Source organism: Hyperolius riggenbachi, chromosome 2 (genome assembly GCF_040937935.1).
Source record: "Hyperolius riggenbachi isolate aHypRig1 chromosome 2, aHypRig1.pri, whole genome shotgun sequence".
Taxonomy (NCBI): Eukaryota; Metazoa; Chordata; class Amphibia; order Anura; family Hyperoliidae; genus Hyperolius; species Hyperolius riggenbachi.
Genome location: NC_090647.1, coordinates 152,260,451 through 152,332,539, shown reverse-complemented (window position 1 = coordinate 152,332,539; position 72,089 = coordinate 152,260,451). Strand labels below are relative to the sequence as shown.

The window sequence follows — 72,089 nt, the reverse complement described above, 5'->3', positions numbered from 1 at the left end:
CTAACATCAAAATAAGAAAAATAATAATAATAGTGCAGGACTTACATCACTGAACTCAAGGGGCAAGTTTTCTGTAGGCTGCAACTCAGCCGCGCTCAGATAAAGCTCCACAGAAGCTGTATCCATCGGTTCAGGAACAGGTAACACTGGCTCAGATTTGTACATTGGAGATGGTAGTCTGTAGTGCAAAGGACAAGAAGGTTCCTCAGACAGGCTAATCGGGAGAGGCTTGTTACAAGGAACATCTTCAGAGCCTGCACACATCCGGAAAAGAACCTGATTGCTGTCCTGACAGATATCTGGGTCAGACGCAAGTTAAAGAAACTATTGGTGCATAAGAAAAAAGGGCACAAAGGCAGAAACACATTGGTGAAACCCACAATTTGATGCAGTCAGAGAAAATGAAAAAGTGACTTGCACTTTAGTAGCTTTAGAAGTAGAAATCTGTAGAGATCTTTTCACTTTCAGGGGCTATACGTGATCTCTGAAGAACGTCTAGTTCATTAAAGAGAATCTGTATTGTTAAAATCACACAAAAGTAAACATACCAGTGTGTTAGGGGACATCTATTACCCTGTGTCACAATTTTGCCGCTCCCCGCCACATTAAAAGTAGTCAAAAACTGTTTTAAAAATTTTGTTTGTAAACAAAATGGCCACCAAAACAGGAAGTAGGTTGATGTACAGTATGTCCACACATAGAAAATACATCCATACACAAGCAGGCTGTATACAGCCTTCCTTTTGAATCTCAAGAGATCATTTGTGTGTTTCTTTCCCCCTGCAGCTCACTGAAGCTGATTGTTTACTCTTGCAGACAGCTCTGCCCGGTTGTCTGTAATTCTGCAGTATGTGACTCATCAGTATGTGAACAGAGGATTTATCCAGCTTGTAAAAGATAAGAGAGCAGAGAAAAGCTGGCTAATGTAAACAACACACACACACACACACACACACACACACACAGGGGAGTGTGCATAGAGGGGGCATGCATAGCATATCACACTGAAGAGTTGGCAGCCTTCCAGACATAGGATGACAAGTCCAATGGAGGAAAGATAAGCTGATTTATTACAGAGATGGTGATAGTATAAAGTGCTGCAGTAAGCCAGAGCACATTATAATATGTTTAGGAACTTGTAGGATGGTAGAAAACAATGACATTTGTGTTACAGAGTCCCTTTAAGATCCCACACACACACAAAAATAATCCCAAAAAAACCAAACAAAAACAAAAAACACCACACACATACAGCAGGGGTAGTCCCCGGTTAACCTACCTAGCTTTTTGATTTCGTGCGGCGCATGGCCACGGGAGGGTTTTTTGACCTAATTTTTTCTTTTCATGTAGCTAGCCTATCGCTAGCTACAATTCCCCCCTCCCTGCTCTCTCCCTCCCATGCTGCGTGCAAAAAAAAATAAAAAATAAATAAATAATGCAAATCGGCTCACCAGGGCCTGAGCAACCCACCGCGGTGTTACTGGACGAGCTGTAATATCGTCCGTAACGTCCAGGTGGTTAAAGTGGACTTGAAGTAGATAAATGCACCCTATATGTATTTAGAAAGTTTAGCCTGTCTAATTACCCCTCATCAGTGACTAAGCACAAGTTGTAATTTAATCGCTCAGCTGTGGCAGCTGACTGCTCCAGCAGAAAACTCATTTGTAAACACATGCTTCCATGAAAGCAGGAAGTACACAAACTGCAGATTTATTGCAAGATTTGTATCAGCTGAAATAAAAACAAACAAACATTTTCTGCGCTTTTCTCCTGGCGGACTCAAAGCGCCAGAGCTGCAGCCACAAGGACACGCTCTATAGGCAGTAGCAGTGTTAGGAAGACTTGCCTAAGGTCTCCTACTGAATAGGTGCTGGTTTAGTGAACAGGTAGAGCAGAGAATGGAACCCTGGTCTCCTGTGTCAGAAGGAGAGCCCTTAACCATTACACCATCCAGCCACAGCTCCCACAACAAAGAAATGTTTTTCTTTAGAGGTTATTGAGTTCAGGTCCCCTTTAACAAATGAGATAGGTGTCAAGTTTGTTCTTAACCTGAATCTGTTCATAAGTTGAAACACTACCATCTCTGTCCCCTGTTGCTTTAAGTGTCCCCCCTCCGCAGTGTTACTTCAACTTTTTTTTTTACTTGTTCCCACAAAATAAAATTTTACATTTTTTGGGCCGTTCCTAAGTCTGGGACTACCTGTATACACAATATATTTACACCTACTACACAGTATGTTCCTTCCATATGAATTAGCTGAGCCTATAGTGCTACAGTGCAGCTAAAAAGATCACAGGGAGGATTTCTATAGGCTCCTGTTTGAAACTCACAGCCACATAGCTGTCAGCCTTGATTCAGTGCCATGGACACACAAGCATATTCAGCAATTGAGGATCCATTATACATAGTTTAGAATGACACTATATCACAAATCTGGGCATAAGAAACATAGCATTTGATGATAAAATGCAAGGTTACTAACAAAACAATTCACAACTTCAGAGCTATATGATGCTGCAACAATATACTAGGTTTTAAGAAGTGGAACTTTGGCCCCAATGCTGTAACCCCCCCACCCTTCTCATACAACAGCTGACTTCACCGACATGTTCAACCTTTATTTCACCTAACAGTATCTCTGTAATTACTGTCATTTTGGCCTGCAGTTTAAACTGAATGTAACATTTGTGTTTTCATGAGCTTTCCAGTAGCTCTTGTTCAGATTAGTGATGGGTTTTCCCACTTCAAAATGAGAAGACAAACCCAGACATGCTTCCAAGTCAGTATCAGGCAAATTCAATCAGTTTGGTTAAAGCTTCCTAGTTTGTTCAATGTCAGGGGAGAAACGGGCTGGGACCTCAATGCGAATGAAAAAGATCACACAACAATTACTGGTGAGGTCAGTGATACAGAAATGGTATTGCTTTGCAGGCAGTAAAGGAAAAAAAAAAATCAGTCTAATTTCTGCCAGGAATTGCATCAGAACAATGATCAGCATTTCACATTCAAGATCTCATTTGTAAAGTAAACTGGATGGTTTTCATTAGGTGTATGCCCACATATGGGCCGACAGGAAACCGAGGGACCTATAAGGCTACAGGGGGTTGGAAGAATCCTCAGGCAAGAAAAATAAAATGTATTCCTAGGTGTATTTTAATTGCTGGGCTGAGGCTGGACCAATGAAACATGGTCCCTATTTTTGGAATCGAGCTAATCCAACACAAACTAGAATTAAGATTTAACAGTCCATGCAGTTTCATAATTTTACTTCTTACAATATTTTACACCACAGTACTTTGACAATGTCTAATATAAACACCCAAGGATTTTAATAAGTTGGAAAACAATGTCAGTTTCATGCACAGAATTATCTGGGTGCTATCTTCAAGTAAAAATTGAAAAGACATAAGATTTCCTAATTACAAACAGTTACTACACACAAGGTATTCTCTGTTGCCAGAAAAAAAAAGGATACGGGAGAGGCAGTGTCTGGTCATGGGCAGGCTTGGGTTAGAACAGCGTACATCCTCAACAAAGGCCAAACAACGCTGACTGGATCTGGTCGTGTGAGCCTAGAAAAAACAGGGCACAGAAAATAAATTTTAAATGTTTGCATGCAGCAGATAAAAATCATCATCAACCATAACAAAACATCATAAAATGTAGCACTGTTTATGGTCTAGATTAAAGGAATCAAATCAAACAAAGGGTGAGCACTACAAGTAGTAATTAATCGCCCTTTACGCTTTATTTGCACACCACAGACTAAAACATGACGATAGCAACATCCTGCTGTTTTAACCTTCATAGGTTGTTCTCAAACTGCAAAGGTCAAAGTGCACAGAAATACAGATACACCACATTTAAATACATTAAAACACACCCAGTAATCTAATGGGTGAACGCCCAATTGGAGGAGCAACGACACGGACCTCTCGAGACAACTATAACGAGAGGGATATGGAGGCTGCCATATTTATTTCCTTTTAAACAATACCAGTTGCCTGGCTAGTTTGCAGATACTCTGCCTCTAATACTTTTAAATTATAGACCCTGAACAAGCATGCAGCAGATCAGGTGTTTCTGACACTAGGGCCCTTTTCCACTAGCAAATTGCAATCACAAAAGCCAGTGATTACGATTTTTCATTAATTTTGTTATGCGATTGCAATTTTTCATTTGCATTGCATTATCCCTCTTAAAATCGCTCCAGAAAGTGATTGCGATTTTCAAATCACTATAGTGGAAAATACTTCTCATGATTTCTATGATAAAGTTGCAACCCTAGCGATTTGCGATTCAGCTGTGCAGTGGAAAAAGGCCCTTATTGTCAGATATGACAAGATTAGCTGCATGCTTATTTCTGGTGTGATTCAGACACTACCACAGCAAAATAAACCAGCAGGGCTGCCGGGGAACTGGTATTGTTTATGGCAGCCTCCATATCTCTTGTTATAGTTGTCCTTTAAGAACATGGAACTCACCCATCCATCCATGATGTTTGAGGGGAGGTTCCCACCATCAAGCCACAATAGTAATCGGTTGCTGCTGTCATGTTTGTTACACTGGTGTGCAAATAAAATGCTATAAAATGACTGCGCTTGAAGTGGCACCCCCTCTGGTACCGGGTCTAGGCACACATCCTCTGGCCTTCACTGGATGGTCATTCACACCAGTCTTCACTTTATGGACTAGAAGAAAGCAGTGCTTGCTTTGATCAGCCTCACAATAGCAGCATTACTATTACCGGTATTATTAACTACTGAATGATCAAAGTATTGTGGAGGAAATGTATAAGTGGCTTATAAGAGTGTAATAAGAAATTCTCCTGGCCTCTAAGCTGATCATCTCCTCTCATGCTCGCTTCCAGGACTTCACATGAGCATCATACCTCATCTGGAACTCTCTTCCACAGCCTGTACGTCATGCTCCAAACCTGGACATCTTCAAACGCACTCTTAAAACACACCTTTTCAGACAAGCTTATAACATTTTATAGTCCCTATTTACTTATCTGTTCACAATGGAATCAGAGGCAAAGGCTCACTGCCTCATCACACACACACACACACACACACACACACACACACACACACACACACACACACACACACACACACACACACACACACACACACACACACACACACACACACACACACACACACACACACACACACACACACACACACACACACACACACACACACACACACACACACACACACACACACACACACACACACACACACACACACACACACACACACACACACACACACACACACACCTCCTTACCTAGTGTGTCCCTAATCTCGCAAGAGCAGGGTCATCCTCCTAATGGTGCCCATACATGGTACATTATTTTTCATCCAATCTTTCCATTTCTATGTAATAAGGGAACTGTCTAAATTAAATTATCCTTTCAGTATATTCGCTTAATTTACCCTTATACTACATAGAAATGGTAAGATTGGATGGAAAAAAAAAATTGTACCATGTATGGGCACCATAATGTTTACTGTTTTTGTTGCAATATTTGTGCTGCTTGAGACTATGCTGTACATTTTTGGTTTTACCAATGTTCCCCTTGTCATCTTATTGTGCTTTGTAAAGCGCTACGGAATATGCTGGCACTATATAAATAACAATAATGGTAAAGGCGATGTACCTGCTGTGATGAACCTTCTGTAGCCAGCATACGCCTCTCTTTTAGCTGCCGATGTAATAGTGCTTCCACTCCGTACCGTTTCCTGTATCTGCGTAAAGCTTTCAGTTTCTTTAGGTTGTCGCGCTCTTTAGGAGACAGTCCTTCCGGTCCAGTGAGGAGACTGCTACCTAAGGTAAGGGAAAGAAAGGACACTGACCACCAGGACAGGCTAAAAATACAGATAAATGAAATAACTACAGTAAGAGAAGCACTGGCAAAAACAAAGCGATAAATCATTTATATACAGATTGTGTTTTATGATTTAAATATGTATACCTACCCAAATTTTCATGTTCAGATTTTACACTGTGCAAATAGCTTCTTTTCTTTTCCTTGAGTAAGTGCTGCAGCCGCTTGAACTGATCAATATACAGAGACTGCAAGCGAATGAGCTTCTCCCGCATAATGAGAGTGACTTCCTCAGCTGTGTACACACCAGCATGCCTACAATGACACGTTGCATACATGAATACTCCACTATTAGCAGAAAATTTGGGGGGTTTGAGGCTCTAAATATTGGGGCATGCAATGTTGTCTGTATAGCCTCAAACTGTCACCTGAGGGATTTAGTCCCAGTCCATGCAGGGGACAATCTTTTTGCATGTGGATGGAATTTTACTTAAAAAAAAAAAACAAAAAAAAAAAACAATGGATTGCACCAGACACCGATTAAAAGGAAATCAGAGGTGAAGGCCCCCCCCCCCCCCCCCCCCCCGCAAACCTTGGTTGATTCTTCAACTGTATCCACACTGACATGTGACATGATAGGACAAACATAGGTAAAGATAGTATAAGTCCGGTTAAGAAATTTTATGAAGTCACTTACTGTTCTCCTGCACAAGTGTGTACAGGACATGCCACTAAACGGTTAAAGGAAACCTGTAATGTCCCCCCCCCCCCCCCAAAAAAAAAACATGTTTTACTTGAGGCTCCTGCCAACCTCCCTGTATCGACGCCATCTCTGAATGCTCCCCTGGTGCGGCTTAGTTTTGTTACTGCAAATTGCAGTCCACTGCGCCTGCATGGCGCTGGCCATGCATCCTCATTCACCTTCCCCTTGCTGAGAGTACCCTGGGCAGGCGCAGTACAAGGTTTTCTCATACTGCGCAGGACAGGGCCGTCAACTTGCAAATCGGCGGTAACGAATCTGAGCCACGGCAGGGGACCGGAGTATTGTTCAGAGACGGTTCGGGCACAGGGAGGAAACAGGGAAGCTCCAGGTAAGAATTTTTTTTTGTTTTGGGACATGGTTACCTTTAAGATCTAGCACACTGGATATCTATAGGACACCAAACAAGCACACTGTTCATGTACTTACCATGCCTGCTGGAGCCACTCTATTGTGTGCCGCCCATCCTTCCCTCTACACTGAGCTGTGCATGCCAGTAAGCTATAACCAAGCAGCGTGCCTGTACAGTGCTCATGTCCTGAACTGCCACTCTAATGATTAATGCACAATCGCTATAGCTGACATATTGTGAGTGTACACATTTTTACTAATCTCCGATACGCTGGGTGTAGAACAGACTTATCATACCTTATACCTTGGACTACTGCTGCAACTCTACACAAAACATTGGAGGATCTTTTGTTTTAGTGTTGAAAAAGATTCCTCTCACTTCTAACCTTTTCTGGCACCCAAGAAACAAAACAAAACCTTCACAGATTCCAACAACAGCCCATTATGTGCTGTAGGAGAAACTCGGAGGTGCCGTCTGTCTCAAAAAGCAACAAACTGTGGCATTTCAGCATTTAAAAAAAAGTCATTCCATAATGAAAATCAACAGCAATGTTTGGATTAATGATCATCAGTCGCACTCAACGTACTTCAGTGGGTCCTCCTGGTCACTATCTAGACTGTCAGCTTCACTGTCAAGATCGCCCATCCAAGTCTGATCCACGGTGACGGCCTCAGGGTCGCTGTCACTGTAGCTATCTTCATCTACTTTAAGAAAAACAAATATATCTTTGTTAAAAACATTAAGAATATACATCCTCTTTTCCAAACACTAAACCAATTAGAATGAATACAGACACGGCTTCAAAACTAAACCAATTACATAATGACTGCAGCAATATAAACAGATTGACCAGTCTATTTGTGGGTAATAATGACGTAATTGTTGCTGCTTACAGAAATGTTAAAGAGTCCCCGAGCCAGAGCTCAGGCACAAAATGAGATACTTACCTAAACAGAGGGAAGCCTCAGGATCCTATTGAGGCTTCCCTCCCTGCTATGATGACCCCCCCCCCACCCCCCCCACCGCTGTGCATGGCCCCCCCCCAGAAGATTAGTTGGATTGTCGCAAATCCTATTGGGGCCACGCAGCTCTTCTTCCTCCAGCGTGGCCGTGCAATAGGCAGCCCAGTCGCAGGCTCAGTGGTACTGGGCTCACACGGCTACTGCATGGCCCAGCTTCAGGTAGAAGAGCTGTGCGGGTCCGATGTGGAAAGGGGGCTGTGCTCAGCAACAGGGGGATTTAGATTAGCGAGGGAAGCCTCAATAGGATCCTGAGGCTTCCCTCTCTTACTGTATGTATCTGTTTTTGATCCAGAGCTTCGGCTTGGGATCACTTTAAAGAGAAAAGGCTATGGCTACAGCAAAGAAAACTAGAGTACAAGAGGAATAAATTAAAGAGATTCTGTAACGAAAAAAAGTTCTGAAAGAGGATATTGATGTTTCAGTTCACTTCCATCACCACCACTCAGCAAAGAAAGAGGGTGATGGAAGAGGCTCTGTACACAGACACTAATCCTGACATCATCCTCTAGGTCCCGATCACATACCAGGCGATTGGGAAGATATCGTCATTACAGTGGAGGAAGGGGAGAGCTGATCAGCGTCTGGAACTGGTAAATATGAACGTGCGCCCTGCGCTGCTCTGCATTCTCTACCAGGCTGGGGGAGGCACACACGGGAGGGAGAATATACGAATCATGCATAAAATAATCAACTGTATTCTAATTATATGAAGTACATTACCTGTAATGTCCTGGCCATTGCCTTAGCCTTGCATGGTCTAATATAGCACATGCATAACAGAGTGTGTGTTCTACATCCTAGATTCTCAACACAGGTAATGCATACCTCAGGGGATACTTGGGTTGGTTTCACTGGGTATTCAAAAACTGGTTGCTATTAATATAGTATATTTTTCAGATTAAAAAAAAAAAAAAAAAATATACCAAAAAACGTGCCCGTCAGTTAAATAAAGGCATAAAAGAATGTTTGGAGAGCATTACTTTTCAACTATGATATATTCATAAATATCTGTGTGAAGTGGTACTTAAAATTAACTGATAAGATAAACAACTGTATCTATCCTCCTCCTAAAAATGGCTTTTAAGATTTCCTGCAGTTTTATATTTAAATCTAGTTTTTACATTTCTATTTCATTGTCTCTGCTCAATGAAACATGCATTGAAGTATGCCAGAGCTCAGATTATGAATTATTGACCCTTTTTATCCCTTTCCTGCTCTCAGAAGCCATTTACTGATAGGAAAATGTTTTATGGCTGTAATTCCTTAACAGTGAAGGTTATGCTGTAGACAGTCTGACCCAGACAGAAACTGTCACATTCATACCTGATTAACTCTTTCAGGCAGAGAAAGAAAAAAAAGGAGCACAGCATAGTCATTCTGTGCTTGGCACTGTACATACACATGTCCAGGGCTGTGGAGTCGGAGTCGGGAAAAAATGCACTGACTCCGATTCCTAATGAATTTGTAACTGTAATTAAAATAGAAAATATGATAAAATGTTCTATTTCTCAGATAATAGTCATTAAAAATAATGTATATATTCAGTTCACAAAAATGAAATAAACCAATCAAAATTAGTTACTTGTGCTGCTTCAATAAAGCAGTCCCCGTATTTTTAAAGTCAGATATACATATCTGATTGTGACTGTATAAATATGTTACGGCCAGAACCCGAAGTTTGGCCACTTCTAGTTCTGGCCCGGCCACTTCGGATTCTGGCCGGCCAATGTGCGAAGTGGCCGCTGCGCCCAATGTTAGAAACGGATTGATTCCTGCGACATTAATGTATCTTCTGCCCGCAGCGCAGCGGCCAAACGTATAACCACTTAGTTAATTTGTTGCAATTAAGCCGGCGGCAATGTAACAATTCAAGCCGCCTGCTTTTTATCTGCCTCTCTCTGTCTCTCTCTCCTCTTATGGCCAGCCGGCGGGGGACACGCGTGTCCCCGAGAGTCGTTCGTCGCAGCAGGGGCAGCAGAGCGGGGAGGCTGCAGACATTGCTTCTGCCAGCACCCGCTCTGCAAGAACAGCAGGCTTCCCTGCCGCGACGAACGACTCGGGGGGGGGGGGGGACGGACACTCGTGTCCCCGCCGGCTGCCCATAGGAGAGCGAGAGAGGCGGGGGGAGGAGAGAGAGGGGGGGGGGGGGAAGGGGGGAAGGAGAGAGAGGCAGAGAAAAAGCCGGCGGCTTGAATTGTTACATTGCCGCCGGCTTAATTGCAACAAATTAACTAAGTGGTTATACGTTTGGCCGCTGCGCTGCGGCCAGAAGATACATTAATGTCGCAGGAATCAATCCGTTTCTAACATTGGCCGCGGCGCAGCGGCCACTTCGCACATTGGCCGGCCAGAACTAGAAGTGGCCAAACTTCGGTTCTGGCCGTAACATATATACAAAACAACATCTATGCTGTAAGAATAAAGCCTGATGTGTAGCTGTGTCACTAATAGAGATGGTTAATGAGATGGAAATAGTTCTGCATTGATGCTGGTTTATGCAAATGTATGCACTCTCTTTGCTCATGAAATCAAATAATTTGATATGGTGTTAAAATTTGGTTTGGTGACTACAAATTAAAGGGTACCTGAGACGGATGAAAAGAAAAGTGTTATACATACCTGGGGCTTCTTCCAGCCCCCTTCAGGCCATTCGGTCCCTCGCTGTCCTCCTCCGCCACCTGGATCTTCTGCTATGAGTCCTGGTAATTCAGCCAGTCAGAGCAGTCTGGCTACATGCCGCTTCCACAGCCAGGAGCATTCTGCACCTGCGCAATAGTGCTGCGCAGGTGTAGTACGTTCCCGGCGGCGGAGTGTGTGCATGCCCACTACACCAGACTGGCTCAAGTACCTGGACTCATAGCAGAAGATCCAGGTGGTGGAGGAGCACAACGAGGGACTGATTAGCCTGAAGGCGGCTGGAGGAAGCCCCAGGTATGTATACAAACTTTACTTTCATCTGTCTCCGGTTTACTTTGTTACACAGTACTACTATACTCTACACATATGCACTCTCCACAGAGCTGCAGGGAATCCACTGAGAATGTTGTGCACATTGAACACAGAGGTGTTGTCTGTCACCCATAAACCTTGTTCAGATTGTGCATGAAGAATGTGTAATAGAGGAAGAATCTTCACATTCCTCTGCAGAGTACCTGCACATCATTCTTACATGTACCCACAGTTACATTGCCTAGGGCCTGATAGATGTTCTTTGTTCCAGTTTGTACCTTTTACAAGTACTCTTACCAAGGACTAGTTTTAGTCTAAAGGGAATAAATATAGTAGTCTACATATCCTTCTCACTTCAGTTGTCTTGTAAAATTCCTAAGCGTTGGCAGTTAAGAGACAAATTTCACATTACATACGGTTAATCAACAAAATTGTAATATGCAAATTAGAGGAGTCGGTGGAATCCTAAACTGAGGAGTCGGTGGATTTTTGGACCGACTCCACAGCCCTGCACATGTCTATCTTATGTCACCTCGGTTGTCCTTTAAGATGATGTTATGCCCAAGAGGGGACACTTGGGTAACTTTCAGATAAGGGGTACAACAAGAAATAATATTCAGAAACATTGTACTACATCAAGAGCAAGGGACATACCAAGGATCCTGCTAGATTCACTCCGGCTGCTTTCCTGGTTTTGGGTACCTATATCCCCACGTGCATATGAGCTCAGCTGGTATAACAAAGAATCACTGGTAGGTCCAGCATTTGTCTTTTTGATCTGAGCTTGAAGAGCTAATGCATTTCTTCGTGCATGCTCAGCACAGAATGAAACCCTGCAAACAAACAACGAACGAGATCAGTTACTCATAACTATAAAACATAGAAATGTAAGCAGTAAAGCACAATTCCAGGCCAAAACACTTAAAAATAAGAAATATACAGTAAATCTTAAAGGAACACTGTAGGCGGGGTTGGGGGAAAATGAGTTGAACTTACCTGGGGCTTCTTAATGGTCCCCCGCAGACATCGTGTGCCCACACAGCCACTCACCAATGATCCGGCCCCGCCTCCGGTTCACTTCTGAAATTTTAGACTTTAAAGTCTGAAACCACTGCACCTGTGTTGCTGTGTCCTCGCTCCTGCTAAGGTCCCCAGGAGCGTACTGCGCAGGCACAGACCATACTGGACCTGCGCAGTACCCTCCTGGTGACATCAGCGGGAGTGAGAACACGGCAACGCTGGCAGGGTGGTTTTCAGACTTTAAAGTTTGATGTTCCAGAAGTGAACCTGAGGCGGGGCCGGAGCATCGGTGACTGGCTGCGTGGGCACAGGACATCTGCGGGGGACCATTAGAAGCCCCGGGTAAGTTCAACTCATTTCCCCCCCGACCCCCCTACAGTATTCCTTTAACATTGTAGTCCCTTACACACCCCAATGAGTTCTGGGTCACCATGAGCTTGCTGGTTAGTCTGTGCCTCTCGGATTTACAAGCCCTACTCCATAGAGCCAAATTAATCCATGCCATGCACTGATGAGGATCAAACAATCCGAAACAGTCTGTATGCATGTTGGATTATTATGGCTCTGTACATATTAACAAGCTGACATCATTGCATTCCAGCGGTTCTGGAGGTGTGTTTAGCTTCTAAGGGTACAATGGTTAATTTGCATATATTCAGCAGTGGTGCCTGGGAGACATCTCGAGCTCACTCCAACCTGAATTATCGCAAATTCTTTCTGTTTTAGGAAAGCAAACTTGTTTTTTTTAACATTAAAGGAATACTGTAATGAGAAAAAGAAAGGTAGTTAACTTACCTGGGGCTTCTACCAGCCCACGCTGGGACAAACCAATGCGCAGGAATCTCCTGGCGACGTCAGCTGGAGAGAGGATGCCTGCGGCCAGGGCCATGCAGGCGCAGTGGCTTGCGTCATTAAAGTCGCAAATACCAGCAGCAAGACGCGGCAGGGGACCGGTTTGCCCCGCACGTCTGTGGGGGGGCGGTAGAAGTCCAGGCAAGTTAAACTCGCTTTTTTTCCTCATTACAGAAATCCTTAGTGCCTCATAACATTCTAAATCATTTCTTTAAGTCAAGTTGAGTCAGACTTCTGGACAGCACTCTGGGCCAGGACACTATCTACACAGGGGTATTTGTATGAATGTCCTCTGAGCATGTCTGTTTCCTACAGATAAGTTAATTGGCTTCCCCCAAATCGACCTTATATGATGGGACATACCTCTCAGGGACAGCTTGTGACAAGACTATACTGTGTAAAATGTCAGCACAATGTAAATGCTAATAAATGCCGAAGCTGGAGATTAGCATCTACGGAGTTGAACACAGTGGTGCCAGACTTGTTAGAACACCCCCCCTCCCAACCCCCAAAAAAGCCAGTGGGTTTGCGTAGTAAAGCCTGGTGCACACTGTGCAATTTTCACTTCTGTTCCTATTTCAGCAAGTGATCAGATCGATAATCAGATCTGAGATCGATTGGATTTAGAAGAAAGCTAGCCTATGCAATTTTTAAAATTCCTGATCCCATTTCACAAATTCGATATCAAAAATACATTTACTCAGAACGCTAGCCAGTATTTAGATTGATATTTTCCAGCATGTCTGATAAAAATTGTCTGAGAGAGGGAACAAAGCTTGATTTGATAGAAATCGTGAATCAAATCGAAATCGTGATTTTTGACAGAAATCGCTCGAATCAATTTTCTCCTAAAATAGTTAGTGGACATACACTTATAGATTTGCAGCAGATTCAACCATCAGATAGATTTCTGGCAGATGCCTGTCAAGTCCAATCTGAGAGGAATCTGATGTGTGCCACACACTAGGAACAGATTTCCAATAGATTTCAGAATGAAATGACTGGAAATTGATCTAAATGCATTATTGGACCATTAGTTCCAATGCAACTGTATGAGCCATTGAACTGCTCGACCTAGATTTTCCATCCTGTAAGATAGATCAAATTGATCGAAATCAGCCGCAAATCGATTGAATGGGGAATTTGTTAGAATTGATTTCTGATCGATACTCCAGAACCGATCAATGGCTGAAATCGACCAATGTATGGGCCCCTTCAGTGTAAAAGGACCCATTCGATTTGAAAGGTTAATGGCCGGCACCTGTCCAGGGCTGTGGAGTTGGCGTTAGGAGTCAAGGACTCTGAGCAATTTTGGGTACCTGGAGTCGGTGGTATCAAACTGAGTAGTCGGATGATTTCTGTACCAAATCCACAGCCCTGGTAAGTATTAGGCTAAGGAGTCTGAGCCATTTTGAGTACCTGGAGTTGGAGTCGTGGTTTCTTAAACTGAGGAGTCAGATGATTTTTGTGGCAACTCCACAGCCCTGCACCTGTCAGCTTAATTAATTAATTATCTGTCACGCCATGCAATTTCCCCATCAGATTATCGAGAATTTTCCCACTGATCAATAATTTCCGGTATGTCCGATCGGCTCCCGATTAAGAAAGGGAGCGATTTTGTGAAGTACAAATTTGATCCCTATCATTTGGAAGCAGACGGACATGCTGGAAATTATCGAACAGTACATTTCCCACCTGAAGGGAAAATTGTGGCACTTGTCTACTTTAGGGGACACAGCAGGAAACTTCATAGGAAAATTCCATTAACACGATTGGGTGAATGGCACCCTCTCGAACTGGTTACAGGTAGGTTGCAGTATTATTAACTGAATTTATACAGAACCAATATATTACCCAGCTCTATACAATCAATAAGGTTACAGACATTGATAATAGGGGTGACAGTCAAAACAACAGATGATAAGCAATAAGGTACACAATGGAGAAATAGTCTCACTAATTATGCTTCACATTATTCTGTGAGAAGGATGCACAGATACACAAGGAGGGAAGGCCCTGTACACCATGTAGTAAAATTATGCTCACACTATACGACCAAGCACAACACTTCGTGCTGTAGACGGTGCTGTGATTGGATAACTTTTCCCTATGAGGTTTTCTGCTGGGTCCCCTAAAGTAGGCTAGAGACAAACTTGCATGGTGTGCGCAAGGCATAAGGGATGATCAAAGATATGCAAATTCTTCTGAGTTGATACAAACTTTATGCAAACATATGCAGCTTCAAAATGGACCAATCAATTTAAACTTGGGTTTTAACCTACCTGGCGTTCTGATTCCCGCGGCTGCGGGAATGGTTTTTGCATTTTTTTTTTTTTATCTTTCGTGTAGCTAGCCTAGCGCTAGCTACATGATTGCCCCCTCTGTGCGGCATCCCTCCCTCCCCTCCGATCGGCGCCGGCGCAATGGCCCGTACGGAAATCCCGTTCTGAACTGGATTCCCTGGAGGGCTTCCCCCGTTGCCATGGCGACGCACTCACAGGGAGACCAGATCCACCCCTCAGCGCTGCCTGGCACTGTTTGGCCAGGCAGCGCACGGGGTCTTGGGGGGGGGCGCTCGTTACGCGACGGATAGCGGCGCATCGGCGGCGATCGTCTCCAACGCGCAGCAAGCAAAGTGCTTGCTGCGTGTTTAAAAAAAAAATTAAAATCGGCATAGCGGGGCCTGAGCGGCACCCTCCAGCGTCTCTGGACGAGCTCAGCTCGAGCTCGTCCAGAACGCTAGGGAGGTTAATTGATTGGTTAGTTTTCAAACAGCACACATTTGCATAATTTCAAAAGAATTTGCATCTCATTGATCATCCCTACCAGGCAGTTTCTGAAGCTGATTAGCCCTGAACTATATTCCGATTCTGCTCACAGAAAAGCAAGAAAAATCACCTTTAGTCAATTTAGAGCTCATCTCTTTCCTACCAATATTAACTACCTGACAGCTGATTACAAATCATCTGAATTCATCAAAATTCATCTCTACTTGTCAAATAATCAAAACAGTGCTAACCTAGTGCAGTTAAATCCAGTTTATTCCTCAAATATATTATTTAGTATTTATATAGCGCCGACATATTACGCAGCGCTGTACAATATATATATATATATATATATATATATATATATATATATATATATATATATATATATATATATATATATATATATATATATATATATATATATATATATATCTTGTCACTAACTGTCCCTCAAAGGAGCTCACAATCTAATCCTTGCCATATGTCTATATTACGTAGTGTAAGTACTGTAGTCTAGGGCCAATTTTTAAGGGGGAGCTAATTAACTTATCCGTTTGTTTTTGGAATGTGGGAGGAAACCGGAGTGCCCAGAGGAAACCCACGCAGACACGGAGAGAACATACAAACTCTTTGCAGATAGTGCCCTGGCTAGGATTCGAACCAGGGACCCAGCGCTGCAAGGCGAGAGAGCTAACCACTACGCCATCGTGCTGATATAATATATAGACAAAAGCACTTGTCTGACAGCTACACTCCCAATGTATTGTACAACTGTTGAAAGAAATACTGGCAGAGCTTACCCATCCTTTTTGTCAGGTTTAGGAGCAGCAGTGGTGCAGCGCCGTCCATTCTTAGTGGAAACATAGCTGCACTGCTTGTAGGGTGCATTCCTGTCCTCCAAAATGTGTTTGATACAGAACTCATAACCATCGATGCGAGGCTGGGAACATGGCCGATGGGTGTATGCACAGGACAAAGCTTCATAGGTCCTCGGAACAGGAGTCAGACGACCTCTGCTTGGCAGGACATGGATTCTGATTCTATTCATCTCAAAAGCTGAGAACAGAAATTGTGATTTAAAAAGCAATCTAATGTTCTATGTGGTAAACAAACAAAACCAACAAACGTGAGTCACTCCAGTAAACCATTGTGCTCCCTTTTTATAGTGTAAAGCCACTGCACATGGCAAAACTTCACATGGAAGAAAGTTAAAAAAAATATATCAGTTAGACCCTTCTCCATTACACAACTTAAAACAATGAAATGCTTAGGATGAACCTGAACTGCGATAGGCTTCACTACAAGATACTCATGCAAACAGCTGCAACAGAAGACCTGCAGATGCTCAGAGGAACTCTGCAGACTAAGGCGAGGCTGCTTCTCTCCCTGTGCTCTGTGGGCTACAGTTACACAGTTGCCATTGATCCACGTAATAAAAATGTATGTACAGCTGCCGCGACTGGAGTGACTCAGCAGTGTAGACTCTTCTGCCCGCCATTTTACCTGCTTGCCGCTCCTCACACGGTCGGTCACACTGAGACAGGGGGGCACGGAGCGCTCAGAGGGAATCTTCAACACGAATCCGCCTTCTCGCTCCTGATTGGCTGTTATACTACCGTCACAGCGCTTCGCCCAGTTAGTTTTGTTATGCTGCTAGAGGGGGACCAATTGGTATCGCGAGACAGCAAAGCCCAATAATGTATCTTCGTGTCCAACACTGTTCACTGCTGACGCCATATTTGTGGCAGGGAATTAATACAAAGACAAAAATTACGAAAGGAAGTCATGCTAATATAATTGTGCTTTATCGAAACACAAAGTAGTTGCAGTTATTTAGCTTTGAGTGCGCAAGGGTAGTGTCCCAAAATACATCATCTGATGATGTATTTTGGGACACTACCCTTGCGCACTCAAAGCTAATGATGATCATCCATACATCAAGTTTATTATATACTTTGTAATAGGTTAATTACATAGTTGACGAATTAATCAGTATTCTTGCACACTTGCTCGCAGTACCAGGCAAACCACACAATCTATTCACAAAACTTCTCATACATGATTTATGTATCATCTAATAAATAAAAAATAACCTTTCGGCACACTTACAAGCAAAATAATCACTCGGGCCTTGTTCACATTGCGTTCCATTCGCGTGTACGTCCGCGTTGGGTTTTTTTGAGGCATCTTTTTTTCTGATTCCCGGCGCTTGGGTGGGCGATTTGTTTTTGTGCTTAGTGGTTTTCTAAGCATTTTTTCCTAAAGGTTTTGTAATTGACTGCTTGACGCAAGTCAGAAAGTGAACTCTTTGACCCGGAAAATAATAAACAGGGGAGTAGCAATAGGGGTTGCAGAGGTAGTTACCGCATCGGGGCCCTTGGGCCAGAGGGGCCCCGAAGGGCCCTCCCTCAACTACAGTATTAGCTCTCTATTAGTCTTATGCTCATAATAATCACTTCTATAGATACTTTGAATAGTGGTAATCATTAACAAACTGTTCCCCATACCCTTTTTGCATCTCTGACACTGTAGTTGCCATTGGCAGATTTTGGTGCGCCATATCAATTGCTATGTATGGAGTGCTTGGGGGCCCCCATTGTAAAACTTGCATCGGGGCCCACAGCTCCTTAGCTACACCACTGATAATAAATACAATGTATTTATTAACAATGCGAGCGCAATCGCTTTAATGCGCGTTTTTATATGTGTTCACCGATTTTCCAATATCTTCCATTGAGGCGGAATCACCCCAAAAATGGAACATGCACTTATTTCCTAGCCGCACCACGCACGACCCGCGCTGATATGAACCCTCTCATAGACATTCATTGGCCAAACGGTTTGCGGGAATTTTGAAAAACCGCAGGCGGGCGAAAAAAAAAGCTGAAACCGTCTGCAGTGTGAACAAGCCCTCAAAGTACGTTGTTCCCGATCAACTTCCTTTCAACATTTCTTTTCTTACCTTAAAGGATACCACAGCTGAACAAACAGAAAGATCCAGTGTGTAGGGGGTTAAAATTACATACTGTGACCTCCTCCTGCCCCCTCCGTCTACTGCCCTTAGTGGAATATTTATGCCATCCTGCGACTTGCTTGACCCTTGACCTGTATATAAATCTTTGTCTCTTCACTTCTGGTGGCGCATAGCTATGGGCTCAGAAGCACGCTGTCCCCTGCGTCTACTCTGGGCTGCGTGTGCGCTCCATTACACAGGTTTCTCGTCCCTCCCACTGTCAAAGAAGTCTTTCCTCCTTGGGAGAGGACCTAACACTAACTTTATTTCTGGTCAGCTGCTCCCACTTAACAGTTTTGCCTTTGGTGTATATGCAGAGCCTCTGTTTGGGTTCAAGGTGCGTTTGTAGTTTCTGGGTGAGCAGAGGCCATTCAGAGGCGGCCTGGTGATGCGCTGATCCCACTTTTTTGCGCAATTTTCAATTTTACTTGGTAGCGCGCCCAGGCTGTGCATATGCATAGGTAGGATTTAGTTAGTGTTAGGTCCCCTCCCAAGGAGGAAAGACTTCTTCGACAGTGGGAGGGACGAAGTTGCATGCAAGCTGTTACAGTTAACTAACATCCTCCAAGTGGTAGACAGGTCATGTGTATGCTGTGTGTATTTTATCCCATAAGTGGGGCTTGCACTCTTTTGCAGGTAAGCATTCATCTGTTTTTAAGTAGCGCTGTTCATTTCTTTGCTATGTTATAATTTATTTCTGGTCAGCTGCTCCCACTTAACAGTTTTGCCTTTGGTGTATATGCAGAGCCTCTGTTTGGGTTCAAGGTGCGTTTGTAGTTTCTGGGGGGGCTCAGCGCATCTCTGAGCAGAGGCCATTCAGAGGCGGCCTGGTGATGCGCTGATCCCACTTTTTTGCGCAATTCTCTTAAGGACCAGACTGCTGGTACCGTAAAATGCCGCCTCCCGACAAATTGCCGCACATACTCGACACTGCCCCATCGCTGAAGGTTCCTCTCTATTCTGTCTCTATGACGGCAAAGCACTGTCAGCTGGTCAGGAGCCGCTTTCATTGGCTCCTGACGCTATCAATGTGAGCCAATGTGATTGGCTCACAGTGATCACACAGGCAAGAGCCAATGAAAGCGGCTCCTGACCTGCTCACAGCACTCTGCCGTCATAGAGAAAGCAGAGCAAGCGAAATGCGGAGGGTGCAGAGCGGCGAGATCGGCAGTAGCGCGGAGTGCCAAAGCAGTAGAATCTACGTCCAGTCAGAACCGCAGCACCGCCTGCTGAATGTAGTTTTGTACTGTTTCGGTCTAGAAGCGGTTAAAGGGGTTCTGTGGAGGGTTTAAAAAACGGACACCTGGGGCTTCTATTGGCCTCCTGCAGCTGTCATGTTCCGTGCCGCCGGTCCCGGTCTACTTATTCTTCTAATACAACTGCGCATGCTCGCTCCATAGTTGTTTGGGAACGTGATCCACAAAGGCGCAGAGTGGATAGCGCATGCCCCCTGCTCCTACTGGAACCAGTTGGAGCTGTGAACAGGGCTTATGCTAGGTACACACCATACAATTTTGTGTTAGATAGATGGTTCGATAGATATTTTCGACATGTCCGATCTTATTTTCGATCATTTTTCTGATTGATTTCTCCTAGAAGTGCATGGAAATAGATAAGAAAAACTAACAGAATAGAATTGGAAATCAATCAGAAAATCGAATAGGAAATCGATCAGACAGAAAATCGACCGAAAAAGGGGAGGCTAGGCACAATAAGGGGCCAAACAGTGTCTGGGGACCATACAGATTATGCAGGTAAATATAACTTAACATCTTTATCACCTTAGGTACACTTGCAAAAGTGTTGGGTTAGATGGCTCTCAACTAAGCCAACAGTCTGGGCTGCCTCTGTTGACAATTTAGAGTGTATGCTGGCCTTGATGCATTGGCAAGAGACTTGCCCTGCTGAATCATACAAAAGTTGACACTAGTGCTTTGCTCCTTAGCCCTATCGTTCCATTGGGTGCCATAGTTCAAGCATACATTGTTCATTCACAACACAAAACGCTGTCTTGACAACAAATGATGCTTGCAACATGTAGACAAGTTTAAATAGGTAGTTGCGTTACACACACAAATTGCCACCTATAAACGCTGCTCTAACATCCAAATTAAGGCAAGTTTTTTTTTTCAGGTTTTCCATATTGTTGTTCACCTTTGCCAGATGTGCCTCCCCCCCCTGTATTAACTATTAGATAGCCAGAGGTCACCCCAAGTATTAGGTAGCTAAATATGCCCCCACTATAAGTTGGCAGAAGTTGCCCTCCAGTATAGTAAGCCAGAGGTTTCCTCTTACTATAGGTACCCCCTTCCCCCTCCAGTATAGGTAGACAGATGAGCCCCCGGTATTAAGAAGTACCCCCCTAGTAGAGGTAGCACTCTCAGTTTTGCTATCAGATGTGCCCCCCAAATTAGGTAGGCAGTTGTGAACATAGAAACAGAATTAAGTGTAGCGACTCATTGACCGTTGTTGGATGCTTTGGTAAAGACCAATAACGCCTTAAGTCCGTATGGAATTACACATCACCGTGGAGGTGCTGGATCAAAGTCACATATAGAAGAATCCAGGTGATCCGCACACTCAGTTTGAGCCAAGTTCAATGTTGTAGTAAGTGACACATTCCATTCCATACACCAACGATTTGTTTTGGGCCCCCCTTTGTTAAGGTAACAAACACAGAATGGTGACAGTGAATTACAGCCAAACACCTTATAAGCAGTACATCAAATCATAGACCACTCCCTCAGCCTATCATTGGCATATGTAAACAAAGTTTACAAAGAAGCACGCACGGACATAGATGCTGTCAGCATCTTACCGGCGGTCGTTGCGGGGGTGGAGCTTCCCCACACTAAGTGATGCCGGCAGGAGGCAGTCCGGGTGACCAGCTGGGCAAACTCCATCGACTTGGAGAGGCGGGATTTCCGCCCTAACGGCTGGGACAGTTGACGAGCTGGGGCATCCTGGGGACACCACGCACAGATGGATTGCACAGGGGACAGACCAGCAGGTACCCAGGTCATTGACATGTCAGTGACATGTTTGATCCCCCATATGTTTAGCTGATGTGTACTGTACAAATGTTTTAACTTTGTTTACATATGCTAATGCTAGGCTGAGGTGGCAGTTTTAAACAGGCTGGGGGGGTGGTCTATGATTTGATGTACTGCTAATAAGGTGTTTGGCAGCAACGCCTTAAAGGGAAGGTTCAGGGACACCTTGAAAAAAATAAAAATCGATATCCACTTACCTGGGGCTTCCTCCAGCCCGTGGCAGGCAGGAGGTGCCCTCGCCGCCGCTCCAGAGGCTTCCGGTCGTCTTCGGTGGCCGACCCGACCTGGCCAGGCCGGCCTCTTCTGCGCTCCAAGGACGGGCTCTTCTACGTCACACGCGGGCGCGCTGACGTCATCGGATGTCCGCCGGGCTGTACTGCGCAGGCGCAGAAGTACTGCGCCTGCGCAGTACAGCCCGGCGGACGTCCGATGACGTCAGCGTGCCGGCGTAGGACGCAGAAGTGCCGGGCCTTGGAGCGCAGAAGAGCCCGACCTGGCAGCCGGCCTGGCCAGATCGGGTCGGCCACCGAAGACGACCGGAAGCCTCTGGAGCGGCGGCGAGGGCACCTCCTGCCTGCCACGGGCTGGAGGAAGCCCCAGGTAAGTGGATATGGATTTTTATTTTTTTAAACGTTTCCCTGAACCTTCCCTTTAAGGTGGTCACACACCATACAATTAAAAGATCCTATTTTTCACCAAATCGATAATTTCGAATCGAGAGCTTTTGTTTTCAATCAATAAATCCAATCAAATTTCCTGTTTTTTTTTCTTTGATTTTTGGAGTTTGGACATGTTGGACATTTCAGACCAACTTTATCAAGAATTGTATGGTGTGTGATGGATTGTCAATTACTTAATGTACAGTTCCAATCCCCATAATTGGGGAAAAATTGAACATAAGTGTGTGGTACATTGGTCAGCTTTCTGAATTGTTACAGTCAGAAAAATTGATTGCTATTCTTGAATTGAACAGATATTTAAAAAATTGTATGATGCCACCTTTAAGGCTCATACACACATCAGACCATAGTCTTTGGAAAATGAAAGATCACAGACCAATATTACCCCCTTCCATGTAGTATGAGAGCCAAACCTACACAGAGTACATTTGAAATCGGCGCCGGTAGACTTGGGCACAGGATACAGCGGTATATAGCTGATCCTGCTTCTGCACAAGTCCGGGCCAATTTAATTACTATTCCCCCTCCAGGCCGCCATGGATAGTGGGGGAATGAAATAATTCGGCTTCCAGCGATTGCTGGAGGCCGAATTATTGTGTTTTTTAAGCAACTTCGGCTCCGTCCTCTGACGGAGCCGACGTTACTCACTGAGCGCTGCAATAGGAATGATTCCTATTGTAGTCTATGGAGGCGCCGGCTGCACCCAAATCTAGCAGCGCTGAAAAGCACTGCTCTGCTTACACAGTCTATTCTATGGAGCTGAACTCCCCATCAGACAGAAATCTTTGCAAGATGCTGCACACAAAGATGCTGTAGACATTCAAAAGATCAGTATCTGCAAAAGATCTGTTCCTGCAAAATGCATTCATAGTCTATGATATCTGCAGATCATCATACACACCTTGTTTAACAGACATTCATCTGCAGGTCGAATCCACCAGGATGGATTTTCAGATCTGCAGATGATTGTCTGATCTGCAGATGAATGTCAGTTAAACAAGTTGTGTATGATGATCTGCAGATCTCATAGACTATGAATGCAATTTGCAGGAACGGATCTTTGGCAGGAACAGATCTTTTGCAGATACTGATCTTTTGTGTCTGTACAGCGGTCTTTGTGTGCAGCATCTTGCAAAGATTTTTTTCTGATGGGGAGTTCAGCTCCATAGAAAAGACTGTGAAGGTATGGCTCTCATACTACATGGAAGGGGGTAAAATGAGTCTGTGATCTTTCATTTTCAAAAGACTATGGTCTGATGTGTGTATGTGGCCTTAAGGCTCATACACACATCAGACTATAGTCTTTGGAAAATGAAAGACCACAGACCAATCTTACCACCCTTCATGTAGTATGAGAGCCATACTCTACACAGTCTTTTCTATGGAGCTGAACTCCACATCAGAAAAAAATCTTTGCAAGATGCTGCACACACAGATGCTGTACAGACACAAAAGATCAGTATCTGCAAAAGATCTGCTCCTGCCAAAAATCCATTCCTGCAAATTGCAATGATAGTCTATGAGATCTGCAGATCATCATACACACATGATTTAACTGACATTCATCTGCAGATCAAGCAATCATCTGCAGATCTGAAAATCCATCCTGGTGGATCTGATCTGCAGATGAATGTCAGTTAAATCATGTGTGTATGATGATCTGCAGATCTCATAGACTATCATTGCAATTTGCAGGAATGGATTTTTGGCAGGAACAGATCTTTTTCAGATACTGATCTTTTGTATCTGTACAGCATCTGTGTGTGCAGCATCTTGCAAAGATTTTTTTCTGATGTGGAGTTCAGCTCCATAGAAAAGACTGTGTAGAGTATGGCTCTCATACTACATGAAGGGTGGTAAGATTGGTCTGTGATCTTTCATTTTCAAAAGACTATAGTCTGATGTGTGTATGGGGCCTTAGACTCTGTGTCCATGCCTACTACTGGTATCAAAAGTACAGAGAGATGCAGATATTTCCGAGTTTATGCAAATTTATATGCAAATATACGCAGCTTGAAAATGGACCAATCAATTTAAACCTAGGTAGGACTTGATTGGTCCATTTTCAAGCTGCATATATTTGCATACATATTTACCTACATTTGTATAAACTTGGAAAAATTTGCATCTCATTGATCATGCCTAATCTACATACCTGACAAACACTGGTACCAGAAATGCCAATAGCACTCATGCAGCATTTATATACATTTTGCTGAGCTGAATCTCCATAACAATATGAATGACACTAAGGCAATCTGTGACTCAACAAAATACAAGCAGACAGTTTACAGTTGAAAAAAATGACAAATTGTGTTTATACTGTACATACTCCAATCCCATTTACTATAAATTGATATTGTATATACATAATTTACAGATTATATATTCCCTTTTACAACATATATGTTATATAACATTGCAGCGCAGAAGAAAAACATTAACAAACAATAAATACATCTATTAAGAAATATCAGTTACAAATTATTTAAAGTCTATTTGGAGAATGCACTACATTTCAAGTAGAGAACACACTAAAATCTCATCGGTTTGGCCACATACATTCTCTTTTCACGGAATTTAATTTAAAAGGGTTATTAGCCACAAATAATGTACATATGTGTGTGCACCTGAGGCAGTACTGTATCTCAGCACATCGGATGATGGCATTTACAACATATGGTAATAGCAAAAAATTAAATAAAAGACATTTTGTTACCTACATGAAGTCGGATTATGCTGTTGGTTAACCCCTATGAAATATTTAAATGCTTCATGATCACCTTTGAAAAACACCCTTGCTCCTAATTCCAGTCTCTTGGTAGGTTTTCCTTAAAGTCCTAAAAAATGTTCTTGAAAAAATATACTCTGATGTGACTGTCAGAATGAAACATTGAATTCCTGAGTAAAAATGGAAGTATGGTTTCTCTATAGGAGACATATACATGTAAAAGTCACATCTTGCCTTGATAAGGTCAGAGTATTCTGACATGAATAGATGAGCATTTTAAAATTCTTTTGACCTCAATAATATTAATAAACATAAAAAAGTACAGTGTTTATGATGACCACTCCTCCCTTATACCGTCTACTTTCAGCTAACCAGCATACTGGAAAACTTTTAGTTGTAGCTCTGTGGAAAGTCACATCAATAGCATGAGCATACACTATAAACGTCAGGAAGGAAGGGGAAAGACCTTTATATCAGGGATGGCTGGTCCACACTGCAAGAGCTTTTTAAAGGGAACCTAAACTAAGAAGGATATGGATTTTTCCTTTTAAAATACCAGTTGCCTGACTCGCCTGCTGATCCTGTGTCTCTAATATGTTTAGCCACAGCCCCCGAACAAGCATGCAGATCAAGTTCTCTGACTGAACTCAGACTGGATTAGCTGCATGCTTGTTTCAGGTTTGTGATTCAGTCACCACTGCAGTCATAGAGATCAGCAGGACTGCCAGGCAACTGGTATTGTTTAAAAGGAAACATCCAAATCCCTCTGTTTAGGTTCACCATTCAAATTGTGATTTGAAAAGATCTTGCTTATGCAGTACTATTTATTTTATTTTTTTTTATAAAATCACATCCCTCAAGTGGGATCATACACATAGCATTACATTAGTAAGAACTTTTCAAATTACAAATGTTTAGTGTTAACCAGCCCTCACAGAGCACAAGCTGAAAAGTAATTTTGAGAAATGACATGACAACACAACAGGGACTGGCTGCTGCTATTAAAATAAAGAGCACATTTATAGCATGTAGAAAGTGTAGCCTGTCTAGTGCAGACCTTTATTTTGAAAGTGAAAAAGTTAAAGGTTTATGTAACTATAGCAAGGAAAAGTCTCAAGTGTCCTCTCACCACAGAAGACAATAACATTTGTTGCAGCCCCAAATGTCACGCAAACAGAAAACCCATTTCACGTACCACCATTTAAAATTAACTGCACCGGAGATGCTGCTTAGGGGTGTATTTATACTTACCTTGGGCTTCCTCTAGCCCCGTGCGTGGGCTCCCTCACTGTCCTTTTACTATGCCTCCCAATAATCTGGCCAGTTGCGCACTTCTTGACATGCGCGGCCCGGCCGTGCTCCAGAGCATTCTGGGCTGCAAAATGCTCCTGGCTGTGGGAGGCTGATGGGGAGTGTGTGTGCGGCCAAGCTGCACATGCGGAGAAAGAGCATCAGTGGACAGATTACCGGGGAAGATTACAAGGCAACAAATCGGCCGGAGAGTACAGCGAGGAGCCCACGCGCTCATGTGGCTGGAGGAAGCCCCAGGTAAGTATAAATACACACATAAGCCACATCTCCGGTTTCCTTTAAGGATCAACTCCTTAGGTAAGGATCACACTTGTGTCTGTGGCACAAATCTTTGCAAGCATTTTGCCGAAATATGAGCGTTTCAACACAGGCTTTTATTATTTTTTACAGTAGCGAGTGAATCTCAATGAGGAATCGCATGCATTGTGTGCAAAGTAGTGCAGGTTGTATATATATATATATATATATATATATATATATATATATATATATATATATATATATATATATATATATATATATATATATTTTTTTTTTTTTTGCTATGCAGAATCGCAGATAGCTCTTGAAAACATAGCCGCCCCATAGGAAAGCATTACTTGCATTTCCATAGGCAATTTTGCATTGCAGCAAAATGCCTGCGATGTGACCCCTGCCTAAGGGCACGTTCACACTAGGGGCGTTTTTAACTTTTTTTTTTTTTAAGCGCTAGCGATTTTCAAAATCGCCCTGAAAGCGCTTGTGCAATGACTCTCTATGAGAAAGTTCACATCTGAGCGGTTAGTTTCCGATCCGCTCAGAAAAGCATTTTTAAGAATAAATACATTGTATTTATTCTTTTCCGGATCAAAGAGTTCACTTCCTGACTTACGTCAAGAAGTGAAAAAACGCAATCGCTCTGCAAAAGCGCTTAACAAAAACGTCCAACGCACAGAAATCGAAAATAAAAAACACTTAAAAATCCGGCCAATACAAACAAACAGCCACGCAAGCAGAACGCAATGGGAACAAAGCCTGAAAGTAATGAAAGCACAAAAACAGAATATACAGTAGGCTGCGTGAAAAGGTAGCAATAGCATTAGGAATAACATTTTAGAATTCTCATTTGGTGTTGGTGCAGGTTTTATTACTCAGATATAGGTGCAGAACTCATTTGGCATCCAATTAATCCACTTTTAGGATTTTATGTTGTTATATGCCTAACAGGAAGCTCAAGTCCATCCCCAACTGTGTAACTTCTGTGATTGGTCGCTGGAAATTTAGAGCAGGTTCACACTGAACCAGATGAAAAACTGATCCTGTAAAAACTGATCAGTTTGTTACAATAGGCGTCAGTTTTCCCTTATGTTTTTCCATCATTACCTGCTCAGTACCTGTCACCACGTTCCTCCACCACCAAAGTCCATTAGAATCCCATGAACTCTATAGTCGCGGATATACCGATCCCAGAAGCATCAGCCTCCATTGGTTTGCAAAAGGCCAATTGGGAATCCTGCCTGAGCACCAGGGAGGATTTTCATCGGTCCACTACTCAGTGAGCCAAAGAGAAGTCTTCCAGGGGAGGTACGAACATTGGCCTATTGCAAACCAGTTGTAGCCTGATGCTCCTGATGGGGCTCTGGGATCGGTATTCCAGTGTTTCTGGTGTCCAGGACAGTGTCAGGTATTTTGTGAAACATGGGCAGTAAGCAGCCTAGTGAGAAAGGAAACATCCATTTTCACAGGCTAGCATTGATTCCATCAGCCTCCGTCGCCATCCGCTTCGTCTGATACAGAAAAGTCGTACGGTACCCAAACTTGCGTTCTGCTCACAGATCCGTTCTGGACTAATGTGTAGATTGGACCAATGTATTCTATTCCCAGCCCCTCTGAAGCCAGCAAGATCCATTTCATCCAGTGCCATCATTCAAATATACTAACACTGACTGACATCTCTTGGATCCCAGTGGTTAGGTCCTTATTTGCATGTCTGAGCACATACATCACCGTTCCAAGAGAATCCCGAGCTCAAGCTGGATAGTTTTTTTTTTTTTAAAGTGTTCTTGCATTTATACACAAGTTTTAAAAATAACAGATACCCTGATCCAATAGTGCAATGTACTTGTATGATTTATTTTACCGCCTTTTTAAGATACAGGCGTGTCAATATCAGCATGTCCAGTAGAAGTTACTGCACTGATTATATCTGCAAATATCAACCAACAAACATGCATTCTGGTAGAACCATAAATTGACTGACTGTATATAATTTTCTTGCAAGCTTTTGAAACATCATATTTCTTCTTCAGGCATGACAATCAAAACCTTGCAAAAGTGACTCTTGTACGATTCTTATCCAGTTCTGATGTCGGCATATCTGCTTCACACGAATATCTGCTTGCATAATCATGTGATTTGAAGCTATCCATACTGACTTTGCAGTTGCAAATGAACTATGTAAGCTTATTAGCATATATTTGTTGAAATCATCATATCTTCAATTGTGAGTGGCCTGTAAACAAGAGCAAAACCAGTCAGCCCTGGGGTCCACTTGAGGTCACAAGTCACTCCAAAAACTGCTAGCATTTTTTAAAACGACTTTGCTACTAAAACCAGCTATTTCAGCCCCGGCATTCCCTAAATGCAATCGCTCCGAGAATGCTGCTGGAACCCAGATTATGATTTTGGCAAATCATAATCGCTCCTGTACAATCACTGCCATAGGCTTTCATTAGCCTAGAGCTTTTGCAATCGCAGGTAATTCCTAGAAAGCACAAATCACTGCTGGAACAGCTCTAGTGTGCCCCAGGCCTAAAGGTAGCAATACACTTGGAGATGGCCCCTCAATGAGGCCATAAGATTCATCCCTCTCAGATCAGAAAGGGATCAATCTGACGGAATCTCTTCACATAGATTAATAGATTTCACCATGAAATCTATCAAACCACAGTTTCATTACTCTATGCAGTGCAGTGCAATGCTATGCTATGGACACTCAATCTACCAGCGTTCCTGATCAATATCACCCATTCAGTACGATTGACCAATTACATCAATTTCGGATAACAATTGATCTAATCGTCAATCAGGCCAGCATGTTGGGGCATCAATTTGTAGCACATTCCATCAGATTGACTGAATCTGCCAGAAATAGATGGTAAAAATGTGTAAAGGCACCTTAATAAAAGTACTATGTAGCCCATTGTAAGCTCTTTTAAAAGATATTTGAACACATAAGTATGCTGTACCCCCCCCCCCCCCCTTTAAAATCACTGTAAGGGTTAAACTTCTGGGGCTCAGAATGATTTTCTCTCCAGTTGGACTAACTGCAGACACTATTCTGAATGTGAGGAAACATGGTGGGTAAAAAGGTCAATAGTTGTAAAATATCTAAAAAGGTCATAATTCAGCTGAGACAGACTTAAATCTTATTTTGTTCAGCTTTTAAAGGGACCCTGAGCAGTGACTGAAAGTAAAAGATTTCACTTACCTGGGACTTCTTTCAGCCCACTGTAGTCCGCAAGGTCCCCCAGCATCCTCCTGGCTCCTCTGTCTGCCTCCGTGATGACCATGCGTGAGGATCCAGGAAGAGCCGGCCCGACACCCGGCCTGGGTGTTGCCGGTAACAGGAGCCGGCAGAGGCAGACGGAGAGGAGCCAGGAGAGCTTGCGGCCTACGGTGGACTGGAGGAAGCCCCAGGTAGGTGAAATCTTCATTTCAGTCACTGCTCAGGGTCCCTTTAAAACACAAGTAAGAATATGTGATTCCAAGAAAAATGCTATTGATGAGTGGAACTGGTAGAGTGTTGTACCGTGTTAGCCATCAGTAAAAGAAAGAAGTTTTGAATCTGGATGATACCATTTATTGGGTAACAGAGATAAATATAAAGTGAGCTTTCTGCTAACAATAAGCCTTCATCGGACTTGGTTCCTGCATATACTGACAACATGTAAAAAACAGCTTATATATACCGACATACAGAGGAGAAACATTCTTAAAGAGAATCTGTACTCTAATATTCTTACAATAAAAAGCATACCATTCTATTCCTTATTTTCTCCTGTGCCCCTCTGTGCTGTTTCTGCCACTCACTGCTGCAATCCTGGTTTGTAATGAACAGTTTTAGGCAGTGTTTACAAACAAAAGACTGGCTTCTAACCACAGTATCATAGACTGAGAACTAGCTTACTGTGTGACTCATGCAGAGCTTGGAGGGTGTGTGTAAAGCTTCTGCCAATGACAAGCAGTGCTGCACATTCCACACATTCCAGCCTCAGCCCAACAGAGGAAAGATGATAGAAGAAATACGGCTTAAAATTTTGTTAGTCTCTTTACGCAGACATAAATAAAATTTAATTAGATGCCTTAATTAAAGAGACTCTGAAGTCTGCCGAAAAATAAAGTCTTTACTTTAAAAACCTCATTAACATTATTGCCCGGGCTGATTCCCGCGCATATAGGCAGAGCAGAGCTGCGCTGCCTCTATGCGGAAGGAGCCTGCAATGTAACCCCGTGAGTTTGGGGTGATTGAGTGGGTTTTCAGCCGCGGTTCTGCAGCGTTTTAAGAGGGGCAATAATGTTGATGAGATTTTTAAAGTAAAAATCTCATTTTCGGGAGACTTCAGAGTCTCTTTAAGGCATTTATGTCTGCTAAAGAAGGTTTCTCCCCTGTATGTCAATATATATAAGCTGTGTTTTTTACATTTTGTCAGTATATGCAGGAACCAAGCCCAATGAAGGTTTATTGTTAGCCGAAAGCTCACTTTTTATTTATCTCCAAGTTAGCCAATAAATGGTATCATCCTGATTCAAAACTTCTTGCTTGAGTAGAACTGCAAATACAATAGTGAACTGATACAGTGTAAAATGACCCTCTCCAAGCATGTTTTGTAGACTTATGCTGGGCATACACGGGTGGATACTTGTGATCAATCGAGCCGCTGATGGCTCGATTGATAATTTCCGACAGGTCGGATTGCCCGCCGGATCGATTCCGCGCTCGATACCGGCGGGCAGGACAAAAGAAAAAACTAAGCACTGATTATGAAGTGCACGCGTGGACGAGCGGGAATCGATCTGGGCGGCCGCGGGGATGAGCGGGGACGCGCCGGCATCGAGCCGCTGGTTCCATTCCGGCGCATAATCTACCCATGTATTCCCAGCATAACACAGGCATTGCTGGAACAATAATTGTCATATCTCTGCAGTTATCTTCTTAAAGTGGACCCAAATTTTCTAAATTATAATAATAAATAGCAGTCTTTGTTCAGCTGCATGATGACAAATATAAAATATTTTACATTTATTGTAGCAACCCCTCCCTTCCTTTCAAATTGCCAGACAAAATCCGGCAAACTGGTGGAGTAGGTGGTGTCCGACATTTGAGGAATTGCTAATGGCTGCCCCCAGTACAACCCTAGTTATTAAAAGAGAAGGGTGAAAAGTATGCACTGAAATGCTCATAGGTTTGAAGGAGTGTTTATTTTTCTTTGTATGTAGAGTGGTGCAACTAAATATTTTTAATTAAAAAAATGTTTGGTTTGGGTCCACTTTAAGTGTGAGTAAAGTGGACAAAGCTCAGGAAAAAAAAGTTTTTTTTTTTTTTTTTTAACGTAAGCAGTAGCAAATATTTTTTAAAAAAGAGGGACAAATTGTCCTTGCAGAAAGTTGCCAGATCCCACCTGTAACTGACAAATTTTGATGTGCTGAACATCAAGGCCATCAATTACCACTATCTCCAGCAGTATTTTCTTAGACACAGCGCACGTTTGCTCGTGATGCTTTCCTTAGCCACATAATGTTCATCAACGGACAAATGGGCAGGATGTCTTGATATAAGCATTTAGATGGAAACAGCCCATTGCTTTTACATGGGCTATCAGTTCTAATGCATTTTTTAAAATCTTTTTTTGAGGTTTACCAACATACTGACTGGATGGGACAGTGGATGTCGAGGGATCGGAGAACACAGAGCCTGGATTGAAATTTGGCCAATTCAGGATATGTATTGTGTGGAATACAGATTGCACTATCAAACTACCTATGTTTCTGATACCCATGTTGAACTATTTAGAGTGCGACCCACCTCACATTGTTGAGTAATTGAAATCAGTAATATACTGCACAGCTACATATCTATTACAATATTTGATTGGTCCAATTCCAAGCAGCATAATTTTGAACATAAAATTTCAATCAATTTGAAATGATTAGTCTCTCACATTGACCAAAGAAAAGTGGTATAAAGGATGAAAGTAACAGTGGTAGGAAGGAAACCTTTCAACTGGCACTTACCAGCGGCCTTCAGGGCACCTCCGGTAGTTACACCTGGCATCACAGCCATTGGTTATTAATGCTTTTTAACCCCCTTGCCGTTCCAATTCTGACGGCAAGGGGGCGGCGCATCACTTTTTTTTTTTTTAAATCATGTAGCGAGCCTAGGGCTTGCTACATGATAGCCGCTGACAAGCGGCATCCCCCTACCATGTTCGATCACCGCCGGCGATCTTTGCAAGCAGGAAATCCCGTTCATAACGGGATTTCCTGCAGGGCTTTCCCCGTCGCCATGGCGGCGGGGCGGGATGACGTCAGAGGGAATCCCGATCCACCCCTAAGCGCTGCCTGGCACTGATTGGCCAGGCTGCGCAAGGGGTCTGGAGGGGGGGGGGGCGCGGCGGGTAGCGGCGAATCGGGATATGCACGCAGCTAGCAAAGTGCAGTAAAAAACAATTGTGAAAATCGGCCCAGCGGGGCCGGAGAAATCCTTCTGCCCAGGTTACCCCGAGCTGAGCTCGGGATAACCGGCAAGAAGGTTAAGTTCTCTCTCTCACACTTATCCATCATTTCTCTCCATGTGTTATGCAGAGGACTAAATTTACAGTCCATCCTACACACTAAGCCACTGACACAGTTGTGGATTTATCTTATGATGTGAATATGTGCATATTTTAGCACAGTATATCTTTTCTTAAACTACTGTGTCAGAAAATGGGATACTACTTCATGGAATACATGTCAGGGAAACCAGAAGCAGTGAAGATGAACAAGTGAGCCTGTCATCTGTAATGAGAGGCTTCTAACGTAACTGGCTCAACACTGTTATTTCTTGACTATATTTCTTTCTCCTTACTGGACTGTTTACACAGAGGATTTATCAATTCATACGCTATAGCTTGGCATCTGTCAATTTTGAAATACAGGTTTTATTGTAAATATTGGGAACTTGTGTTGCTATCTACATAGTGATTACATCGACAATCTGATCACACTGTAACTTCCAATATGATATATAAGTCTGTGCATTATTAATAGTTTGGAAATGTCTTCTAAGGTTAGCGAGGCCTAGTGACATGCCTAAATGGGTTTGGTTCAACCCCAAGCCGTCCCACTGGATCTTTTAACAACTATGGTTGCCGTTTTGTTACATGAATGCTTCTGATGATGTATACTTATGCCTTAAAGGGGAACTTCAGCCTAAACAAACATACTGTCATCAAGTTAATGAGTTATGTTAATTAGAATAGAATAGGTAATATAATCTCTTACCCACCCTGTTTTAAAAGAACAGGCAAATGTTTGTGAGTCATGGGGGCTGCCATCTTTGTCATGGGGGCAGCCATCTTTTTGGTTGAAAAGAGGTGACAAGGAGCAGGAGACACAGTTCCAACTGTCCTGTGTCCTGATTACCCCTCCCAGCTGCTTGCGCTAGGCTTCAAATGTCAAATTCAAAATGTAAAAAAAAAAAAAAAAAAAAAAAAAAAAAAAAAAAAATTGCACCAAAACAGCAGAACGAGAACAACAAAAATCAGAAATCCCATCATGCTTTGCACAGCATCAGGGGAAAAAAGCCCGGGCAGTTTTCTTCTGTGCAGCTAAAAATGAGGCTTGTATAAGAGAAACAAAGTTCTGATGCTGTGAAACTGTTAAAGAAACACCAGGCCTTTTCAGTGCTGCTGAGTCGATTTTTAGTCCGGAGGTTCACTTTAATGAGATGATATTCCCATCCAGTGTCTTTGCCCATTTCACAAACATAGGTATAACTTAATTGGTCTCCCCCCCCCCCCCCCCCACAAAAAAAACCCCGCCTTATGCTAGGTACACACTATACAATTTTCTGGCAGATTTACCTGCCAAATCGATTATTTCCAACTTGTCTGATCTGAATTTTGTTCGATTTTCCAATCGTTTAAAATCTTTTTTTTTTTTTTTTATCAATTTTCATAGAACTGAACGGAAATTGAAAACAAAAAGATCAAAAAATCGAAAAACTGATCGAAATTCAGATAGGACAAGTAGGAAATAATCAATCTGGCAGGTAATTCTGCTAGAAAATAGTATGGTGTGTACCTAGCATTAGACTGTCAGGATTAGTTTGTGAGTCCCTCTGAGGAACAGTTAGTGACAGGACTATATACACTATGTTAAGTGCAGTGGAAGAAGTATATAAACACAAAAGTAGTATGTTTCTTGACGTCCCCTGTAACCTGGATCTCAAATTAATGTTATAATTTGTATGTGAATTATTGTATTATAAATATCAGTGTATTGTAACAAGGTTGCATACTTATTTGGGGAGGGATCTCTGTTTTGTGCCCTTTTATTTCATATATTTTTTGCCAGGGCAGTGCGACGTTGTAGTCGCACACCCCGGAAGTTATCACCAGCACGGGATGTGACCTTTTGGTCGCATACCCGGAAGTCATGTGGTTCCGCTCTGGAGCGCTGACGTCAGCGCTCCATAGACCGGAACTTGATGTGTGGCCATACGAACATGCAGCGTTCACCGCCCTTTATACGCACGCAAACTTTTTAACAAGAGCAGCCTCCATTGAAGCAGATGCCATCTTCGAGCGCGTAGGGCAGAGCTCCCCGTTCCTGGTTACCCACTTTCTCTCTCATTGGTAAGCTATTTTATGCTGGACACTTTGTTATTGTCACTTGTTGTTTTACAGGTACATAATCTGGGCACTTATTTACCACTACTGTATTTTGTATCACTATATATGCTTTATGCCTGGATGATGATGCACGGTTGCACTATATTGTGATTTTCTTATTATAAATAATTTTCTCATTCTTGCAGATACATTTTTTTGATATATATATATATATATATATATATATATATATATATATAAAACATGGTTTGCATGTTTTTTCGTTCCACTACAAACATTTTTTTCCCAGGCATAGTGCACAGATGTTTAGTGGTGCGCAGGTACGCACCCCTCTTTTTTGACGGATACACAATTTTATACACACCTCATTGTAGCCGGCCCATGAGTGTTTATTGATTTGGCATTTTGCTATATACTATAATATTTGGGGTAATCTATATAGGATGTCAAATTATAATCAGCATATGGGGAACTTTTTAAACTGTTTTTAATGTATATTTGTGCTTTTTTGATATAAATAAAATGTGTACTTCTTGCAACTTTACAGCTAGTGTATGCCTATAATTATAGCTCAGTAAGGGTACTTTCTCTTTGGTGTTTTTTTGTCCCCAGTAACCGGTTTAGCATTTCTTTTTAAAGGAAACCTGAGGTAAGGGAAAAAGATTTACTTACCTGGGGCTTCAGTCTATTGATCCCCTCCAGTGTGCTGCTATACCTTTTTAAAAGATCGCTGAGTGCGCACACGTGGACCTGGTTGTGCACTTCCTCCATCATACTTCTGCATATGCGCAGTTTAAGTCTTTACAAACTGCGCATGCCCACAATGCTCCCAGGTATCGAGGAAGGGCGCCGCCATGCAAGCGCAGGGGTGCAACGAGCACATGTTCCAGAGACGGCAGCAGCACAATAGAGTGGATTGGAAGCACAGAGAGGGACCTGAGAGATTGCAGAGTGCTGGAAGAAGCCCCGGTAAGTGAATCTCAACCTTTTTTGCCCTTTACCACAGATATACTTTAAACTCCGGTCTCTGAAGGCCTAGTGGCTGGATAAAGTAATGGTTAAGGGCTCTGCCTAGGCAACCTGGGTTTGAATATCGGCTGTTTGTTCAGTAAGCCAGCTCCTATTCAGCAGGAGACCTTGGGCAAGACTCCCAAACACTGCTACTGCCTATAGAGTGCGTCCTAGTGGCTGCAGCTCTGGCGCTTTGAGTCCGCCAGGAGAAAAGCACGATATAAATGTTCTGTGTCTATACAGATCCTGTATTACTGTTACACTTATGTCAGGTAACAGTTTCAGGAGCAATTGCTTTCCAAACACCTTGCTTGCCTATAGCTGAGAAGACTATTCCGCTCTATGAAAAGGAAACAATGAGCAGTGCACAAGTAGAAAGTACCAAACTTTTTTTTTGCACTTGTTCATGATCTGATACTGCAGTTCATAAAAAAAAGAAAACAGAAAATCATGAACAACTGCCAATAAAGCTACCAAAATCTAGCTTCTGCACTTCATGTTAAACTAGTTTGAAGGATACATTTGATTTCTTTTGAACCATGACAAAAACAACATTGTTTAGTGTACACGTTGGCATAGAGAATGCCCTCAAACTCATCCTCCTGGCTGTGTAATCAGTTGCACAGAGCAGGACTCACCAATTCTCTTTTTGCACATCTAATAATTGACATGACAACAGAAACTGAGTATTTCCTGTTCCAACTCTTTATAATGGGTGTCACTGGTAAATGAACAGAAATGTATGAGAATATCCTAGTAAAGAACTGAGCTAAAGGGAAAATCTATCTATTCGGTTTCTGTTTTTTATGTAAGAGTGTTTGTTAGTCTCCTGGCTGTCATGCGCATTATGTGCCTTCACAGCTTTGCAAATGATTTACTAGAGTTGCTGTTTGAATCCAGGTTCCTTATTTGGAACCCAGATAATGTAAGAATAGCTGCTGGTTCTACTATAATTGCATCCTGCTTCCAACTGCCATTGTTACAGAGCTCATATGCAAATAAAAAAAATATGATATAGGACTTGCTATGGGAAACAAACACAAATACCCCCAACACCAGGCTCTGAGAGTTACTGTTTTATCTTTTTTCTAATGACATAATGAAGAGCTGTACCAGGTTTATTGAAGACTGTGACCCACTTATCCCGATACTAACATGACTAGAGATGGTGACATCTGACAAACGGGATAAGCTTACTAAGGGAGGAAGGGGCGGGGACAATTTACAGCTTAAAGTGTACCAGAGACTAAAGATTAGAATGAATCAATACTTACTCAGGGCTTCCTCCAGCCACATAAACATGTGCGAGTCCCATGTCGTCCTCCTGCGGCCTGCCGTTCAGCCGCAATGAGCCCCGGTAGCTGGCTCAGTTGCGTCAGTCCGGGTCTACTGCGCATGCACCGAAGACCCAGACTGGACCCGACTGAGCCTGGAGGAATCCCCGGGTAAGAATTGATTCGTTCTAATCCTTAGTCTCTGGTACACTTTAAGATGAAATCACACTCAATTCACAAATATGATTTCATAGCAAGAAAAAATAACACTGAAGCCAGACATGGAACAATTACAAGACAGCAGCATATATAATGTTTTCACATTTGCTTTACTTCGCAGGATATGGAAACAGGTTAAGCCAAGTTAAATATCTCAAAGACACACAGAACACGTATACCTATGTGGTTCCTACACCTTTACAATCCCTTGTAGCTGTACCTTTCTGCAATATTCTGTAGCTCAGCTCTGTAAATTCAAGTGAAAATCTAAAGTTAAAATCAGTTACACTCCCTAAATACCTCACATAAAACAGGATGCATCTCTGATCTCAAGAGGATATACTTGTTTTCCAACTTGATGCAAATGTTGATGTAATTTGTATGCAGCTTATGTCTGGGCCAATCAAAACAGCAGCAACTGCATTTGACTGGTCAAATATCATACAAATTGCAACATCATTTGCAGCAATTTGGAAAATTAGCATATTCTATAGGCTACGCCTACTTGGGCATCCGACTGAAACAGGAGACTGGAGGATGTGGTTTAGGTTATTTATAAAAGTGCCCCATTAACAATACAATTTTTTAGTGAACGATCAGATTCTTTAGATTATATTGCATGAAAAAAAGAGAAGCTGATGGGCTCCATCAATTCTCAACTCATGAATGTTCAAGTTTCCCTAAAGCAAATCTGTAGTTGGGTAAAATCTGTAGTTGGGTTCACATCCCCGACTTCTCCTGAAGACAGGCGGCTCCATACTGCACATGCACAAGAGTGCGCACTCGCGCAGTATGGAGCTACCCATCTTTGGGAGCACTCAGGGACGCAAGTGCTCCCGAAGGCTTCTGAAGGTCCCCAAAGGTGTATTCAATTGTTGGTTGAACAAGGGGACCGAGAGAGGACAGGAAAGGTTCAATAGGATCCAGAGCCTTCCCTCTCCATAGGTATTAGATTTTTTTTTTTTATCCTGCTTTAGTATCACTTTAAAGAATTGTTTGTTCCATATGATGGATTCATTTTATAGATATGAACTGGTGGAGATATGATTACAAGGTTAATACTTTATTGGTGTGGAGAGATCAAATACGATTTTTTTCTTTCAATCTGCCTGATCTAATAAAAAAATATGATCGCTCCCCAATAATTGTTCTGCTGATGGACATTTAATCCAAACTTACAGTACAGAAAGACAGGTCAATGCAGGATAGCTTCAAGGATGCTATTAAAGATAACGGAAATCATGGCATCTGCATCTCTGGGAGACATTTCACTTAGCTGACCGCAGACAGCAGTCAGGCTCACTTTAAAGCGAACCGGAAATAAATTTAAAAAAAAACAAGAGATTCACTAACCGAGGGCTTCTCCCAGCCCCCTGCATCCGTCCCAGTACTCAAAGATCCTCCGGTCACCCGTTGCGGCTCCGTTTCTTCACCACCGACTTACAAGTTGACGGCCATTGCTCCCTGTTCCCGCGCCCAAAGCTGGGAGCGTTCTTAGCAGTATGAAAAAATCTCTACTGCACCTGTGCAGGACGCTTCCGTCAATGGAAGCGCAAACAAGGATGCGCACAGCCAGAGTCGCAGTGGACGTTGACTAAAAGAAGAGAAACTCAGCCGCAACGGGGGACTGGAGGGACAGGACAGCTGCAGGGGGCTGGGAGAAGACCAAGGTAAGTGAAACTTTTTTCAAAACCGTATTTCGGGTTGCTTTAACAAATTTCTGTTTCAGTACAGCAAGCGGTAGAGGTCATCTTAATGAAAATGAGATCCAATCTCAGGCAAGGTATATATTTTTTATCTATACAAAACTGTATATTAAAGTACACAGCCCTTATGACTTCATTTCTCTTTCAAGGAAGCTTTTCATAAATAACACCTGAGATGAGAAAATAACATGCATGTCAAGTATCACGATGAGCTTGGAATGCAGCAACCCATACTTCTTAGACTTTCCTTATAATACTTATCCAAATACAACTTCTTAATCTCTGTATTAAAGTATGTAAGTATATCTACTTATGTATACTAATAACACCATCAACCCGTTTCAATAGAGGACAGCAGCAAGGGAAAGACGAACAACAAAAGTAAGGGCTGTGCTTCATGGGAAATCTTTTCAATACGATTCTGCGTGACCGAGAACTGCTCCTAGCACAATACATCTTACTAGCGTCACATGAAAAAGTGATGTGTAATATCACCCCGTTTATTGGAGAAATCCAATTCATGTTGCAGCTCAGTTTGACTAGGATTAATTACAAGTCACACAGACCAAAAGAAAAAAGAATGATAACTGATGTGACTAAACAGTTATCTAGACAACACATCAGGTACAGCTTTATATTTTCTTAAAAAGGTAAGAAGCACAGGATTCACAAGAAAAATGAACACTTAAAAAAGTGACTTTCTACGGATGATAAATAAAAATACAAGGAAGAGCTCAGAAAAAGTAGTATGCTGGTGTTAACGCTGAAGGGTGGCTAGATAAATAACCCCAATCCCTCTCCCAGCATAAAGGACCTGTAAGGTCGTCAACTATTTTGGGAGTGGTGGGAGAGGTGGAGGTGGCTCAGCTGGAAGTGGGGGAGGCCTAGGTTTATCTGCATTGCTAGGCCTATGCTTGCGATATTCCCCATATTGATTTAAATACTGAGGGGGCTGCACTCCCTGTGCACTTAGCAGTGAATGTATCGAATGTATCATGTTCACAGTTTCAGTATAATCAATAACTTTTGGTGCACTAAGCCCATCAGACCCAGAAGTCTCCCTTTCTGTTTTGTTTTGAAGTATATGACTACTCCAAGCTCTATGTGCCGCTTGTGTTGCTGGAGATTCTGTTTTAGAAGATGCAGAAATCCTGCTGAGTTTTTGAGAATGGTGGTCGTGGCCAGCATTATCTTCTGTAGAAGGTCTTTTTCTAGAAGGATCTGATGTTTTGTGTGATGATCCCCCCATGCTAGAAGATGATCTTTTACTGCCTGAGCCGGATGAGTTGTGATGGTGTTGTCGATGGGACTGACTATTGTGGTGGTGATGGTGGTGTGAAGTTGAAGAACTGCTTCGGTGTTTGTCTCGACTCTTGCTGCTGTTACTACCACTGCTGCTCTCTTCATTTGGCACTTTTATACGAATCTTTGTATCCTCAGTTTTTTCACGGTTTGAGATGGGCAGACGCAGTTTCAGCGTGGGGGTCTTTTCTGCACGTTCGTGGCTCACCTCATGCAACGGAATCTTCAGAATGATAGGTGAAGTATGACTCTCCTTATCCCGTTCTTTCTGCTGCTGTATAAGTAAGCTCTGTGCAGCAGTGGCATACTGTTCTTTTAAACTGGCACCCATATTTTCCAGCTGACGCTTTTGAGCTGCTAATTCTTCAGCATGCTTTGCACGGTACTCTTTTAGAGAGACCTTAGCAAGAGTTGGTTTATTTCCTGGTAACTGTGACTGATCCGTACAAGCAGTAAGCTCACTAGTCCTTTGCTGCTCCTGTGGGTTACTTTGTGGAGCGCCCCATGAGCTTTCAGACAATTCAGAGTCCAGATTTGATAATAAGAATGGCTGAGAAGAGGAGTCAGAGAATGGAGATTTGCTCAAGTGCCCACTGCGGGAAATCATCCTAAGTAGTGTCTGCTCAGAAAGGCTGTCATTTCCATCCACATCATCACTGCTATCTTCCTTGGGCTTTCTGTTAGCTTGATATATCTATATGAAAGTGAAGGTTGACAAAAATGTCCAGGATTAACAAGCCATACAGTTAAGTAATTCTACATCATCAACGTATGGTACATGTACAGTAGAGATGATCAACTGTCCCATGATAATTTCTCCAGGCTGGAGAATTGATGTAGAAACTCATGATCATTTTACCATGTGATCAATTTGTATTTCTGTTTGGCTAGCCATGGTAACCTGATCACGACTAAGAATCCTTCCTGTGTAGGCTTACTGTGACCAGCCAATCAGCGGAGTACAAACTAATCACCTGATGATTTGATCACGTGGTTCTCCATAGAGAATTGTCGTTATCTTTATCGTAAAGTTTGGTCATTCTTATTAACAAAATACATTTATATTTCACTTAAGATCCAGGATCCAACAAAAGATAAAGATAATTCATAACCTAATATCACAAGGTATATAAATGTGTGTCTGGTTCTGAGACTTGAACAATGGTGAATGGTCCGAACCTAACAGACCAGAAACCAAATAAAGTCAATAGTTGCACGGACAATACTTTTCAAGTAAATGGATACACGTACCAGTTTCATAACTCAACAGCAGCAATCAAAGTAAAAAAATCTGATTGGCTTATTTTTTTTAATGTTGACCAACAGCTTAAAGGACACATCCGAGCACCTTGAAAATAAAAAAATCCACTTACCTGGGGCTTCCTCCAGCCTGCCAGCCTTCCTGTGCCATCCTTGCTCCGTGCCGGTGGCCCGGGGTTCCCTCCGGTGCAAGATGCCCATTGCGCCTGCGCGAGCGGCTCAAGCTTCGCGCTGACATCATTCGGACTGTACTACGCAGGCGCAGTAGTTCTGCGCCTGTGCAGTAAAGTCCGGATGACGTCAGTGCAACTCAGTGAGTCGCATGTTGAAGCACAAGCCAGGTCGGCATTTGCACCATAGGGGACTGGGAGCCACTGAAGCTGCGGCGCGGGCGCAGGATGGCTGCAAGGTGCTGAAGGAAGCCCGAGGTAAGTGGATTTTTTATTTTTACTATGCTCGGACCTTCCCTTTAATTCAAGCCACATATGAATTAAAATGACACAGAAAGAGTGGAGGCAACCAGATTGTTGAATATGTGATGCTGCCTTCAACATCCAAGCCACAAATCTTACCAGTCTACATTTTAGTCCATTTTGCTGCCCAAGGCCACTATCAACAGCCACCACCTGCCCAATAATAACCCCCCCCCCCCCCCCCCCACCACCACCCACATACACACACATTGCTCGCTCTTATTTAAAGGTGACCATTAATGATGCAATTTTACTTAAAGAGAACCTGAGGTGTGTTTAAAGAATGTTATCTGCATACAGAGGCTGGATCTGCCTATACAGCCCAGCCTCTGTTGCTATCCCAAACCCCACTAAGGTCCCCCTGCACTCTGCCATCCCTCATAAATCACAGCCGTGCTGTGAGGCTGTGTTTACATCTGTAGTGTCAGTCTCAGCTGCTCCCCCGCCTCCTGCATAGCTCCGGTCCCTGCCCCCGTCCCTTCCCTCCAATCAGCAGGGAGGGAAGGGATGCAGGCGGGGACTGGAGTTCTGCAGGAGGCGGGGATAGCAGCAGACTGACACTATAGAGATAAACACAGCCAGCTCTGACAAGCTGTTTGTCAGCAGCGTGGCTGTGATTTATGAGGGATTGCAGAGTGCAGGGGGACCTTAGGGGGGTTTGGGATAGCAACAGAGGCTGGGCTGTATAGGCAGATCCAGCCACTGTATGCAGATAATATTCTTCAAACCCACCTCGGGTTCTCTTTAATGAGCAACCTTTGATTTGATTGGACAGTGTTGATGGTGCCAATCGAAAACAAATGATCAATTTCTCAATTGTTTTATCAATCTGTATTGCGGATCAATCCCATCTGAAATTATCAGATTGGTTATAACTGTGTCATGCATGGTGTGATGTAAGGAACTTCTCAGCATTTCCACATCTCTGATAGGTTGGAGCTGCATAAAGGGCAGAGTTGGACTTGAAGAGCAGCCGGCAGTTACAGTGAGTGACAGCTCAGGTCACAAGTCCCAGACACTTGCCTGACCACTGCAGTTCACATGTTTGGCAGCTTGACTGCATGAGTGTGCCACCCCACTGCCTGCCCCTTGCTTCCTGGTGCCTTTGTGGCCTTGCCTGAAAACCAGCCATGATCAGAAAGGCTTTCCACAAGAATTAATGATGTTATAGTAAATGGCAAACTACCTAAATAAATATCTATAATTTTGAAAGAAAAGAATCAAGGAGCACATATTAGCGCAGTGTTTATGTATCCACAAACTTTTGAACAGGCAACAAAACTATTCTGTCTCTCTTATTCTGATACAGAATATACAAAGCTGACAAAGAATGAGAAACTAAAAAAAACAAAACACAAAAGGCTTGGAGAGTGAAGGCTTTGGGTGCTAGAGATTCTTTCCGGCCTTCTCCCGGTCCTCTCGTTCCAGACCATTCACTGCCATTAGCAGTATTCGATCAATGGGTTGAATACTGCTCTGTGCTGCCACTGGAGACTTTGAAAGCCCAAGTGCTCCTGAAGACAGGTGGCTCCGTACTGCATATGAGCCAGCACATACTCATGCCTGCGCAGTATGGAGCCGGGCGGTCTTTGGGAGCACTCGGACTCCTGAAGCCTCCAGTGGCGGTAGACTGAAACGGGGTGACAGCACTGCAATGAGGGGACTGTGAGAAAAATGGGAAGGCTCTATAGGACCCAGAGCCTTCTCTCTCCATAGGCGAGTATCTGGTTTTTGTTTTTTTTTCTTCTTCAGACTTGCTATAACTGTATTATACTTCTACTTAAAAATCTTGACATTTACACAATCTATAAGAAAGAAAAACGTACTCTCCAGTTTCTTATACGCTTCAGCCGATTTGGAGTTTTCTCTAGGATTTGAAGAAAATCATGAGTCAATTCTGAAAAAAAGTAACACAGAGAGATAAACTGAGCAAATATCTATGAAGTATGAAAAGCATGCATGTTACAGGAACTAATCTGCAGCACTGTTATGGATCATGTGATATCTCTCCAATGCAAAATTCTTATTTTATGTCATCAAAATCACTGAATTAAAATGCCTATGATATTCCGATCCATACATTAAAGCAGATATGCAAGGCTGTTAGGACCAGCACTCTCCATATTGAATTGCTGCTCCCTAGCAGTTGGTGGTTCTGCATTAGCTGACGAGGTTCGAGGGATTGGCAAAGCTTGGTTTTCCCCTCCTCCACAATAGTTCTCTGATCTCTGCAACTGTAGGTGCTCAGTGGATGACTTGGGAGGGGCATTCCCTCAATTCTAATACCTAAAATTGTGTCAGAAACTGGGACCTCTATGTCTAAAGGGGAAGAAATTCAAATCTTTTAAAGATAATCTGTTCTCTAAAATTCTTACAATAAAAAGCATACCATTCTATTCATTATGTTCTCCTTGGCCCCTCTGTGCTGTTTCTGCCACTCCCTGCTGCAATCCTGGCTTGTAATTGCCAGTTTTAGGCAGTGTTTACAAACAAAAGACATGGCATGTGATAAGCTGAGAGGAGCTCCGTTTGTGACTCATACAGAGCCTGCCGGGGCATGGAGAGGGTGTGTATAGCTTCTGCCTATAACAAGCAAAGCAGCACATTCTTGCCTGAGTCCGACAAAGCCGTCAGAGGAAAGAAGATTAGATTATATAACAGAGATAATACAGCCACTGTGCAACTAGGAAAGGCCGCAGTAAGACAGACCACATTAGAACAGGTATAGGAACTTGTAGGATAGAAGAAATGAGGCTGAAAATTTTGTTACAGAGTCTCTTTAAAGCCCATCTATACTCAGTAGAAACAAACACAGCAAAGCTAATGGTAACTTGCACAGCACTGCCCTGCTAGTCTCATTCCCTCCCCCATTTCCTTTCACCTCATCTGCTTATCCGTAGGTCTGTTTTTTTTTCCACCGAGTAAAAAGTGGGGAGGGTGGCTTATCTGCAAGAATATACTGTATATTTTATGTTATTAATATTAATGCCCAACCCAACAACATTTACTAGAATCTTTTAACCCTTTCCCTGCCAGCCAAGTATTTTTTTTTTAGACTTTTTGCACTTCCCTATTGGTCCACCAGCCCTGTAAAATTTGGTAGTGCCTGGGGTCAAGCAGGCCCCTGGAAAATCACCAGGCCCTTAGGCAACTTTTTATCTAGCATGCAATCATATTGGAGGGCACAACTCAGCACTATGACTAGTGTTGCCCTAGCATTTGAAAAAGCAAACAAGAACAAATTTACACAGGTGACAACTTTGCAGATACTTACACCAATCAACCACATCATCACACCCACTAAAGGTACATACACACGTCAGATTTTCGCAAATGACCCGTTGTTTGGACGTTTGAACGACCGGTCGTTTGATCGTCAAATCGGGCGTGTACAGTATGTCGCTTAGCTGATAAGACTGGACTTGCGCGATCCGCTTGGCGGATCGTTCAAATCCAGTCTTATTAGCTGAACGACAGACCGTACACATGCCCGATTTGACATCCAAACGACCGGTCGTTCAAACGACGGGTCATTTGCGAAAATCCGACGTGTGTACGAGCCTTAAAGTGAATGGGAACCGCATTAAGAAAAAATGAGACAGTTACTTACCCAAGGAGAGGGAAGGCTCTGGGTCGTATAGAGCCTTCCCGCTCCTCTCCTGGTCCCCTCGTTCCAGTGCTGGCTCGCCTGGTAGCAGTATTTGACTAATTCAGTCAAATACTGCTTTACCCGGCCGAAGGAGGCTTCAGAAGTCTTCAGGGAGCCCGAGTGCTCCTGAAGAAGGGGCGGCCCTGTACTGCACCTGCGCAAGCACGCTCTCTTGTACGCTCACACCTGTGCAGTATGGAGCCGCACGTCTTCGGGAGGACACAGCTTTCGAAGACTTCAAAATACCCTTTCGGTGGGGGATTGAAACGGAGCCTTCCCTCTCCTTAGGTAAGTATTTGCTTAATTTTTAAAAAAAAAAACGCGGTTCCCATTCACTTTAACAGGTGAAGTGAATGATAACACCGGTTACCCTGTTACAACAGTGTTCTCCTCAGAATTATTTTCCAGCCGGGTGGCATGAAATGGTAGCCGGGTGGCATGAAAAAGCAGCCGGGTGGGGCGAGATGAAAATGCAGGGCAATTCTGCTTACAGCATAGGAGGAGGTGAGGAGGTGAGCCGATGACAGCCGGGTGGTCACCAAATCTAGCCGGGTGGAGCACCCGGCTAAAACAGCCTGGGGAGAACACTGTACAATAACACTTATTAATGGGGAAGATATGTTAGACAGCAAGTGAACAGTCAGTTCTTGATGGGGATATGCTGAAAGGAAAATTAATTTAATGGGAAAGCGCAAGCATCACGAAGCAATGGAAAAGCTGGTCTGAAATCACGCTTCCCTTGTTCTGCAGATTCCCCAAACTCTAATTTAACATCTACATGATGTGCTGGGAAAAACCAATCCATGGAAGCCCCTCCTAAAAGCCCTTCAATTGCTGTGGACGTTTCTAGGTGGATACACCTCCATACTCCATAGATGTCTAATAATTCTGGGCATTATAATAATTACAGAGTTCTCAATCATCTCAAATTTAATTGCATCTCAGTTATAATCCCTAGTGACTAATGAGGACTTTGGTACATGTAGATTTGGGCAAGACATTTAATGAACACAATTCGCATAGCAGGCAATAAATAAATCTTCTGGCAGTTTAAAGGTGCCCATACATGACTTGCGGGAGATCAACCATCTGATTCGATAATTATTAATGAATCGAATAAAAATTGGTGCCACCAAGAGAAGGCCCAATCAACAATGCAATTCATTTTGTGCCGGAATTGATTGCAAGTATATGTCGGACATACTGGTAAATCTCGATGAAACGCAAACTAAAAATCATATTAAAGCGGAATATAACCCTGCATTTCAACTTTGCTCTAAAACATTATTTACAGCATATTATATGCAACCAGCATTTTTTTTTTTACTAGACCAGCATTGGAAGGGTTACACACAGAGGTTTAAAGTTCCGTGGAGAGATATGCAGACGTTCAGATATATACATTTAACTAAATAGAATGTAACAAGTGATAAATGTTACACACTTTGGCTGTCCTCCAGCTCCTTCTCAGTCAGAGAGAGTGAGTCACATTCCACACTTAGATACATTTATGTAAACAAAATGTATCTATGTAAGCTTCGGTCTGCAGTTCTCTCCAGGAACTTTAAAGCTCTGTGTAACCCTTCCAATGCTGGTCTAGTAAAAAACAAATGCTGGTTGCATATAATATACTGTAAATAATGTTTTAGAGCAAAGTTGAAATGCAGGGTTATATTCCACTTTAAAGTGAAAAAAAAATATATATATATTATATTGGCACAAGGCGAGCCGAACGACAGCCCTCCCTACTGCCGCTAAACTCCCCGGCAGCATTAAATACTATTCCCCCTCCGAGTTGTAGCAACTCGGAGGGAGATGTAATTTGGGGTCTGGTATTCTGATCCCCGAATTACCTTTACGCAGGGCGTGATTGCTGCTATGATGGCACCCAGTGTTGGTGCTTGATGCCGAAATGAACTGCTTAGAAAAAGTGCCCTGAAAAATATATAAGCCATTTTACACTGTAAAGCATGATCCCAGCCTTACTTCTAACTCTCTGATTCTCAAACCTTTTATGAACCTATGCAGAGTACCAGTTGCTGTGCATTCTGTGGCAGTTTTGATTTCTATCCCTGCAGCCCGAGAGATGCCAGACTTCAGAAACTTCCTCTGGCAGTTTTAATTTATGATCTGCAGCTCCATCCATCTCTGCAAGCACTCAGACAGACACTTTGCCTGATTGATTCCAAAGCACGATGGAGCTGCAGATCATAAATTAAAACTGGTGGAAAAAGCCTCGTAAGTATTTGGCATCTCTCGGCTGTAGGGATAGAAAACAAAACTGCATCAGAATGCACAGCGGCTCATGCATAAAGGCAATCTTCACATTGTGCACACTTAACATTTAAGAATGCCAAAATACTTTCATGCTAGCAATCCTTGGATATCTATGTAGTATGAAGACCACCTCCAATCCATTTAATGAGTTAGATTCAGTCTCATGCTATCCAGTAGATCATATCATTGTCCACAAATTGCTCACTAATATTGTAGCAAATGTGGAATGCTGCAATGCACAAAATGACTACATTTCTAAATGTCTTGCTATTTGATTTCCTAAGGATTGATCTCACTTGCTAAATGTGTTTCAGTGACCATGTACAGACCATATACATACAAATACAAACCATCTAAAAGCTTCAATGTTACAGTCGCATCCACATACTCCCACCACGGCTTCCCGTCTGTTGATACAGGGATCTCCCAGTTTGACCATTTACAAGCCAAGTGGATGCAGACACAGGCCACTACAGGAGGAGTGTACTGGAGGCTGAATGTAGTTAAATGCAAGCTATGGGAAAGCAGATTAAATATTAGAAGTGATATTGCCTGTACTCATTACTGACAAGCACTCTCTAATCTCTAACTACACATATGCATTGCAGAACAATGAAGTGCAGCACACTGCATGAAATCTTAAACCTCCTGATAAACATTCATTAGCACTTAAACCAGCAATCTTCCTTCCCCACAACCTCAAATATGAGTTCATATATTAACCTGTTGGTTGCCATGAAGTAGGATGTCTGAGCCAAGTCTTTGCTTGCTAAAGAAAGAGACAAAAGACAATGCAATTAACTATTTAGCCAACTAGTTCAAGCAAATGCATACTGAAATTAATCTTTTTTTTTTTTTTTTTTTTTTAAACACCAGCAGTTCATAAATAGCAGAAAAAAAACACTTGATAACTTGCCTGTCCTAAAAAAGAAGCTGCTCTGAGCAACTCCAATGCTCGGTCACATGACCGAATGCCAGCGAGTGGTCCTAACATCTCAGCTGATGCAACATAAAGGATTGATAATCAAGTAAAAGATGACCAACTAGCACTTCTTAATAAGCTCTGACTCCCATTACTTTGTCAGCTGAAATCTGATTAGAAAGTAGTTTAAAAAAAATTCTCCTAAAATGCATTTCTTTACTGACCCAGTCAGGGAAATACATTTAGCCAACTGAAGCCTCTAGTTGCTGGATAAGGCCCAGTTCACACGGGCATCTCAGAGAAGCAGCGGCTCGTGTAGCCGATGCTGAATGCTTTTCTGCTACCTTTGGCGGCGGTTCCCAGCATTTCCTCATCACGTTCTGTACGGGGACACGGAACCACCAAATGTAGCCTATCCTGGACGCTACAAGATGAGACAACAGGATCTACCCCGGGAGTTAAACAACAACAGGAAACGCTGGTACTGTTGCTTAAACAACCATTTCCATTCATATGAATAGAAGCGGCGGTCGTCTGAAAAAGCAGTAACCAGCTGCCAGCTACTTGATTTGCAGCTGCCGGCTTTGGTCAATTTTATTCTCTTGCTGGGGAAGATATACTAGAACAGAGGTCCCCAACCTGGGGGCCGCGGCCCCCTGGGGGTCCGTGGGCAAATTTCTGGGGGGCCGCGGCGGATCTGGCCTTTCTTCCTCTCCCCCCCGCGGCCGCCGTTTCTGTTACCTTAAGAGCGGCGGCCGCTTCCTCCCTTATATTCCCCATAGCCCCTCTCCTATCTCGTATTACAGCAGCGCTTCCTGTGTGGCTGCTGTAAGGAGGGAAGGGGGCGGGGCAGCGGTTCCCATGGTAACGGCGATGGCCGCTACAGGAAGCCACTGCCCTGTTTCCTTCCCTTCTTTACAGCAGCCGCGCGGGAAGCGCTGCTGTATTACGAGATGGCGATGCTGCAACCGAGGAGAGAAGCACCTGGGGGAATATAAGGAAGGAAGCGACCGCCCGCTCATTAGGTAACAGGAGCGGCGGCCGCGGGGGGGGGGAGAGGGCACCTATCCTAGCTACACTGGGGCACTATACTGGGGTAACTACTGGCTACACTGGGGCAGCTATACTGGGCTAACTGTACTAGCTATACTGGGCTAACTGTACTTGCTATAGTGTGGTAACTGTACTTGCTATACTGGGCTAACTGTACTTGCTATTCTGGGCTAACTATACTTGATATACTGTGGTAACTACTGGCTATACTGGGGTAACTATACTTGCTATACTGGGCTAACTGTACTTGCTATACTGGGCTAACTGTACTTGCTATAGTGTGGTAACTGTACTTGCTACACTGGGCTAACTATACTTGCTATACTGTGGTAACTGTACTAGCTATACTGTGGTAACTATACTTGCTATACTGTGGTAACTGTACTTGCTATACTGGGCTAACTGTACTAGCTATATTGGGCTAACTGTACTAGCTATACTGGGCTAACTGTACTAGCTATACTGGGCTAACTGTACTAGCTATACTGGGCTAACTGTACTGGCCAACTGGGCTAACTGTACATGCTATACTGGGCTAACTGTACTTGCTATACTGTGGTAACTGCCGCCGCCACTAGCCACGCCCCTCCAAACACCCCCCCCCCCCCCCCCCCCCCCAGGGGGGCCCCGGAGAAAATTTTGGGCGGGACAGTGGGCCCCGGGCTCAAAAAGGTTGGGGACCCCTGTACTAGAAGATTAGAAGAATGCTTTTCACAGTACAATTGTGGATCATTAGTAACTGCAGCATTCTCTACAGGAGGTGTTACTATCGCAGGGATTTTTGTTTGCCGTGTATGAATATAATGGAGCAGGAAAGTTAGGCCTGATAAGGAGGAATATACATTTCACAACAGATATGCTTTCTTCATCTAAGGCCTCATCCTCATGGCCTCGCTGGAACTTTTGGAGCTTTGCAGCTGCCTCAGAGTTTCTTGTACCCCTGGACATGGTGGTATCTACTGAACGGGTAAGTCACATAGCATTCAGCTGGGCGGTAAAAACTCACGGGGGAGACAGTTATTTGCCGGTAATCGGATAATTCAGGATGTATGGGCGGGAGCTCTTTAACTCTTCGTCCTACCGCATGGGCTACTGGTCTCCCCTATACCGCATGGTCTACTGGTCTCTCTCTCTCCGCCCCCCCCCCCCCCCCAAACAGACATGCTTTCACATGTGCCAAGTAGTGCTGTGCGAATAAATAACATTTGAATCACTGGTCTCACCTCTAACTAGCTGTGTGCATTTCACAACATGTGTATGCGGATGGTCAATAGTTATCTCAAATCCTGTAAAGAAAAAAAAAAAAAAGGAAAAGCACGGTAAGATACCTGATACAGAGAGCATAACAGAATGTCGCCAAACATTACAGCGAATAAATATGTTCAATGTGAAACAAAACTTTTCGCATTCCACTTAACAAGCCACACATTTTCTACCAGGTTTTAGCTTGTTTCATGCATATTAACCACTTACTCAATGTCAAACTAAAATACATAAAATGTGCTCACAAAATTAACGTTTTCATGTATGGCACCAGTTAATTTAAGCCACTATGGGAAGTGATGTAAACGTAAAAGTTCTTATTTGTAAAAAAAAAAAAAAAAAATTTAAACAAAAACAGTTAAGATAAAACAACTATGTTGGCTAAACAAGCTATACACAGTCAACATAGCCATGCTGTAAGTCTTCAGCTGAAAGGTTAGTATCCGGCGCACACAGTCATATCCTGCAGACTCTTCTGCCAGGTCAGTTTTGCTCCATGGCAGCGCACAGGCCTTTGTTAGGTCTTTCCAGGACTCCCCATTTTCAGCCATTCTGGAAGACTTACCCAGGGTCTGCAGTATAATGCTCTCTAGAATGACCAGGTCTTGGGCTTGCTGCAGATATGCCTGTTATTGAGAGGACGGCAAGTTACTCACTGGGATGCACTCTGTACAAAACAACCATGGTATACAGGCATGGGCTTACCACCTGGTCATATCCTGCTTCACTGATATTTTGTATAAAAATAAAAATAGGTACTTTTTCAAGGTGGAAGAGATATATCAGATTTAGCAGTTCTAAAACCAGGTGGTGAGCCTAGTTCATAAAAATGCGTTCAAAAACAACAGAGGCCAAAGATCCAGTGAAAACTACTGCCAGATTAAAGCAAGTGCACAAATTATCAGCCCTCTCTTAAGCTGAGAACAGACATCTGTGAGCACTCACACATTGAGGTATGATGTGAACACCCTCAGAGGTCTGGAGCACTGACTGGGTAATGAACACCTCTGCTCGGTTCAGCAGAGCATGCAGGTTCATCACTATGGTGAGATGGTGAGAACAGAGTGACTAAGGCTTAAGACACACCACAGAGCACTTTGCTGACCATCAGTGCTGCGTCAGCGGATTTAAAAAAAAAAAAAAAAAACGTTCCCATTCACTTGCATTAAAATCGCAGTAGAATTGCAGCAATCAGAAAATCATGATTGTGGCTATTTAGCCGCGATTTTAATGCAAGTAAAAGGAAACGTTTTTTTAAAACCATTGACACAGCTATGAGGGTCAGCAAAGCATTCTCCAGTGTGTCTCAAGCCTAAGGCTCAACACACACCATACAATCTAGGTTGTTCAATCTTACCACTTTCATGTAGTATAAGAGCTTATCCAATCAATCATTCAAGGTATTTTCAATCTGTTGGCCCTTACACTACATAGATTTGGTAAATCTGTACAACCAAGATTGTATGGTGTGTGTTGAGCTTTAAGGACACTGGCGCCAAATTTTTTCAAGAGGAAGAATAGCAACTGCTTTTTGTGTATAACATTAGTGTACATCTTTATCCCCAAAAGCAATATACACTTCTGGTAACAAGCTTCTTGTAACAAGTCAGGGAGTCAAAAAGGTTATTTTAATCTGATGTATGATGGAGAACATTCTGGCTACATACAGTGCATTGGCAGTGATTGCCAACTAAAACAATAAACATGGATATCCTATTATTACTGCACCACATATACATTGCTTTGGTGCACTAATGAATGCAGCCCATCTAGTGAACACTAAATGCTAGTTTGCAGAATATGCTATAAGGAAATGCATAGTAATTTAACTTGTGTTTTATTTATTATTTGCAGTACTGAAAAAAAGTGTTTTTCATTAGTCAAGGAAAAAAAAATTACTTTAGACCACCACCCACTAAGATCTTCCTACTACGCTTTGGAAGGGTATGTACACACCTAGGATACTCGTTGCTCAAAATGATCATTCCTTATTTTGGGAAGAAAAACTGATGCACAGAGGTTTCTCAACTAACTGGCTAGCAGCCTGTTCTGTTCTACAAATAGGGAAGACGGTGATAGAGAGAGATCCCACTCTGTATACCCAATACACACTATTTTTTTTTACCAAAAACAACCATAAATTATTTTCAGGTGGCAAAAATCATCATTCACATGGTTTTACCAATATCCCTCGCCCATCCCACCAGTCTTGCTAAGTAACAATTTAAATAAACTCTAAATACCCTCGGTACACAGCAGTGATCATGGGGACATCACTACTTTCAGAGTTCCTCTAACCCAGCTGTGCCCAACTTGAGGCCCGCGAAGCTAACTTTTGTGGCCCGCGGAAGTGTCCTGAGGAGGAGGATCGGGGATTGTGTCATATTGTGTCATAGGTTTACACAGCGTAGTCGCGTTCTCCGCAGTAGCGCTGTGATAGTTAGAGACCCTCATCCATTGGTTGCTGCAGGAACCACACTACAATAGGAATCAGCCTTATTCTTATTGGAGGGAGGTTCTTGCAGCAACCAATGGGCAGGAGTCTCTAACTATCACAGCGCTACTGCAAAGAACGTGAGACACCTATGACGCAATCCCCGATCCTCCTCAGCACCAATTCTAGCTTTGGCTCTCCTTTCCCAGATGATTTGCCACTGCTCTGGCCTCTCATCTCAGGGGACAGTGTGACATCGCACCCTACCAGCCTATCAAGCTGAAAAAACTTTGCTTCACGTTGACCTTCACACACAGCAACTAATCGAGACCCCGGCTTCTGCTGAATAGTAGGCCTCAACTACCCTTCGCCCAGCACAAATGCTGTGTGAGCTATCACCCAGAAAACCTCTGCACCTGCACCCAGGTAACCTAGAAAATGGGCATCAAATGGTAAGTACAACAATTCTTGGTTTGCCGTTTTCTTTCCTTTTCCAACACCATGTAAACTGTTACTAGAAAAATGTTAGAGTTATATTTAAATTTTGTATGTATGTGTTGCTGAGTGAAAGAATCTATGAAGCAGCGGTGTATACTTCATAAAAGTTAAGGTAAAAGTTTTAACTTGCTTAGCAAGATTGATGTGAGGGGAAGGAACGAGTATTTGTATTAAAATGGTGGACAGGGGCTTGAAATAAAAAAAATAAAAAAATCAAGCTCAGCTACAAAATAAAGCCCAAGTTTAGAAGTATTTTAACACTTTGCCCGGCTAATATGACACTAGACTCCAAAACTCATTCAAGATACTCAACTTCAGGATCATATGACCCCTACTGCCCAGACAGCCACAATCCTCAGAGTCGCTATGCTTTGATCACCAATGTCCTGACTTCATTCCCTCAGCACTACATCTTAGAATGTCCGAGCCAATCCCAAATGAAAGCCATATTCCCCCTGACTGATATACTGGGGGGAGGCTGGCATACTCCAATGGCAACATCAGCCAAGCAGACCCTTCAACAACAGCCCCAGTGTGATATTATACCTAGGATGTCAGGGGATGTTGAGCATACTTTTGTTGGGAAGAGGGTGGAGTTAGAATAAAAAGCCCCAACAAGATATTATCGCTAGAATGTCAGGGGATGTTGGGGATACTTTAGTTGAGAAGAGGGGGGAGTTGGAAGAATAAAAACACTGTAACTGAACATTATAAGATGGCTCGCTAGACATCTAGGTTTACTTAGAAGTCCGAAGACTTGGTTTCTGTAATGTAAGAGACTTCTTCAAAGAGAACAGGGGCCGAAGCCTGACTTCAGAAATACATACTTAGCTAAGGTGAGGGAAGCCTCTGAAATACACCTGGAATAAGTATACAGATAACAGTCAATGAAGAATCAGATTGTCTGATTTACATAGTCATTGCAGGTGAATGATTCAGAGTGATTATAGCATTACAGCCAGTAAACTAGAATCTTTGAAAACAAGGGGGTTGATTCACAAAGGTTACTTATTTTTCACCTCAACTGTAAGGAGTGCTAATGCATGAGATAAACAAATAAGAAGAGCTAAACCATGAGCTTGGTCAAATAAGGAGAGCTAAACCATGAGTTATGTCAAATGAAGAGAGCTAAACCATGAGCTAGGTCAAATAAGGAGAGCTAAACCATGAGTTTTGTCAAATGAAGAGAGCTAAACCATGAGCTAGGTCAAATAAGGAGAGCTAAACCATGAGTTTTGTCAAATGAAGAGAGCTAAACCATGAGCTAGGTCAAATAAGGAGAGCTAAACCATGAGTTTTGTCAAATGAAGAGAGCTAAACCATGAGTTTTGTCAAATGAAGAGAGCTAAACCATGAGCTAGGTCAAATAAGGAGAGCTAAAGCGTGAGTTATGTCAAAAAAGGAGAGCTAAGTCATGAGTTATGTCAAATAAGGGGTCATATGCAATTCACTTTTTCACCTGAGTTTTCTCCTAGAAGATAATTTTTCATCTTTGATTTAAAATAACTTTCCAACTAAAAAATACCAAAAAGTAGGTGAAAAAGTACTATCAAAATTATTTTGAGTATTTTATTGCTTTATGGTGGCTTAAAGAGCATTTTATTGACAAATTTAAAAATTATCACCTAGGAGAAAATTTAGGTGAAAAAGTGAATTGCATATGGGCCAAGGAAAGCTAAACCATGAGTTGTGTCAAATAAGGAGAGCTAAACCATGAGTTATGTCAAATAAGGAGAGCTACATCATGAGCTAAGTCACTTAAAGGGAACCTAAACTGAGGATACGGATTCTTCCTTTTAAAATAATACCAGTTGCCCGACTCTCCTGCTGATCCTGTGTCTCTAATACTTTTAGCCACATCCCCTGAACAAGCATGCAGATCATGTGCTCTGACTGAAGTCAAACTGGATTAGCTGCATGCTTGTTTCAGGTGTGTAATTCAACCACTTCTGCAGCCAGAGTTCAGCAGGACTGCCAGGCAACTGGTATTTTTTAAAATGAAAATATCCCTCTCAGTTTAGGTTCCCTTTAAGGAGAGAAATTTTGAGTTAATAAATAAGGTGAGATAATTTAACAGAAAAGCTTTGTGAATCAGGCCCATTGTCACTAATGGATACTTCAATATCATTCTTAACACTGGCATATATTCTGCATTGGTGGTATGGCTTCACTAGCTTGTGATTCCTTACCGACTGAAAACTGTAGCTACACTCCTACCCCTAAAATCGTAGCTACACTCCTACCCCTAAAATCATAGCTACACTCCTACCCCTAAAATCATAGCTACACTCCTACCCCTAAAATCATAGCTACACTCCTACCCCTAAAATCATAGCTACACTCCTACCCCTAAAATCGTAGCTACACTCCTACCCCTAAAATCGTAGCTACACTCCTACCCCTAAAATCGTAGCTACACTCCTACCCCTAAAATCGTAGCTACACTCCTACCCCTAAAATCGTAGCTACACTCCTACCCCTAAAATCGTAGCTACACTCCTACCCCTAAAATTGTAGCTACACTCCTACCCCTAAAATTGTAGCTATGATTATTCACAAAATGCTGCAGGTCAGTGGTTTTTATGACTCAAACTCAGTAGCCCAAAAGGGATGCCACACATTCCAGCAAACATAAATAAAGGATAACCTGGAAACTACAGAGGTGTTGCAAAGTCCTTGCTCCTCTACCCAATTTCTTCTATTTTTGCTTAACGGTCCTAAAAAAAATAAGTCTTCCCATTCCTCTCTTACCCTTCCCCCCCCGGGACAGGCCCACTGTTCGAGCCGACGACTATAAAGTCAAAGTGCTCGGATCTCCGAGTGCTTCCGAAGACTGGAGGCTCTCCGTACTGCGTATGCACAAGTGCAGTATGGAGACCTGAGTACTTCTGTGAAGACCCAAAGATGCAACAGGCGGGAGATATGAATGGGGTCCGACAGCGGAAATAGAAGGCTCTAAAGGATCCAGAGCCTTCCCTCCTCTTAGGTATCTAACCTTCTCTCCTTTCAAGGAGACCCGCTAAAGTTTCATGCATTATCTACAAACAGATCTTAATAATTGCATTCCATTATCAAATGGATGAACTAACTTTCACTGGCATGATAGATTACTTCCTGCAGGAATAAAGAACATGCAGAGGGTGACATGTACCTCACTAGTGGTGTCAGGCATGGGTTCCTTCGGATTTAGGCAAGCATGTGAAACTTTGATGACATGCTCCAACTTCCGGGGCTGTTCTTCCACCTTTGCACCCAAAAACAGAGCAGCGGGTGCTATGGTCTGTATTGAAACAAACATCAAATTACATTATCAGACATTTTATGACCAGCAATCCACAAACTTTTTTTTGCAAATTTAACGAAACCTAATTAGGTGTAAAACATCTTCAGCACCAGTGTTTTTATAAGACGGGAGATTGTTATGTACTACTGAAAAGCATCTAGCCTGTAAAACTATCAAACTTCGTAGGCCTCTTGTTTATTTTCTACAAAATAACTGATTATTTCAGATGCATTTTCTAAGCACTGAACAAGTTTTACATTTGCTGAGGAAACAATCTAATTAACAGCTATGCTTTGCTAGTGTGAGAGAGAATTCAAGTTTAAGTAGCCTGCACACTACATAGATACCGGTAAAATGATTTGCTGTTTATATGGCCAGCATTTAGCTCACTGAAGACTGATTTACATGTGCACTGAACTGAAAGGGTTAACCGCAAACTAAACATATAAAGGGAATTTTAGGAAGTGTAATATTCTTTATATGATAGGATGCTTCAAATGAACACCACTTCACTTAAAGGGAATCTAAACTGAGAAGGATATGGATTATTCCTTTTAAAATAATACCAGTTGCCTGACTCTCCTGCTGATCCTGTGTCTCTAATACTTTTAGCCACAGCCCCTGAACAAGCATGCAGATCAGGTGCTCTGACTGAAGTCAGACTGGATTAGCTGCATACTTGTTTCAGGGTGTGATTCAGCCACTATTGCAGTCACAGAGATCAGCTGGACTGCCAGGCAACTGGTATTGTTTAACAGGAAACATCCATATCACTCTCAGTTAAGGTTCCCTTCAGTGGCGTAGCTAGAGATCATAAGGCCCCATAGCAAAACTTTCATGGGGCCCTCGGATATAGCAATGCCACCTGCCCCTACCCTACGGATATGACTTTGTTGGTCAATTCACATCCGTATGCAATCAACACTGCACATAGTTCATGGGCACTGAGACAAAGTCAAAGGGTGGAGAAACACAAGAAAGTTAATGGTAAATACATTAAGTACCCACTGGGCCCCCTCTGCTGCAGGGCCCCATAGCAGATGCTATGGCTGCTATGACTATTGCTACGCCCTTGGTTCCCTTTAAAATACCAGTTGCCTGACTCTCCTGCTGATCCTGTTTCTCTAATACTTTTAGCCACAGCCCCTCAATTATCTGCATGCAGATTTGCATAACAAATACAAGTAAATGAGCCCGTTTCCACTTGTCAGAAAAATTGAACGTTTTGCTGTGCAGGAAAAATCTGCACAGCAGAGCCATCAGAATTCACACACCGCTTGCGATTCACATGTATTTAATAGGAATTCGCATTGCGTTTTCACCAAGCGAATTTTCCATGCGAATTTGCATACGTTATTGTGTAAAATCAATTTAAAAGCACACAGGCACTGACATGGTTAAAATCACATACATGAAAACGCATGCAAATTTGTTTAAGTATTTTTCTGTGTTTTCCGCAAAGAAATCTACTGGAAACGGGCCCTAATACAAGGGTTTGATGTTATGAGAGCAATTCAATTTATTCTGGTTTTACTTCTGACTCATGAACATTTCTACCATTTCAACACACTTTTGTGGACCTATACTATAAAAACAGGCCTTATAAGGCAAAAATTTATGTTGCTAACTTAGAGCCAAACAGCAGACTCTGGGGACGTGAACGTGTGCTGCTCACCTATGCCCCAAAAAAGAACTGAAAATTGCATTCATGGCAATGTAATATATAATTGAGCAAGTAGACTTCAAAACTCATTTTTGGTTATAGGTACAGATATACAACAGATGACATTAAACTGTGAATCAGGTGTCACTTACATTACGATGGAATTTCGTAAATGACTGAACCATGTAGAAGCGATGCATATACACAATCGCTGTATTAATAGTAAGTTGAGATCTGAATTATAAAACTAAGGAAAATCACATGATATGAGAAATAGGAAAGACAGAAGGTTTACATTGCAGCTTAAAAAAATGAGAAAATGAGTAACAAGATTCTAATCTGTACAGTGGATTATCCCTGCTGCAAAAGAGGCTTTTTCTGAGCAACCATATTTTGCAGAAAGGGCCCATTCACACTTAAAAGTGCAAACTGGTTTTGTGCAAGTGATTTTACTGCGGTAAAATCACTGTACACTTCTACAATTCAGAGTGATCACTCCAGAATCTCGGCAAAATGCTGCAGATAACACGTTTTGTAACTGGCATTAATCGCCCACGATCAGCGCCAATTAGATCACTGTCCTAGGGTTAGAAAAGCACTAGCGCTTTAAAAAGCACTAGCAGTTCGGTGATTAGCGGGAATCGCCCGCTAATCAGAGAGTACTAATGACAGGTTTGCAAAGAGGTGCAATTTCAGCTTCAGCCAGTTTGGGAAATGCACAGCTGGCCGCAAATTGAATTGGAAAGATAACTTGAATTAACATTAAAATACAAAGTCTTGTATTGTGCCGACATACATGTAAAGCAGTTTCCTATTTAAAGGGTATCTGAAGCATGATATGGAGGCTGCCATATTTACTACCTTTTAAACAATACCAGTTTCCTGGCAGCACTGCTGATCCATTTGGCTGCAGTAGTGTCTGGATCACACCAGAAACAAGCATGCAGCTGGTCGTGTCAGATTTGACAAAAATGTCAAAAACACCTGTTTTAGAGGCAGGGGATCAGTAAAACAGCCAGGCAACTGGTACTGCTTAAAAGGAAATAAATATGGTAGCCAGCATATACCTCTCCCTTCAAGTTCCGTACAAGTACGGTTTGCGCAAGCCCAGTAGAAAGAAGTGTTTACTCATGCAGAGAAGAAAAAAATCCATGCATGATCGGCTTTGTTCTACTGGGGATGTGCAGACCATAGCTTGAGCTTGTCCATGGTCAGGACCGTAGCCAGTAGATGAAGGAAGATCCTGCGTTGTGACAATGGGCTGTTAGAGGGCATACATTTGAAATGGCCAAAGCCAAATTTGGGCACAGGGTGAAGCCAAAAGACGGCTCACTCTGCAGTAGGCAAGCTCCTGGGTGGCATTAATAGTATTCCCACTCTGAGCTGTGGCAACTGGGAGAGGAATACGTAATACGGCCCCTGAAATTAGCCGGTCCGGTTACAGGATCCGAGAAGCCTATGGACCATGCAGAATGGGCCTGACCTGCCCTCAGGTGTACTTATTTAGATAAATAACTTTGAGAGTTTAAGTTCATCTTAAAGCGACCCTGAGATGAACATTATTAAAAGATTTATAAATACCTGGGGCTTCCTCTAGCCCCCTCTGCACAGATCTCTCCCACACCATCTTCCTCTGCCTTCTGGTTCTCCTGTTACAAGCCCCAATAGCTTGGAGAGTCAGGGCACACTGCGCACATAGTACTACTGCACAGGCACAGAACACTCCCAGCCACGGGAGCTAGCGCAGCCGCACTTCGCCGGCGTGCCTAATTTACAGGGCAAGGAGGTTGAGGAAGATGGCTTGGGAGCATTCGGTGCGGAGGGGCCTGAAGGAAGCCCCAGGTATGTATAAATCTTTTAATAATGTTCGTCTCTGGTACACTTTAAAGGACAACTGGAGTGACAAAAATTTGAAGGCTGCCATATTTCCTTTTGAACAATACCAGTTGTCCTGCTATTTAGCTGCAGTTGTGTCTTAACACCAGAAACAAGCATGCAGCTAATCTTGTCAGATCTGACAATGTTAAAAACACTTGATCTGCTGCATGCAGAGAGGACCTGAAAGACTCTATAGGATCCAGAGCCTTTCCTCTCTATAGGTAAGTATATAACTTCCCCCCCCCCCCCCCCAACCTCACATTAGATTTACTTTGAAGTAGACTTATTATAAGGAATTGTCCACAGTTAAAGCGTAACTGTCGGGCATAAAATCAATTCTTTATTTTTATCTGGTAAACAAGCAACAAGGATGCTAACCAAGCAATCCAAAAGTTAAAATCACTATTACTTTTCTTGTTGATAAATGATCATTCCCCAGTTTACCTGATGTATTTGGTACACAAAAAGAAGTTGTCCTTTGTTGCTTCTGTACTTTACCTCAGACTTAAAGTGAACCCGAGGTGAGAGTGATGTGGAGGCTGCCAAATGTATTTCTTGTTAAACAACACAAGTTGCCTGGAAGCCCTGCTGATCTATTTGGTTGCAGTAGTGTCTGGATCACACCAGAAACAAGCATGCAGCTAATCTTGTCAGGTCTGACCATGTCAGAAACACCTGATCTGCTGCATGCTTGTTCAGGGTTTATGTCTAAAAGTATTAGAGACAGAGGATCAGCAGGGCTGCCAGGCAACTGGTATTGCTTAAAAGGGAATAAGTATGGTAGCCTCCATATAACTCACCTCAGGTTCACTTTAAAATGGTAAATGCTAAGGATTTTTTTTTTACTATAGTAAAATCAAAATGTGGACAGTACAATACATGTTATGTAAGTAGAACAAGTATTTATCTACTTATAGATGTCTTTTTTTCTGAGATAGTATGGCTGACAGCTCCTCTTTGTAGGACAACTGTAGCGAGAAGGATGTGAAGGCTGCCATATTTATTTCCTTTTAACTATATCCTCTGCTAATACCTTTAGCCGTAGACCCTGAACAAGCATGCGGCAGATCAGGCGTTTGACAATATTATTCTTTGTGACATTGTCAGATCTGACAAGATTAGCTTCATGCCTGTATCTAGTGTTTTTCAGATACTACTGCAGCCAAATAGAACAGCAGGGCTGCCAGGCAACTGGTATTGTGTAAAATGAATGAAATATGGAAGCCTCACTACAGTTGTCATTTAACTTCTACTTAATTTTCCAGGTCAATGTGGGTGGGTGAATTATCAAGACAGGTACACAGAACACAATCAGGATTCAACTATGAAATGAAGCAAGAATTCCTTTGGGCAACTATTCTAATGTTTTGTCCCATCTTGATAAATACCCCCAATTACATGTAAAGCATTAGCCTTCATTTCCACATTGTGCAAAATTCTTCAATTTTTCTGCACAAGACACAACCATGCAAGTGTATGGGCTAGTGTCTATTTTCTGCATGTGTTTAAAAGGAACTGAGGTGAGAGAACTATGGAGGCTGCCATATTTTTTTCCTTTTAAACAATACCAGTTGCCTGCAGTCCTACTGTTCTTTCTGATCAGTAGTGTCTGAATCACACACTTGAAACAAGTATGCAGCTATATTCTTGTGAGAAACATCTGATCTGCACACTTGTTCAGGGTCTATGGCTATAAGTATTACAGACAGATCAGCAGGACAGCTAGGAAATGTGCAGTGTTTAAAAGGAAATAAATATCTCCATGTCTCACCACTGGTTCCTTTATGTGCAGGAAAGAAAAACAGACAGCACGCAGGTTTTTTTTTTTCTGACCCCCCCATCTGGTTCCAAGTAATGATTGTCAATTCTGTTTGACACATGCGAAAAGTCTCATATAAACGTGAACATTTTCATACAAAAGTATGCAAGCAAAAATGAATCTCCATGTGGAAAACCAGACTTACATAGTGATTAGGGCTGGCCTTGGTATCCAAATCTATAGTTTGAAAAGAAATCAATTCCACCTATGCAGTTGTACAGAGCTGGCCCATTTTCAAACTGCATACATTTTCAGTTCTTTTTATTTCCCTAGATAGTGATGAAGCAAGAATCATGAGGTTCATGGAACTTGTATACAAAATTAATTTAGCAAAGTTTGTTGCCATATTTGTTTACAAGTTCATGTTAAAGTGTTTATCATTTATAGACTACCTCAATTCCATTATCAATAAATGGAAAAAGTGGCATATCATGCAGAATAAAGATTTTCATTTAGATACCCAATACCCTCTTGCAAAGTTTGGAATTTTCATTCTGAATGGGCAGGGAAATCATGCAGTTTGCTTTAACGCAAATCATAAGGTCACATGCCAAAAAAAGCTTTCAAAGTCACTTATTTTCAAATGCTATGAAACTTATACCCAATTGAAAACTTCAGAAATGTAGCCAATTTATGAAATTGGGAATAGGTGATGCACTACAGCAATGCAGATATACAACTCATGTACAAAAATTACCTTTTATTGAATGAATCTGTCTGTACAATTAGATTTGCAAGTTAAACTCATTTACATTACACTTCTGCTTCAGTATATCACTTTCTCCAAAGCTGAAGCACCATATTATGGGGATTTAGTAGAACTCATTCACAACCAAGAGCCTTGAATACACATGTCTGTTTATTTTAAAGTGTTTTTGACTCAACTGGTAAAAGTGTGATAAAAGTTTTAAATGCTGTAAGCTTCCCTTTTTCCACACAAAAATGTAAATAAAAAATGAAACATGGCACACTAAAATAAAATATGGACACAGTGTAACACTGAATGAATGACACCACACATCACTGTACCATCATAATGTAAAAACTGAATTTTATTTTATTTTGGTGTGCCTTGTCAATTGCACACAAAATGCACTACTTCACGTTCTGACATATCTCTCAGGGAGTACAGTGGAAGATCCATAGTCACATTCCAGCTTCTTCCGGATGCTGCAGCCATTTCATGGCGAGAGTCACGCTAATTACGTAATTCTTCAGGGAACAGAGTGAGAATACCTCGATACAAGGAGGCGAAAAGCACGAAGAGCTACGGCTCCCCTGACTCCCTGTGAGATATAGGTCAGAGTCCACTCATAACTAAATCGGCATCTTATGACTGGCTAGCCGTATCCGTATAGACGTAATCACGGTTTGCCGGCTCCAGCAGTGAAGTAGGCGCGCCGCCATACTTATCCGGCGCGCCATTTCCTTCTCACAGGCCGGTCCATGCCGCCCCCTGCAGTGCCAGGCTGTGTACAGCGCATATTGGCGCCCACACCATGCCAGAGCGCGCTCCGCTTCCCTCACGCGGCCCCCCTCCTGCAGGCCTCACTCCCTGCCTCGAGCCTCGGCGGTAGGCCGCGGAAGGATACACGTTGAGGCGCTGGCCCATGTCTTGGATGAGGTTGGCCGCCTGCTGGCGGTACGAGAGCTCCTTGTCCGGATCCACGCCGGCACGGCGGGACGGGCTGCGCTCTAGCTGCTCCCGGGTGAAGTACCAGCGACCTGCAGGCGCCATGACTTGAAGGGAGAGGACGTGAACGTAGTGACACCGGAAAAGCCAACGACGAAACTGCGCGTCAGACGTCATCATATCGCGCTTAGGGGTGGGGCGTTTAGGTGTGTTTGTTTGTTAATTGGTGACGCAGTGGGAAGCTGGAACGTTGCGCTACCTTCTTTTTTTTACTTATATTATAATATCATAAATACATAAAGTAAAAGTAATGCTAGGAATAAGGACTTGTGATTTTATACATATATTGTAATATTTAACATTATAGACAAAATGAACGAACTCACTCTGAACATGGAGTGAGTGGAGGATGCTATTTCTTTTCATTTTTTTTTTCCTTTCTAATTTAAGCTAGAAGGCTCCTTAGGAAGGCAATGTAGTAATTAAAAATTCATCTAGGTGAGAGGTGACCAAAATGGGCTGCGAGGGTCTCGAGGGTCTCAAGGGAGGAGCGAAAGTCCCAAAAGAGGTGGTATACTGAGATCAACAAAAAGCAGTCATTGAACACAGAACTTCTCTGCTCATAAAGAAAACATTTCTGAAAACAGCTGATACAAATCCTGAAATACATCTGCAGTCAAGGCCGGGCTGAGGCATAGACTGGAGAGGCTCCAGCCTCGGGGCGCAGTGTAGGAGGGGGCGCAGAATTCATTCAGCTGTCATTCCTAATTGTGTTTGAAGCAGAAAGAAATAAGACAAGGGGATACATGGCAGTGACTGCAAGCCATATAACTAGATATTAAGGTGTTGGGGAGGTTGTGGGCCCTGTGGCGCCTCTTAGTCTAATAGCAATCAGTGTGTGACGGCTGGGGTGGCAGGGATGGAGGGGCGCACTTTGGTGTCTCAGCCTTGGGTGCTGGAGGACCATGTCCCAGCTCTGTCTGCAGTTTCTCTTCTTCCTGCTTTCATGGAAGCTACAGTGACCAGATTTTTCTGGCTCCAAAGGGGGGGGGGGGGGGGGGAGCTGAAAAATGGAAAAAAATAGGGGATGGGGCAAAAAGTGGGCATGGCCATGACATTGTATGGGCGGAGCATAACCGTAACCCCAAAGCAGCAAACATAGCCAACTATGACCATTAAATAATAAATGATGAAACAGTTACCCCAGACACCAGAAAATAAATGCAATGTGGCCAACATTTCAGCAGAAAACAAACGCAATTTGGGCAACATTTCAGCAGAAAACAAACGCAATTTGGGCAACATTTCAGCAGAAAACAAACGCAATTTGGGCAACATTTCAGCAGAAAACAAACGCAATTTGGGCAACATTTCAGCAGAAAACAAACGCAATTTGGGCAACATTTCAGCAGAAAACACACACAATTTGGGCAACATTTCAGCAGAAAATACACACAATTTGGGCAACATTTCAACAGAAAATACACACAATTTGGGCAACATTTCAGAAGAAAATACACACAATTTGGGCAACATTTCAGCAGAAAACAAACGCAATTTGGGCAACGATTCAGCAGAAAAACGCAATGTGGGCAACTTTTCAGCAGAAAACAAACGCAATTTTGGGCAACATTTCAGCAGAAAATACACACAATTTGGGCAACATTTCAACAGAAAATACACACAATTTGGGCAACATTTCTCCACAGAAAATACACACAATTTGGGCAACATTTCAGAAGAAAATACACACAATTTGGGCAACATTTCATCAGAAAACAAACGCAATTTGGGCAACATTACAGCAGAAAACAAACGCAATTTGGGCAACATTTCAGCAGAAAATACACACAATTTGGGCAACATTTCAACAGAAAACAAACGCAATTTGGGCAACATTTCAGCAGAAAACAAACGCAATTTGGGCAACATTTCAGCAGAAAATACACACAATTTGGGCAACATTTCAGCAGAAAATACACATAATATGGGCAACATTTCAACAGAAAATACACACAATTTGGGCAACATTTCAACAGAAAATACACACAATTTGGGCAACATTTCAGCAGAAAACAAACGCAATTTGGGCAACATTTCAGAAGAAAATACACACAATTTGGGCAACATTTCAGCAGAAAATACACACATTTGCATATGTGTATCAGTGCCAAGGAAACAAAGTGGCCGCTGCTGAGAGAAGAACGATGTCCAGAGTTCACAAACAGATAAATTATATATGCTCAGCGCAGAGTCCAAAAACAAAAGACGAGTCTTCAGCAAAGGATAAAAGCAGGCAAATCTCCACCACAATAAATATTGGGTTCACGGCACAGCTCTGCAATCATGGATACCCAAAAAAGGAAAGAGGCTTACCAGCTGGTGACAACCCACATTATAAGGTTGTATCAACGTTTTGGTAGGACATCAGGAAGCAACAGTCTGTCCAGGATCCACCAATTCAGCAATGATTCCTCTCACGAATGGATATCAGTAAACATCATAAAAAACAAACAAACGGCAACTCTAAGTGTAAACCGTTTAATATAGAGTTTTCATAGTAAAAACAGCTTAAAAATAGCATAAAAACAAAACTTACATACGGGGCCCATGCAATGGGTCAGCGGTAAAGGACAGTATGAAGGTGCCGCCTGTCTCCTTCCCGACCGGTTTCGCAAACTAGCGTCATCAGGGGATTAAGGATACAAGCGGCTGGCACCAAATATATAAACTTTTACAATAAAGAAAGGGGTGGGGCTATGAACACCAACAGTCAAGACCCCTCCAATAGAGTATAGATCAGACTCTACTAGGAGAGTGACTATAACCCAGATCAATACACATTGAAAACAATGGGATATAAGATTAGAAGCTTGAAGTCTCCAGTGGCTAGACAGCACAGTGGTCAAGGGCCCTGTCTCTGACACAGGAATCCCAGGTTCAAGTCCTGGCAGCCAACCCTGCTTTTTTTTTTTTTTTACTATAGTATGCAATACATACTGGCATATATAAAACCAGAAAGTGCACATTATAGAAGGTGAATAAGTGAAAAATTACCTAGACAGAGCCAGATAGATATTAAGTGAAAGCCAAGGTCCGAGAATACAGAACTGAATAGTGAATAAATGGCCGGCATAGGGAACTTACAAAGAGGAAAAACATAGTCCTCCTAATAGGATAGACAAACAGCGCATAGCTGCATTGCACGTCATCTACAACGCCTAAGCGGCAGAACGACATACATGTATAAAGTTGATGCAAAAAAAAAAAAAAAAAAAATTTAAAAATTATAAAATGCGTCATTAGTAACGCTAGGGGGGCAAAGTGCCACATATGCGTAAAATTCATGCGGCAATGCGTGTAAAGTGCACAAACCCAATTTATGCAGGGATACACTTGGACTATATAAACCGTGTGTAAAACGTATGCATAAAACGTATGAAATATATGAGATTATGCATGCGCCATTATTAATCATGAAAGAAATGTAATAATCAACGCTATCACGTGAATGAGAGGTACACCGAGAACATAAAAGGACTCATACGTACCAATGAAAAATGGTGCACATGCCCACGTGACAGGGGGACGTGTAAAGAGAAGTAGAATACTAGTGAGCTCCTTATAGGAATGTGCATAATATTTCGCGCATAGACGCGTCAAATAAATAAGAATGTACGAGAAGGAAACAAGAGTGAGAGAAAGAAAGGTCCCATTAACCAATGTCGAAAGAAATTGCCAGTGAGACAATTCCCCCATCTAAACTTTTTCGGGAAATATATACAGTACATATATATACACATATACATAGTCGAGGGAATACCACACCAGATATGCCAGTAAGTATAGCAAAAGGTTATACAAGTGACCTTAAAAATAATATTAAGCAATGGATGTAAAGCATGCAAGTCAATGCCACGCAGAATTCACACCTTTTCGGGGAACGCTACCTCACGGCCCTTTGAAATTAAGCAGTTATTCACCTGTGATAGCACTTTCACGGTTTACCTATTGGAATGCCCTTGCGGTCTAAAATACGTGGGTAGAACTACCAGATCCTTTAAGGAAAGACTGGGGGAACACATCTACCTGATCAGTAAGGGATCTATGGGACATCCAGTACCCAAACATTTTGCTACCACACATCATAAGGACCCTTCCCTTTTGAAATACTGCGTTATAGATAGCATTAAGAAAAACTGGAGAGGCCAAAATCGGGTTAGAGATGTCTCACGACTAGAAACCGAATGGATTTTCAAACTGCGAACACTACGCCCAGATGGGCTGAATGTTGAATTGGCCGTAAATTGTTTTATTAATAATTCATAATTTTTATGACTGTTTATAATTTTTGATACTTTTACTCTGTGATTGTACATGTGTGTCGGTCTGCTTGGCCTACTTGCTTAATATTATTTTTAAGGTCACTTGTATAACCTTTTGCTATACTTACTGGCATATCTGGTGTGGTATTCCCTCGACTATGTATATGTGTATATATATGTACTGTATATATTTCCCGAAAAAGTTTAGATGGGGGAATTGTCTCACTGGCAATTTCTTTCGACATTGGTTAATGGGACCTTTCTTTCTCTCACTCTTGTTTCCTTCTCGTACATTCTTATTTATTCGACGCGTCTATGCGCGAAATATTATGCACATTCCTATAAGGAGCTCACTAGTATTCTACTTCTCTTTACACGTCCCCCTGTCACGTGGGCATGTGCACCATTTTTCATTGGTACGTATGAGTCCTTTTATGTTCTCGGTGTACCTCTCATTCACGTGATAGCGTTGATTATTACATTTCTTTCATGATTAATAATGGCGCATGCATAATCTCATATATTTCATACGTTTTATGCATACGTTTTACACACGGTTTATATAGTCCAAGTGTATCCCTGCATAAATTGGGTTTGTGCACTTTACACGCATTGCCGCATGAATTTTACGCATATGTGGCACTTTGCCCCCCTAGCGTTACTAATGACGCATTTTATAATTTTTAAATTTTTTTTTTTTGCATCAACTTTATACATGTATGTCGTTCTGCCGCTTAGGCGTTGTAGATGACGTGCAATGCAGCTATGCGCTGTTTGTCTATCCTATTAGGAGGACTATGTTTTTCCTCTTTGTAAGTTCCCTATGCCGGCCATTTATTCACTATTCAGTTCTGTATTCTCGGACCTTGGCTTTCACTTAATATCTATCTGGCTCTGTCTAGGTAATTTTTCACTTATTCACCTTCTATAATGTGCACTTTCTGGTTTTATATATGCCAGTATGTATTGCATACTATAGTAAAAAAAAAAAAAAAAAAAAAGCAGGGTTGGCTGCCAGGACTTGAACCTGGGATTCCTGTGTCAGAGACAGGGCCCTTGACCACTGTGCTGTCTAGCCACTGGAGACTTCAAGCTTCTAATCTTATATCCCATTGTTTTCAATGTGTATTGATCTGGGTTATAGTCACTCTCCTAGTAGAGTCTGATCTATACTCTATTGGAGGGGTCTTGACTGTTGGTGTTCATAGCCCCAACCCTTTCTTTATTGTAAAAGTTTATATATTTGGTGCCAGCCGCTTGTATCCTTAATCCCCTGATGACGCTAGTTTGCGAAACCGGTCGGGAAGGAGACAGGCGGCACCTTCATACTGTCCTTTATCGCTGACCCATACACGTGTGCAACTTTCTCGGGGTTCCCATTGCATGGGCCCCGTATGTAAGTTTTGTTTTTATGCTATTTTTATGCTATTTTTAAGCTGTTTTTACTATGAAAACTCTATATTAAACGGTTTACACTTAGAGTTGCCGTTTGTTTGTTTTTTATGATGTTTACTGATATCCATTCGTGAGAGGAATCATTGCTGAATTGGTGGATCCTGGACAGACTGTTGCTTCCTGATGTCCTACCAAAACGTTGATACAACCTTATAATGTGGGTTGTCACCAGCTGGTAAGCCTCTTTCCTTTTTTGGGTATCCATGATTGCAGAGCTGTGCCGTGAACCCAATATTTATTGTGGTGGAGATTTGCCTGCTTTTATCCTTTGCTGAAGACTCGTCTTTTGTTTTTGGACTCTGCGCTGAGCATATATAATTTAGAAAATACACACAATTTGGGCACCATTTCACCTGCAAAAAAAATAATTTACTCACCTGACAGAAGTCTCCTCCCCCCCCGAGATATTGCTCCTGCAATCTCCCACGCTGAATGCAATAGCAGGGCTACGGGAAGATGGCGCCCGAAGCCCTGTACTGGAGACACAAATAGTCTCCAATACAGGGCTTCGGACGCCATCTTCCCGTAGCCCTGCTCTGCCTGCCGGAAGACTATGCAGGCTGGAGCGGGGCTGCTGGCTATGAACTGGCGCGGCGCCACGGCCATTTAATGCAATGGACGGTGGCCAGAGTCCCGAGGCCGGGACGTCCCGCGGCTAAAAGCTCATTTTTTTTTTATATCATGTAACTAGCCTAGTGCTAGCTACATGATTCCCCCCTCCCTGCCGAATCCCTCCCACCCCTCCGATTGCCGCCGGCGATCATACCCAACAGGAATTCCCGCTCTGAACGGGATTTCCTGTTTGGGCTTCCCTTGTCGCCATGGCGACGATCAGAATGACGTCATCGATGTCATGAAGTCAGGGGGAGTCCCGATCCACCCCATAGCGCAGCCTGGCGGTGATTGGCCAGGCTGCGCAAGGGGTCTGCGGGGGCCTCTTTCTCACGGGTAGCGGCGGATCGAGTGGCGGCGATCGATTTAAAAAAAATATTATTAAAATCAACCTGAGCAATCCACCGCGGCGATCATGGACGAGCTGAGCTTGTCCATACCACTAAGGTGTTTAAAGCATGCACAAGCATTTTAGTTGCTTCTTGTGTAAGGAAGGGATGAATTCTGCATATATTTTTGAGATGGAAGTAACAGGAGTATGTTAATGTACTATGTGGTTTAAATGAGAGCTCAGTTATCCCCAGGCAGCAAGTTTTTGGTGTTGTTATTGGGGCGTTTTCTACATTAATGATTACTATAAGTGGGGGAGCAGAGATAGAGGTAAAATATCAGTTTACGTTTTACTCATGTTAAATTTGCAGAAGTGGGATGCCGTGAATGCAAAAACAGTAGATAGACAGTGAAGGATTTGAGATGATCGTGTAGAGAGGTCCGGAGCTGAGGGATAGATTGGGTGTCATCCGCGTAGAAGTGATACTGATAGCCAACAGAGCATATTAATTGTCCCAGG

At 42.6% G+C, this 72,089-nt stretch overlaps 2 protein-coding genes and 1 non-coding gene across 10 annotated transcripts in view; all 3 read right to left on the bottom strand.

Annotated features, from left to right (window-relative positions):
* Positions 1-18,731, bottom strand: part of KANSL2 (KAT8 regulatory NSL complex subunit 2) — a 24,852-nt gene extending 6,121 nt beyond the window's left edge. Inside the window, exons 1-9 of one of the 3 annotated variants that reach the window (XM_068267702.1) lie at positions 18,529-18,731; positions 17,070-17,293; positions 16,367-16,622; positions 11,578-11,756; positions 7,539-7,653; positions 5,992-6,155; positions 5,673-5,839; positions 3,477-3,573; positions 46-299 (exon numbers count right to left, since the gene is read on the bottom strand). In XM_068267702.1, the coding sequence (XP_068123803.1) occupies positions 46-299; positions 3,477-3,573; positions 5,673-5,839; positions 5,992-6,155; positions 7,539-7,653; positions 11,578-11,756; positions 16,367-16,614 (1,224 nt within the window). In that variant the 5' untranslated portion in view covers positions 16,615-16,622; positions 17,070-17,293; positions 18,529-18,731. Of the gene's footprint in view, positions 1-45; positions 300-3,476; positions 3,574-5,672; positions 5,840-5,991; positions 6,156-7,538; positions 7,657-11,577; positions 11,757-16,366; positions 16,623-17,069; positions 17,294-18,528 lie in introns of all 3 variants that reach the window. The other 2 variants (XM_068267700.1, XM_068267701.1) reach the window with 2 other exon arrangements.
* On the bottom strand, positions 2,234-2,365 carry LOC137555115 (small nucleolar RNA SNORA2/SNORA34 family). The gene has a single exon (XR_011027814.1). It is a non-coding gene; the product is annotated as a small nucleolar RNA SNORA2/SNORA34 family (small nucleolar RNA).
* A 19,094-nt stretch (positions 18,732-37,825) lies between the features above and the next one.
* CCNT1 (cyclin T1) lies at positions 37,826-65,039 on the bottom strand. Of its 6 annotated transcripts, XM_068267698.1 has the most exons (10): positions 64,807-65,012; positions 59,670-59,751; positions 57,723-57,851; positions 52,205-52,265; positions 51,600-51,662; positions 49,125-49,170; positions 48,752-48,915; positions 44,302-44,372; positions 40,951-41,436; positions 37,826-37,981 (listed from the first exon to the last, which is right to left on the bottom strand). In XM_068267698.1, exons 1-10 carry the CDS (start codon positions 64,950-64,952, stop codon positions 37,976-37,978), a joined length of 1,254 nt encoding a protein of 417 aa, XP_068123799.1. In that variant the 5' UTR covers positions 64,953-65,012; the 3' UTR covers positions 37,826-37,975. The 6 variants fall into 6 exon arrangements, 4 of the variants coding, with proteins under 4 accessions (XP_068123799.1, XP_068123800.1, XP_068123796.1 ...); XM_068267699.1 differs by lacking the exon at positions 40,951-41,436 and having other exon boundaries at positions 64,807-65,039; XM_068267695.1 differs by having other exon boundaries at positions 37,826-41,436; positions 64,807-65,010.
* Positions 65,040-72,089: the final 7,050 nt, after the last annotated feature.

What these genes read in the sequence shown, in the direction of transcription:
- CCNT1 (XM_068267695.1), bottom strand. Translation starts at nt 64,952, where the DNA reads ATGGCGCCTGCAGGTCGCTGGTACTTCACCCGGGAGCAGCTAGAGCGC. An exon ending in TTACGAAATTCCATCGTAAT is followed by an intron (nt 57,852 to 59,669) that starts GTAAGTGACACC and finishes GTTTCAATACAG; the next exon opens with ACCATAGCACCCGCTGCTCT. An exon ending in AGCGTATAAGAAACTGGAGA is followed by an intron (nt 41,437 to 44,301) that starts GTACGTTTTTCT and finishes ACTTTCATATAG; the next exon opens with ATATATCAAGCTAACAGAAA.